Source organism: Clytia hemisphaerica, unplaced genomic scaffold (genome assembly GCF_902728285.1).
Source record: "Clytia hemisphaerica strain Z4C2 unplaced genomic scaffold, Clytia hemisphaerica genome assembly, whole genome shotgun sequence".
In the NCBI taxonomy this organism is placed as follows: domain Eukaryota; kingdom Metazoa; phylum Cnidaria; class Hydrozoa; order Leptothecata; family Clytiidae; genus Clytia; species Clytia hemisphaerica.
Window position 1 is genome coordinate 84,900 of NW_027104416.1, and position 72,089 is coordinate 156,988.

At 34.6% G+C, this 72,089-nt stretch overlaps 3 protein-coding genes and 1 long non-coding RNA gene across 4 annotated transcripts in view; 3 read left to right on the forward strand and 1 right to left on the reverse strand.

Moving 5' to 3' along the window:
- The first annotated feature begins 3,704 nt into the window (after positions 1–3,704).
- Positions 3,705–29,667, forward strand: LOC136820261 (steroid-phosphate phosphatase-like). Its single transcript, XM_067076459.1, has 3 exons — positions 3,705–3,879; positions 13,169–13,371; positions 26,862–29,667. The coding sequence occupies exons 2-3, from the start codon at positions 13,244–13,246 to the stop codon at positions 28,174–28,176; spliced, it is 1,443 nt and encodes a 480-aa protein (XP_066932560.1). The 5' UTR covers positions 3,705–3,879; positions 13,169–13,243; the 3' UTR covers positions 28,177–29,667.
- A 5,339-nt stretch (positions 29,668–35,006) lies between these two features.
- LOC136820264 (uncharacterized) lies at positions 35,007–53,623 on the forward strand. The gene is made up of 10 exons (XM_067076461.1): positions 35,007–35,111; positions 45,053–45,118; positions 45,320–46,096; positions 46,497–47,261; positions 47,642–49,744; positions 50,143–50,219; positions 50,607–51,942; positions 52,124–52,340; positions 52,684–52,873; positions 53,342–53,623. Exons 2-10 carry the CDS (start codon positions 45,100–45,102, stop codon positions 53,621–53,623), a joined length of 5,766 nt encoding a protein of 1,921 aa, XP_066932562.1. The 5' UTR covers positions 35,007–35,111; positions 45,053–45,099.
- Positions 53,624–56,182: 2,559 nt separating this feature from the next.
- LOC136820260 (mitochondrial import inner membrane translocase subunit TIM44-like) lies at positions 56,183–64,626 on the forward strand. The gene is made up of 10 exons (XM_067076458.1): positions 56,183–56,301; positions 57,011–57,079; positions 57,804–57,863; positions 58,416–58,505; positions 60,724–60,793; positions 62,109–62,175; positions 62,569–62,654; positions 63,523–63,615; positions 63,940–64,064; positions 64,554–64,626. The coding sequence occupies exons 1-10, from the start codon at positions 56,287–56,289 to the stop codon at positions 64,614–64,616; spliced, it is 738 nt and encodes a 245-aa protein (XP_066932559.1). The 5' UTR covers positions 56,183–56,286; the 3' UTR covers positions 64,617–64,626.
- A 6,184-nt stretch (positions 64,627–70,810) lies between these two features.
- Positions 70,811–72,089, reverse strand: part of LOC136820265 (uncharacterized) — a 2,172-nt gene continuing 893 nt past the window's right edge. The window contains exons 2-3 of the long non-coding RNA XR_010848543.1: positions 71,751–72,002; positions 70,811–70,953 (exon numbers count right to left, since the gene is read on the reverse strand). This is a non-coding gene — a long non-coding RNA (uncharacterized lncRNA). The remainder of the gene's footprint in view (positions 70,954–71,750; positions 72,003–72,089) is intronic.

Sequence of the window (72,089 nt, forward strand, 5' to 3'; positions counted from 1 at the left end):
CGGTATTTTGAGAAAAGATTCTCGTTCTGAGCGTTTGGAGGTTATTTTGTATGGTATTTCGGTAGTTAGGGGAAAACTTGTCGGTATCGAAGAACCTTTAAAATCAAAATTCAAATTCATTCTTGCAAAAAAAGAAAAAACTAAAACACGAAAAAGTGGTTTGTAAGTAATTTTATACAATTGATTATAAAATTACTTACGAATTTCAAATACCTTTGAATGTCATTTTAGTTTAAAACATGACCAGTTTTCAATTAAATTAGTTTTTGAAAATCTTCTTGGAAGTCAAAAACATCTAAAGGTGCCAAATTTATGCTTTTTACTGTTTTGGAGAGGCTCTGTAATAAATGTTGCCAATTGAACATATATTTTACAGTATATGGCCCCCAAAACGGAGACGGCCTCCAAAACGGAGGTTTTGCCTTAATGAGCCATGTTTGTACTTCAAAACCTGAGAAAGCTTCAGATTCAATCCTAACATATTTCTCTTGAGTCCGAAAAAAGAGAAATACCAAAATGTCATTTTTACCATGGCTAATTTTCTTCTTCCTTTTTTTTTTCCAAAATCAGTTTCTAAAACCGTCAAAAGTCAAACAAGATTGGAAATCAACCCCTAAAAACTGGATAACTCTGGAAAGTATATACATATACCAACATACCAACTCAGTAGTTTAAAGTTTTTCCGAAAATTTGAAATATTTCACGATAGAATTAGCATTAGAGAAAAGTCGTAAAGCATTGCCTGTATACCTATTGGTAGTAATTTGTTGGTGCTATGCTTTTTGATTAAGATTTTCGAAAAAACTAAACCTCCGTTTTGGGGGCCATTAGAAAAATGTGACTCAACTATGACTGAAAAAATCATACAAAATCCTTTATTCTAAAAAAAATTATCTTTTGGGAAAGAAACGAAACATGTTGAAGCTTAATTCACAAGAAAAATTATTAACGTTTCCTATTTTCTCAATTCACTAGACAGATTTCAATTTGGATAGACGTTTTGCGGGCCACATACTGTAGGCTGAAACAATTTTTTCATATTGATATATGTTTAGAAAATGCATAACAAAATCGAAAGCGAGCAATAACTATATACAAAAGTAGAACAAAAACGCGTCAGACCTAAACCTGGGATACATAACATAATTAAAATTATCTTATGTAATGTAATTTTTCCTTGGAAAAAAATACAAGAAATTGTATTGGTCAATTTTCCTTAAAAAATACAAGAATCTGCTTCAGGTTTTTACCAAATACAAGAAATGTGTTTTATCTAATTTTCTTGGAAAATACAACAGATTGTTTACTATACTTACAAAGATACAGGAAAATGTTTCTAACGTTCTATTCAATATAAAAGGAAATATTATTGTTTGTTTTCCTTGGAAAATACAAGAAATCACTTAAATATTTTTCATAAAAGTAAAATTACATTTTAGCTTCATCATCATGGAAAAGAATCTTCTCGGACGACGCAGGGACGGCTTATTAGATTATAATTACAACATACAAAGAAAAAGGTTAACAATTCATAAGAGATACGCACATTACATACATTAAAAATCATCCCTTAGGGGTGAAAGCTTGGAAAACATTTACAATTTTTTGTGGACAATTTCAAAAAAGAATACTTCTAATATTATGGTTAGGTTAGCTACTTTCTGAATATAAAAACTTTTTTCAACATTTTTTTGGCCTTATGACATCATGACATTTCGGCTTATATTGCATAACCTTATATTCATTTAATATACGGATGAAAAAGTTCAATGTGGGCCGCCGTCCTGGAAAAATCTTACGGAGCTTGAGTTTTGTCAATCTAGACGTCTCTAACACAAAATTGAGTACATTTTTTCGATAAGCATACTGGTGAATAATGGACTTCTTGTATCTATTTCCCATATCATGAAGTCGCCATCTTTGGTCATCATTGGAGAATCTGTTATGTTGTCATCGATTATGATTTTGATTGTGTTGTTGAATGTGAACGGTGGCTGGTTGAAGTTAGGTGCCGTTTCTTTGTAAAAGAAGATAATATGAACTTGATTATCTCCTATGTCCTTTACTTGCTCTTTAAATTGCTCTTTTAATTGCTCTTTTAATTGCTTTACTTGCTCTTTTACTTGCTCTTCAAATTGCTCTTTTACTTGCTTTACTTGCTCTTTTATTTGCTCTACAGTTGCATTTTTCTGGAGAAATGAAACTTTTTGTCGATCCGTGAATTTGTATGGTGCCATGAGGAAATCAATACTATTCGACATGTCAACCAAACCATTTTTAATCTTTACCACAATCTTTGAACCGAAATGTATTGTCATGTTAATAAAAAAGTCATTTATGAGGTCAACCACGAATAAAACTTCTGGTGTTAAAGAGAGATCTTTACGTTCAGTTACTGGCCAAATGAATGTTTTTGTGTTGTTTGATATTTTGCATTTATTTTTTATACCTCCAGTATACCTCTCGCGCCAATCGTACTGAGGGTTGTTTGCGAGATCGATTAAAATGCGATGAAGGTGAGGATTGAAGAGTGTGTTCTGTAAATCTTCAAGAATGACATTTTGATTCTCTAGCCATTTCTTGCCCTCAAAGAAAAGCTGAGAAAATGACGAGCATAAAATAACTATATTGTGTTTTTGTCTTATTTCTTGGAGATTTTTTTCAAACTTAGATGCAGTTTTGAGAGTTTGGAGGTTTTGTATAGATACAAATAACAGTGTTTGTTCAACTTGATCGTTACTGTGAGGTATATCTGACAAAAGATTCACAATTTTGTTATCATCAGTGCTTGTTGTAGCTATCCACTCTGTCTCGAGAAATCGAACGTAGTTTTCTTCTGTCTGGTGAATACAAAGGTTTTGAATGGGTGAATAAATCCATACATCTAAACAACCTATATCAAACAAAGACTTGATGAAGTATCTCAGCTGTATCGATCGAAAACCAAAATGCCTCTCATACAAAATTTGGTATGATATAAGGATCTGTGAATCAATATGAGGGATGATGGTGATATTTTTCCTTCCAGTACATAGCAATCCACTACAAGTTGATTGTGAAGTTATGAAAATTATTGCAAGAACTTTGATCAGTTTGAAGACATTCATATTGACTCCTTGTGAAAAAAACTACAACTATTTTATATTATATCCACACAATTGATATGGAAATCGAGAAGGGCAATTAAAATGAGACTCTATTGTCTTTAATTGTAAATGGATCCACATTTATTTTATAATTAAAATCGGCAATCAAATCATTATTTCAAAAAAAAAGAAACTGGTCAACATTGAGCTTTTCAACAAGTTTAGAACATCCAAAGGCTCCAAAGGTTTTTGATTTTCTTATTAAAAAAACGTGAAGGAGTTGTGTTTTTGATACAAAATTTAAAACAAAAATAAGAAGTAAAGTACATTTCAAATTAGCTGGCAGTAAATTTTTAATTACGTATTACTTTTGATAGATTTCGAATTAGATAGCGATTTTATACGTTTTGGAAAGGCAATCCGGAGTGGAATATTATGCGTATAAAATTTTTCTAAACTTTTAAAACACGAAGATGAAAAACGAAAAGAAAAAAATCAGCTTTTTATCTAGCAATGCTAAAAACCACCATTTTTGGGCTTGAGCAAACCTCAATCTTTGCCCATGTCAGCTGTAAAAAAAAATTTTCAAAAAAACACTCGAAAGGAGGTGTTCTTTTTAGGTGTTAGAGTGAAACCACAGACAAATCAGTTCCACTTAACATTAGCTTACATCTTTGACCTTTCCAAAACCGACGATCTGAGTAGTTTATTGACCAAAAACATCAAACTTGACGCACCAGTCCGATGGGAACTTAATCTCTATTCAAGAAATATCAAATTCAACGGAAAACAGGTGACTAGGCTTTATACTGTATCTGAAGTTTTCTTTTAGTCTGAAATGTATCAAAAGAAGCACAATTCTCAACTTCGGTTGAATCTATCACAATTCACCCTTCGAGCATCTTGGGGGGGGGGACCAGTTTAGGACCAGTTTATCCAATCGCCTTGAAATTTTGCAAGTGTGTACCAAATATGAAATGACATCTTTGGTGAAAATTTCGGCATCACTGTAGGCGAATGGTCAAGACGCCATTATTGAAATTACTGTCTGAGCCTAGGGGTTCTTAGTTCGAATCCCTGCCCCATATTCCTTTCAGTCAATAGATAGACGATCTCACTGACTGTGGCACCTTTAAGAATAATTTACAGACTGTCTAAAAGTCCGGTACCCCCCCCCTAGGTCTCATTAATAGACCAACTCTCACCTCATTTTCAAAGTATTGCCATGGTAATCAATTTCCAGATGAGTTCACAAGAAGTCCACTCTATTCAAAAAGTAACACTTGGCGCCTCAAGGGATTTGATCATCTTGTTAATGTAATATTCAAAACAAGGCAGTCGTTGCACTCAAAATATTTTTTGAAAAGATCTCTACGAAATTGTAGTAGATATCCTAACTTACAGTTTGAAGCTATTAAAAGTATCATCTTTTAAAGTTTGAAACGTAAAATTACGTAATGTAAATTTTCCTTGGAAAAAAATACAAGGCTTTAGGTTTTACCAAATACAAGAAATGTGTTTTATTTAGTTTTCCTTATAAAATACAACATATCTATATTATAATACGCTTAAATCGGAACTCTCCCATTCTCGCATGAGGCTTTTTCGCTAGCGATTTTTAAATACACGGCAATTTTTTTCGCGCCTTTTTGATTGTATATTCAATTCTATTCGCCAAGTGCACTTCCATTCAAGAGAGCACATTTCTCCTTGATGGAGAAACACAACTGACTGTGCAATAGCACTATCAGCATAATTTATAGTTTTTTAAAAAAAAGTTTATGTCGGTTATGAAATAATTTTGATTCACATGGGAATACGTCGAAGATAAAATTTGAGTTTTCAAAAAGACATCATATTTATGATTACCCTTGAGATTAATAAAGCTCCGATGACATTTCCCTTCTATTTGATACTCTGATAAAAACATTTCAATTTAATGGACTTGACAATATGAGAAAAGTTGATGACTTATTCCCAATTCAATTATGAAATTTTTTAATCAATGTTTGCTATTTTTTGTTCTATTGAGATAGCAAAATGAAAACGCTTTTACTTACGCATTGAGTTTAATTGTTAAATAATTGTTGACTCTGTTAAGAGGTATTGAAAAAAGGCACTCTTTATATTCCACCGTAAAGCACTGTGGTCTTTGGAGTGATCGGTGTTGCCAAGTACCTCTAATACTGAATTTGAATTTCTATTTGTTTTTTATCTTCATCCTTGCGTGAGGAAAATAATAGTCTTTCCTCTCCCAAAAACCCAAAAAAAAGCACGTTTAAAGTATGACCGATTTCTCGCGAGAAATTTTTAACTCAATTTTCACCAATATTTGCATGAGCATTATTTTTAGCGATTCAAGAACATTATTGTTTGAAGGTTTTCAACAAAAGAAACTATGACAAATTTATACAATTTAATAAGGAGAAGAAAAATCAAAATTCAACTAAAAATACTTTCACCATATTTTTTAATGTGCATTAATTTTAGTGTCCCCTTAAAAATTTTAAACATCAATTTTTACGAAAAAGGCCTAAATTTAAGAACATTTCTTCTCGCAAAATAAGTACATTTGTATACAAATCCCTACAAGTTTCTGAAAAATAGAAAATCGAGCGAAGCGAGCGTAATAAAAGGAGTAAGAAGTCGTCTCGGACGACGCCGGGACGGCTAGTTGTTTATACTATACTTACAAAAATACAGTAAAATGTTTAGTTAACGTACTATTCAATATACAAGGAAATCATGATTGTTTGTTTTCCTTGGAAAATACAAGAAATCGTTTAACTATTTCTCATAAAAGTAAAATTACATTTTAGCTTCATCATCATGGAAAAGAGCTTTTTCGGACGACGCAGGGACGGCTTATTAGATTATAATTAGAACATACAAAGAAAAACGTTAACAATTCACAAGAGATACGCACATTACATACATTAAAAATCATCTCTTAGGGGTGAAAGCTTGGAAAACATTTACAATTTTTTGTGGACAATTTAAAAAAAGTATTCTTCAAATATTATGGTTAGGTTAGCTACTTTCTGAATATAAAAACTTTTTTTCAACATTTTTTTGGCCTTTGACATCATGACATTTCGGCTTATATTGCATAACCTTATATTCATTTAATATACGAATGAAAAAGTTCAATGTGGGCCGCGATCCTGGAAAAATCTTACGGAGCTTGAGTTTTGTCAATCTAGACGTCTCTAACACAAAATTGAGTACATTTTTTCGATAAGCATACTGATCAATAATGGATTTCTTGTATCTATTTCCCATATCATGAAATCGCCATCTTTGGTCATCATTGGAGAATCTGTTATGTTGTCATCGATTATGATTTTGATTGTGTTGTTAAATGTGAACGGTGGCTGGTTGAAGTTAGGTGCCTTTTCTTTGTAAAAGAAGATAATATGAACCTGATTATCTCCTCCTATGGCTTTAACGCGCTCTTTTATATCAGTTGCATTTTCCACTTCTTTAAGAGTTAGTCGATCCGTGAATTTGAAGAGTTCCTTGGTGTAATACTTCGAGACATTAAATCGATCAATTATAATCTTTGAACCCCTATGTATTGTTATGTTAATAAAATAGTCATTTATGAGGTCAATCATGAATGAAACTTCTGGTGTTAACTCGATTCGATTCAATTCAATTACTTGCCATATGAATGCATTTGTGCTGTTTGATATTTTGCATTTATTTTTTGTACCTCCAGTATACCTCTCGCGCCAATCGTACTGAGGGTTGTTTGCGAGATCGATTAAGATGTGATGTAGGTGAGAATTGAAAAGTATGTTGTAGAGATATGCAATAATGACATTTTGATTGTCCAGCCATTTCTTGCCTTCATAGCAAAACAAAGAAAATTTCGAGCATAAAATAACTATATTGTGTTTTGTTTTTAATTCTTTGAGTTTTGTTATAACGTTAGATACAGATTTGTGACTTTTATTGTAAACTTCAGATGTAGATACGAATAATAGTGTTTGTTCAACTTGATCGTTACTGTGAGGTATATCTGACAAAAGATTCACAATTTCGTTATCATCTGTGCTTGTTGTTGCAATCCACTCTGTATCGAGAAATCGAACGTAGTTTTCGTCTGTCTGGTGAATACAAAGGTTTTGAATGGGTGAATAAATCCATACATCAAAGCAACCTATATCAAACAAAGACTTGATGAAGTATCTCAGCTGTATCGATCGATATTCAAAATGCCTCTCATAATAAATTTGATTTTCCATAAGGAGCTTTGAATCAATACGAGGGATGATGGTGATATTTTTCCTTCCAGTACATAGCAATCCTCTACAAGTTGATCGTGAAGTTATGAAAATTATTGCAAAAACTTTGATCAGTTTGAAGACATTCATATTGACTCCTTGTGAAAAAAAACTTCAACCGCTATTTATTATATCCACACAATTTATATAGAAATCGAGAATGGCAATTAAAATGAGACTCTATTGTCTTTTGTAAATGGATCCACATTTATTTTATAATTAAAGTCCACAATCAAATCATTATTTCAAAAAAAGATACTCGTCAACATATTTAGCTTTTCAACAAGTTTAGAACATTTACATCATTGATGACGTCACTTCCACCTGATGACGTCATCATTCTACTTCCCTTAGTTACTAAAGGAAGATGCTCAAAGGGTTAATACAATATGAATGTAGGTTCGAAATAAACAGGGCTTGGCAGGACGCGTTTTCAAAACAAGGCAGTCGTATTATTTTATGAAAAAGGCTGTACGAAAATCGAATGAAAAAGTTTCCTAAAGTGTTTGAATGTTTATTAGCTTTTAAAGCTTGAAGGGGGGTTGAAAGTTTTCGGTGACACGGTGTCGGCCTTTTTTTGTCTTATTTTTCGATATTTTGAGAAAAGATTCTCGGTATCAGTATTTGGAGGTTTACAGTAAATGGCCCCCAAAACGGAGACTGCCTCCAAAATGGAGGTTTTGCCTTTTGCAAAATTATCAAAAACTAATTATTTTATCGTGTCATTAATTCGGGATAGTTTAAGTGATGGGTTTTTTCTGGTTTTTTAAAATTTCAATTTAATTGAATCGACGTTTTGGGGGCCAGTAACCTCCGTTTTGACAACCATTTGTAGGAAGGTAAAGAGAAAAGTAAATTTTGACTTTTTAAGTCGTAAATCATTGCCTATTGGTAGTAATTTGATGTCGGTGCTATGCTTTTTGATTAAGATTTTCGAAAAAACTAAACCTCCGTTTTGGGGGCCATTAGAAAAATGTGACTCAACTATGACTGAAAAAGTCATACAAAATCCTTTATTCTAAGAAAATTATCTTTTGGGAAAGAAACTAAACATGTTGAAGCTTAATTCACAAGAAAGATTTTTAATGTTCCCCATTTTCTAAATTCACTAGACAGATTTCAATTTGGATAGACGTTTTGCGGCCACATACTAGAGGCTGAAACAATTTTTTCATATTGATATATGTTTAGAAAATGCATAACAAAATCGAAAGCGAGCAATAACTAAAGTAGAAAACAAAAACGCGTCAGACCTAAACCTGGGATACATAACATAATTAAAATTTTCTTATGTAATGTAATTTTTCCTTGGAAAAAAAATACAAGAAATTGTATCGGTCAATTTTCCTTAAAAAATACAAGAATTTGCTTTAGGTTTTTACCAAATACAAGAAATTAGTTTTATCTTATTTTTCTTGGAAAATACAACAGATCGTTTACTATACTTACAAAAATACAGGAAAATGTTTATAACGTTCTATTCAATATACAAGGAAATAATATTGTTTGTTTTCCTTGGAAAATACAAGAAATCGTTTAAATATTTTTCATAAAAGTAAAATTACATTTTAGCTTCATCATCGGCTGCGTTTAGACCAACTGGCATTTGTAATTTGGCATTTGCTCATGAGGGATTCGATTTTAATAGCTTTCCCATTGTATTTTGTGTCATGGCATTTAAAGAATCGTCTTTTTAGAGTCATTACTGAAAAGGTGATTCCCTCAAGTTCAACTTTGACAGATCAAACAATGAAAAGTATGGAATTTCTCAAAAACTGCAGTCATTAAGACTGAAACTTTTTGCCGTAGGGCTAGGCTATGGCAAATCTTGCAAATTTTACAATCTATACAGTATATGGCCCCCAAAACGGAGACGGCCCCCAAAACGGAGGTTTTCATTAAAATGAAGATTCTGACTTGTAGATTTATCAGAATTAAACGATTTTTGTTTATTTTGAAAGAATGATTGTTATACTTAAAAATGAGCATGTTTTTGCTGGTTTGAGACAGATTCAAAATAAGATATTTGCGTCCAAAGGAAATATTTTAACACCAAAATTAGATAAAAATGCATATAACTCACTCTAGCTTCTTGGATATTGAAAACAAGTTATGAAAACGGGGTATAGAAAACTTTCTACACCTAATGCTGTTCAGAAAATGCAAAAACATCTGTGACTTTAGAGGCTGGGTAAAAGATATAGCATCTTGAAGGTCAACCAGTATTTTGGAGCCCTAGAATCAGCATTGACAAAACCGAAAATTCTAAATATGAGAAAAAGCAAAAAATCTTGGAATTCTATTCCTATCACCTTGAGTTAATAGTTAATAACAAAAAATTAACATTATATATAAAATTTTTCGCTGAATCAGCAAAAACGGCAAATTCTGTCATTTTTTTGCAAAACATAGGAGAAAAATATCGTTAAAGCTTAATATTTTCAGTTTCAGTTAAGCTTTTTTTCTAAAATTTTCACAGCTTATTCCATACATGAACGGAACTATTTTCAAAAGAGATTTGTTTTCAAAAACTTGATTAAGACGTTGTTAAATCAAAATTGTCATTTTAAAAATTTCTAAATTTTCAGTTTGGACTTTGCAATATCGAAAATCTTGAAATATTTCATAAAAATCATAAATTTTACATCCATCGGGTCGTAAATTTAAGGGGAAACACAAATATGTTCATAGTTTTCCCCCTATTACCACTGGGCTTAATAATTTGATTTTAACTACACCTCCGTTTTGGGGGCCCCAAACCTGCATTTTGACAACCAGGGGTATACTGTAAAAATTTTATCAAATAAATTTATGCCCAAAACCCTCTAAATCATATTTCAAAACTATGGTCAAAATTTTGTATTCATATCTTAAAGATATCTCGAGAAATAGCTAAAATTTCAAACCTCCGTTTTGGGGGCCATTAGAAAAAAGCTACCTATCTTTAAGCGATTAAAAAATATTGTTGAAATTGAAAATTTTGAAATAGAACTTCCAGGAAATAAAGTAGAGATGTTAAAGGTTTTCATGCAGCAAAAACTTTTGTAAAATCTCTTTTCCTCTAGATTTGAGAGAAATTTCAAATTTGATCGCCGTTTTGGGGGCCACATACTGTAGAAAGAACTGAATAAAAAACGTGCAAATACTTTAAAAAATCAAAAATGTCATTTTTTCTCTTTGTTTTGGTTCCTTTGTTTGATTTGAAATGCCAGAAAAGGGGATTCCTTTGCTCAAAATGGCATTTCAAATGCCAACGAAATGCCAACACGCTGGCATCATTAGGCATTTGATAAACCGAACAATTGCGCGGAACAATAGAATTCAAAAGAATACTGCAAGCAATTACAAATCCCAGGCTGGTCTAAACGCAGCCATCATGGAAAAGAGTCTTTTCGGACGACGCAGGGACGGCTTATTAGATTATAATTACAACATACAAAGAAAAACGTTAACAATTCATAAGAGATACGCACATTACATACATTAAAAATTACTAGCTAATTAGCTTCATCATCATGAAAAAGAATCTTCTCGGACGACGCAGGGACGGCTTATTAGATTATAATTACAACATACAAAGAAAAACAAGAGATACGCACATTACACACATTAAAAATCATCCCTTAGGGGCGAAAGCTGGGAAAATATTTACAATTTTTTGTGGACAATTTCAAAAAAGAATACTTCAAATATTATGGTTAGGTTAGCTAATTTCTGAATATAAAAACTTTTTTTCGGCATTTTTTTGGCTTTTTGACATTTCGGCTTATACTGCATAACCTTATATTCATTTAATATACGGATGAAAAAGTTCAATGTGGGCCGCCACCCTGGAAAAATATTACGGAGCTTGAGTTTTTCAATCTAGACGTCTTTAACACAAAATGGAGTACATTTTTTCGATAAGCATACTGATCAATAATGGACTTTTTGTGTCTTCTTCCCATATCATGAAATCGCCATCTTTGGTCATCATTGGAGAATCTGTTATGTTGTCATCGATTGTGATTCTGATTGTGTTGTTGAATATGAACGGTGGCTGGTTGAAGTTAGGTGCCGTTTCTTTGTAAAAGAAGATAATATGAACTTGATTATCTCCTCCTATGTCTTTTAGTTGTTCTATTATACCAGTTGCATTTTCCACTTCTTTAAGATTTAGTCGATCCGTGAATTTGAAGGGTTCCGTGATGTACAAATTTGAGACATTGAATCGATCAAGTACAATCTTTGAACCCATATGTATTGTCATGTTAATAAAAAAATCATTTATGAGGTCCATCACGAATGAAACTTCTGGTGTTAACATGACTCGAGGCAATTCACTTACTTGCCATATGAATGCATTTGTGCTGTTTGATATTTTGCATTTATTTTTTAAGCCCCCAGTATACCTCTCTCGCCAATCGTACTGAGGGTTATTTGCGAGATCGATTAAGATGCGATGAAGATCAGTATTGAAAATTTTGTTGTAGACATCTCCAATAATGACATTTTGATTGTCCAGCCATTTCTTGCCTTCAAAGAAAAGTGGAGAATTTGTCGAGCATAAAATAACTATATTCTGTTTTTGTCTTATTTCTTTGAGTTTTGTTATAAAGTTAGATATAGTTTTGAGACTCCTTCTCTTAGCTTCTGTAGATACAAATAATAGTGTTTGTTCAACTTGATCGTTACTGTGAGGTATATTTGACAAAAGATTGATAATTTCGTTATCATCTGTGCTTGTAGCAATCCACTCTGTATCGAGAAATCGAACGTAATTTTCTTTTGTCTGGTGAATAGAACGGTCTAGCATGGGTGAATAAATCCATACATCAAAGCAACCCATATCAAACAAAGACTTCATGAAGTATCTCAGTTGTATTGATTGATATTCAAAAAAACTTCTCAAACCCGCGACCTTTTTTAGGGATATCTGGATCAAGACGAGGGATGATGGTGATATTTTTCCTTCCAGTACATAGCAATCCACTACAAGTTGATTGTGAAGTTATGAACATTATTGCAAAAACTTTGGTCAGTTTGAAGACATTCATATTGACTCCTTGTGAAAAAAAACTACAACTCCAACTTCTATTTATTATATCCACACAATTTATATGGAAATCGAGATTAAAATGAGACTCTATTGTCTTTAATTGTAAATGGATCTGTATTTATTTTATAATTCAAGTCCACAATCAAACCATTATTGCAAAAAAAAAGAAACTGGTCAACGTCACATATTGAGCTTATCAAAGAGTTAAGAACATCCGAAGGTTTCAAAATTTTTGGATATTCTTATTAAAAAAACGTGAAGATGTTGTGTTTTTTTGATACATTAAAAAAAAAATTAAGAATTAAGTTCAAGAAATTCGAAAAATATTTCCCAATTATTCATGATGAAATTTAATCTGAACAAAAAGTCGGTTGAAAATATCTTAACTTTATCAAATTTTGATAGGGAACAATAAAGAGTGATATACACGTTTTTTTATAAGAAAAAAATATATAAGAACATAAGGCTTCCGTTACCAAAATCTTAAGAACAAGTTCAGAACATTTTAAGGCTTTATGGACTCTAAAGCACCTGTTTTCTTAGAAGAATGGACAAAAATACAGAAAAAATGCTGACAAAGAACATGTTCTGAACATTTCCAGGCTTGAAACCTGAAAAGTTAAGAACATCTGAAGGCTTCAAAAATTTTGGATGTTCTTATAAAAAAACGGGTAAACTACAAGAGTGAATTCACTGGTAAAAAAATGACTCCAACTATAAATGCGTTTTTAATGCTTTAATTTATTTTTTTAAAGTTCCAAGTGGTATTGCACAACTACAAAGCGAAGAAATTTGACGAGCTCGACCTCATTCAACATCATTACGTCATTATGGATTCTGAATCCACTAATCATAAGAGCTGGAAGAAAGGGCGTGATTTCGATACCGGTAAAATTGGCCTCTTTCCAGAGAATTTCACAAAGAAAACAGCGGAATGGAGACTGTGGACGAAAAATTTGTGAGTAATTTTCTTAAATATGTCATTATCCGCTGGCGTAATCAATTTTTAAAGTATGTGAAAATTTGACAGCCAGAATAGACGTCGATGTAAAGTCCCTTTTTGATAATCCGATAAGCATCTATAATGACGGCATTACGTCGTTACACAAAATTTGAGATTAGTATCGAAACAAATATCTGAAAAGACTCAGCCAATGCCCTATTGAAAAGATTGTATGATAAAAAGGATGAAAAGGAAGAAGGTTCATTTTCAAGGCTTTTATAAGGTCCCGTAGACACGTCTGCTTTTTGATACTTCGATATGCATCTATAATGACGTCATTGCGTCGTTACACAAAATTTGTGATTAATATCGATTTCTGAGTAATTTTCTTAAATATATGTCATAATTGATTCTAATTCACTGGCGTAATTATTGTTTAAAGTATGGGAAAAAATCAGCACTTTTGAGAAAAATGGTCAAAAGAAGACAAAATTTGTCCTGAAAAGACCAAAATTAGGTGTCTTCCGAGTCTAAATTTCCCTGAAAATTTTAGTACATGGGTACTAAGATACCACTTCTCTAAAATGGGGTGGTAGTATGCGCAAAAAACTCTCTAAAAACCCTTTTAGTACTCATATATGTCTTAGATTTTAGTACTGACGCCTCTCCCTCCATCCTGCAAGGGGGGTTGATTAAAAGGGGGCTGCAGGACCCATCTTGCAAGGGTGCAAGAATCCTAAGATTGGAATAATTTATTAAGTAAATGAGTCATTTTAATTTAAGGAATAAAAATAACTGTGTGAGAACCTGGTAGATTAATTTCGCTTTTACTGTAAAGTAGGACCCATCTTGCAAGGATGCAAGAATCCTAGGATTGGAATAATTAAGTAAATGAGTCATTTTAATTTAAGGGAATAAGAAATAACTGTGTGAGAACCTGGTAGATCAATTTCGCTTTTACTGTAAAGTAGGACCCATCTTGCAAGGGTGCAAGAATCCTAGGATTGGAATAATTAAGTAAATGAGTCATTTTAATTTAAGGAATAAAAATAACTGTGTGAGAACCTGGTACATTTTTTTTATAAGCAAGTGTATGCCCCTTGGTCAGGCTCGTGTATGCTTAAGTTCTCAAAGCATCCAGGCATAGTTTATGCTTATTATATGCTTAAGAATTATGCTTATGATTCACCCCGAGCCAAGTTTTTTAATAAAATTTCAGAAATTTTGTAAAAGATTTGTTCAGATTTTGGGAGCAGTGGCATGTAGCTAGCCGTGGAATGTCTTATTTTTTACTTGAACTCTATCAAACCAGATAAAAATGAAACAAAAACAGATAAAAATGACCACTTGAAAAATATTTTAGGCTGACATATATGCTCATGTTATGCTTAGGAATTCTGCAAATTTGAGCCTTCATATGCTTATAAGCGTTATGCTTATAAAAAAGAACATGTAGATTAATTTCGCTTTTACTGTAAAGTAGGACCCATCTTGCAACGATGCAAGAATCCTAGGATTGGAATAATTAAGTAAATGAGTCATTTTAATTTAAGGGAATAAGAAATAACTGTGTGAGAACCTGGTAGATTAATTTCGCTTTTACTGTAAAGTAGGACCCATCTTGCAAGGGTGCAAGAATCCTAGGATTGGAATAATTAAGTAAATGAGTCATTTTAACAAGGAATAAGAATAACTGTGTTAGAACCTGGTAGATTAATTTCGCTTTTACTGTTGTAAAGCATGCCAATAAATTGATTATGACATCCATGTCAATCAGTAGTAACGGATTATAGTGCAAAGAGAAATAAATGATGTTTTTATAAGAACTAGTAAATTTTTGGCTCATAGCTTCGTTTGTCTTGATTGTTCGAGACTTAAATGTTCTCGTGATTTTCTTTTTAGATATGCTTGGTTTAGTTTTTCTTAAGACTAAAAATTGCCTTAAATTCAGTTAAACTAAGAGAATTTTTTCAATTTGGAGGAAATTGCTCTTAGGGTTTTTCCGGCAAATTTAAGCCTTATGATCTTATGAAAAAAAGTGTTTAGATTAGAGAGAATGGAATGCTTCTGATAAAGAAAGAAATTCTCTTCTTTGTCTTAACTGACTGACTGACTGACAAGCTACCTGTATGTAAAAGAGGAAAGATTTGCTGCTTTTTTCTTTCTCCTCTTGCTACTAATTATTTTCACAGCACGACTGCTCCTTTTCACTGCATCTTGCTTTTACTTTATGCTATAACTTTCGTACTGATATTACTTAAAAGAAGTTTCCCAGACTCTCTAAGAAGGAGTTTGATAATCAAGTCATTCCCTATAAACTCGTTTATTATAAGAATATTTTAAGAAAATCAAGAATCACTTTCATTGAATCAATTTTTATTCTATAGCCGTAAGAGCCTATCATGGCATTTTTTTTACCTGATTCATGTGCTATGAGCTGGTTTAACCAGAAGTCAAACTCAAATTCTATCATCCCCACTATCTTCTATTTTGAAATTATAGTTGATAGTTGAAATGAAAGAACAGAACATAACTTGTGTTTATCTTCGAGAAGATTCTGATTACACGCATGGCACGTATTCACTATAAAGACAGATCCTAGGTTGGTGGACCTTCTCGGTTTTTTAACTAGATTTTGGGTTAACATAAAAATGAGCTTTTAAGTGTGATGATTGGTCACTTGATTAGCTAAAGCAAAACAATCGCATACACAAACAGTCGGTTTTAAGCAAAAAGTAAGGCGTTCTTGATTATTTTGGCTGAACAACCAGGTCTATCGTCACATTCGCCATTTACCTTTCGAGCAGAGTGTGGTATAGGCAGAACCCAGCTGTCATACTACGTTGTTTCAACGTTCAACTAACGTGATATGGACGTTGTGAACGTTAGATAAACGTTAAACAACGTCATGTGCCAGCTGGGAATGGACGATGATCTGTTACGAGATTAGACTTTTGCTTATAAAATAGTTTTTATGAATGACCTCCTGGGGGTATTAACCTATTAGCCTCTTTCTCTCCAACTCAGTTGCTTTTTTTAACTCTTATTTTTTTGTCTTTGCTTAATTCATTAGCTCGTTCCTTCTTTCTTATAGATAGGGATTTTTTTGTCACTTGATAAATCATTCATTTTTTATCCCATGTTTTGGTGGGAAAACCATGCATCTTGAATATTTTATGAATATATAGAATACTTTTTTTGAATGGAGAAATCACAAATTTTTTATTTGCAATAAATATTTTGGAATAATATTTATGGAAGCAGGGATAAAAAGGGCTCATTCTGTTTCTAAAAGTCTTTGGTTTTAGTTTTTGGGGATGGAGATTTGAAGGCTTTCGTTTTTGTGTTTTCCACTATAAAGTTTTTACAAGTAAAGTATTGACTCAGAGAGATAGCATTTAGTCTGTAAAGTATATTAGAGTAGCGTAGTACAGTGGTGTCTCTATAACTGGAACAAGTTTTATAGTCTTTTAAAACAATTAATTATAAACCTTACTCCATAATTCGAAATTTCCTTACTCGAACAGATTTGTGTTCCCTGTACGTGTTCGAACTATGGAGATTCCATTGTACCTCTACGGCAATTATTTTCGAAATTTCCGTAGATATTCTGTTTGTTTATAAACAAGGTAGCACTAGAATTTGATTTTATTAGCTGTGTACATTTCCTTTTGAGCCAGATTTTTATTTGTTTCATTTTCTGTACTTTTAATGGTTTTGTTTATACTGAGACGAGCAATTTAGAAAATGAGCATTATGGAGGAGTGTACTTTTCATTCATGTTTCAATAAATAGGAGCTCCTCCACAGATCAAATTTTACAAACTACTCGTCTCGACGATTTTTCCGTCTCAGTATAAATGGAACTATGTTTTTTACCACAAATTGGTTTGGTTTTGGTGATTAACAGGATACAAAGAGCTATAATTTAAGTGATAAATATTTGAAATTATGATCGATGCTACTAATTACTTTGATATGAAAAGACGTCAATCGCAGCATTCTTGGAATTCGTAGTTATCAAAACATAAAATTCAGAGTATCATTTATCCGAAACGTGTTTACATTTTTAGCTTTCCAACTTTTGGGTATAGAAGTCTTTGACATTTACATTAACATACACTCCTTTCATAAAAACAATTTTGAAAAGACAATGAGGCTCAAAAACGTCAAAAAATAGGAAAAAAGCTGAGCCTGAATTGGCTGAATTTTAAAGAAATGAAAAATCAAAGTTGTAAAAAATGAGGACATACACAAATTTAACCCATTCACGTCCCAGAGCTTTGCACTTAAAAATAAAAAAAACATTTCGTTTGCATCAGCAAAACCAAGTTATTTTCTTCAAAATTTCATACTCCTTCCAATGGTAGCTGCGAGAGTTCCGGAGATAAAGCCTTCTCGCTTTGGGGGTGTCTAAGACACCTCAATAAGAACAAGATATGAACAATATCCTCGTTGACCAAAATTGATCATCATGCATAGTTCGAACCCCCCCCTTTCTTAAGGGGGGGATGACACCTCCCAAAAAAGTGTAGAAGGGGGGGTCAGAAATTTTCACTAAAAAGGGGGGGGGTAGCAAGGAGGGGGGTCGTTTAAGAAGGGGGATCGTTTAAGAAGGGGGGGCTTACATATATTGTAGATTATTTTCCAGCACTGTTATGAAATTTGGTCTGCATGAAAGGAAGTTCTTTATTTTCACTAAAAAGTGGTATATATTTGCCAGACTTGATTTTTCTTTACTGTTTCCCTTCCCTTTTACCATAAAAAATTTCGCCCGAAATCCTTGGGGGATAGGTATTTTTAAAGGTTTGGGGGATGCCAAGAAGGGGGGGGTCATTTAAGAAGGGGGGATCAGACCCCTTTCCGCACTATGTCATGTTATAGAATTGTTCTTATGGAAAAGGCTGTGATATACCTCTACTTAAATTTTCAGAGTATTAAATGTAGAACACAAGCATATTAGAAACATCTCGAGAACATTTCATTCTGAAAATCATTATTTCCAGAAGATGACTAAGTTTTTGAGTGTATTATATATTTTCCAACGTGAACGGTTTTAGTTTTTCGTTTACCAAACAATCGTAAGCGGCTGTGGTATAGTGGTCATTGACCTTGGTTGCTGCACAGGCGACTGAGGTTCGATTCCCTCGCAGCGGTTCACTTGGCAAGTGAATAAACCTTCGCCCGGGTTACCCTTACGGAACTTCCACGCGTTTTAAATGCATCGAATTTTTCATTGAAATTTGAGTTTAATTGCAATTTAAATGTAGTGAAACCTGGACCTGGACAAAAATGTTAAACGAATTTAAATCACATTGCTAGAGTAAAAACTTTGCAAATAAAATGCATTATGGAATAGCATACAGTATGCACTTTAATTGCATTGAAATAACATTTGAAAAAATAGGATATATAATTCATTAGGATTTCATTTAAAATGCATTTACTTTTTTGAACAATTTTATAATTTTTTGATACTTCACAATTACAAATACATTTTTAACATGAAAAAGAGAATTGAGGAAAATTATAAATACATTTTTAATGAACGGCGTCAAAATTAAAATGCACTTTAAATAGCGGACAAGATTTCAAATGAATTGATAATCCAAATTTAAATTGCCTTTTCAATATCCGAAATATTTCTTATAGGAAAGATTTTTCATAAGAATTGAGAATTTGTAATGCATCATTTTTCTTTTCTTTGTAAGAATACCACTACCAGTATTCGGGTCCTTATAGGGATTTTATCGGGGCATTTTCTGAGGTTTATCGATGCTTTTTAAGGGGTATACATTTTTGAGCTGTATTCGATGGGTTATTAGCTAGTATTCACTCAGATTAACTGCGTTTTGAGATACAGGATACAAGTCTAATCGTTTGAGTTGCAAATGGAATTTTTTATTTAGTAGAATAAACAGAAGTTAAAGTTAAAATTTACAAAGAAAATTCTAATAAAAGATTATCAGTATCATAAGTAAGTTGTTTGTTAACAACAAAAAGTGCTCTACAGAAGGAGCGTTATTAGTAAAAATTCAAAACTTTATTTTTGTAGAACTCCGAGTTTCATGCGTACAATCATCAGCTACAGTACATACAAAATGATCTAATGTGTTGAAAAAATTACATCTTGAGAAAAAATCGTAAAGTCGTAAAAAGTCGTAAAAATCGGTGAAGTAAATTGAAGTAATAAATAGAACAAAAGGAAATTCTCGAGTGTCCGTCAGTCTTTTGACTTGTAATTAGCCAGCATGAATTTATTCATATGTCGGCATTTAGAAACAATTTCTGAGCGTTTATTGAGAAGTTCGGGCTTATTTTCGTAGCGAAGAATTTCTAACTTTTCTTGCAAGCACAAACGGCAAACTTTCGAAGTGTTAGAATATGATTTTACCCGTTTCATGATAGACCATTTAAGATTTGGCAAGACATTTTTATCTTTTAAACTCCAGACGTACGTCGAAAGGGTAGTTTTGTTTTTGTATTTGACATTGGTGATGGATAGTTTATGCCCGTTATATCTTTGTTTGAACTCCTTCTCAGTGAGACCAATGTAAACTTTTTTCTCGTGATCTGGGGCAGTTACTTCGCATTTGTAAATTACAGATGTGGTTTGGCACTTGTTGTCTAACGGACATGACTTCTTATCTCGGCAATTACAACGCTCAGTTGTAGATTCGCTTTTCGATAATATCTTCTTGTTGTGTGCTGCAATAATCGCGCGGACGTTTTCAGTACACGAATAACTAATTTTGACATTGTTTTTGTTGAACACTTTATAGAGGTTGTTTGCTTTGGTGAAGTGCTTCGAAATCAATTTTAGGAATAATTTACCAATGTTTGTTGAAACATTTTTACTAAATGGTGGATTGAACCAAATTATTTTGCGCTTCCTGTTGCGGTGGATGGGTTCAGTGTTGTTGCTATTGTTATTATATAACAATTGGGTATTCTTGTAACCACTAGTTTTTAGTGCCTGTTCGTATTGTGGTTTCGCTTGGTTGAAAATGGTTTCATTCGATGAGTTTTTGGTCAACCTTTTGTTGATCGATGATGGGAGTTGGTTAATTATATTGCTGGGATGATTGGAAGAAGTGTGAATGTATTGAAGCGTATCATTCGGTTTCTTGTACGGTCGGTATGTTCCAGTCGATAAGTCTAGTGTTAAATCTAGGAAGTCAACAGTTTTCAGGTTAATGTTTATCTCTATGTCGAATCCGATTGTTTTGAAAATGTCGATAATCTTTTGGCGTGTGGTTTCGGCGTCTTTATCTTTCAAATTATGGAAAATCATCAGACCATCGTCACGATATAAGCCAATATCGTGTTTGTTTGTGATTTGTAAGATGTTGTGTAAAATATAAATACCTACAAGCTCACAAATTTCAGCTCCGTCGAAGCTTCCCATTGTGACGTCGAAGCAGTCGTGGGATTTGTTTTTCTTCCATGTTTTGTCATTCGAATAAAGAAGTGATTTGCGGCAGTGGTTGATTGTTCTAAGTTCTTTTTCGGTTATAGTGGTGTGTTCCATAGCAAAATTTAATGCATTATCTAATATACGTTTCGTTATATTTGGATAAAATTCTTTTATATCCATCTGAATGAATGAATGTTCGTTTTTATTATTTATCGAGGAAAACCACTCAATTACTTGGTCAGAGTTTTTCCATTGGTTTACGGTTTACTCATTCATTCAGATGGATATAAAAGAATTTTATCCAAATATAACGAAACGTATATTAGATAATGCATTAAATTTTGCTATGGAACACACCACTATAACCGAAAAAGAACTTAGAACAATCAACCACTGCCGCAAATCACTTCTTTATTCGAATGACAAAACATGGAAGAAAAACAAATCCCACGACTGCTTCGACGTCACAATGGGAAGCTTCGACGGAGCTGAAATTTGTGAGCTTGTAGGTATTTATATTTTACACAACATCTTACAAATCACAAACAAACACGATATTGGCTTATATCGTGACGATGGTCTGATGATTTTCCATAATTTGAAAGATAAAGACGCCGAAACCACACGCCAAAAGATTATCGACATTTTCAAAACAATCGGATTCGACATAGAGATAAACATTAACCTGAAAACTGTTGACTTCCTAGATTTAACACTAGACTTATCGACTGGAACATACCGACCGTACAAGAAACCGAATGATACGCTTCAATACATTCACACTTCTTCCAATCATCCCAGCAATATAATTAACCAACTCCCATCATCGATCAACAAAAGGTTGACCAAAAACTCATCGAATGAAACCATTTTCAACCAAGCGAAACCACAATACGAACAGGCACTAAAAACTAGTGGTTACAAGAATACCCAATTGTTATATAATAACAATAGCAACAACACTGAACCCATCCACCGCAACAGGAAGCGCAAATTAATTTGGTTCAATCCACCATTTAGTAAAAATGTTTCAACAAACATTGGTAAATTATTCCTAAAATTGATTTCGAAGCACTTCACCAAAGCAAACAACCTCTATAAAGTGTTCAACAAAAACAATGTCAAAATTAGTTATTCGTGTACTGAAAACGTCCGCGCGATTATTGCAGCACACAACAAGAAGATATTATCGAAAAGCGAATCTACAACTGAGCGTTGTAATTGCCGAGATAAGAAGTCATGTCCGTTAGACAACAAGTGCCAAACCACATCTGTAATTTACAAATGCGAAGTAACTGCCCCAGATCACGAGAAAAAAGTTTACATTGGTCTCACTGAGAAGGAGTTCAAACAAAGATATAACGGGCATAAACTATCCATCACCAATGTCAAATACAAAAACAAAACTACCCTTTCGACGTACGTCTGGAGTTTAAAAGATAAAAATGTCTTGCCAAATCTTAAATGGTCTATCATGAAACGGGTAAAATCATATTCTAACACTTCGAAAGTTTGCCGTTTGTGCTTGCAAGAAAAGTTAGAAATTCTTCGCTACGAAAATAAGCCCGAACTTCTCAATAAACGCTCAGAAATTGTTTCTAAATGCCGACATATGAATAAATTCATGCTGGCTAATTACAAGTCAAAAGACTGACGGACACTCGAGAATTTCCTTTTGTTCTATTTATTACTTCAATTTACTTCACCGATTTTTACGACTTTTTACGACTTTACGATTTTTTCTCAAGATGTAATTTTTTCAACACATTAGATCATTTTGTATGTACTGTAGCTGATGATTGTACGCATGAAACTCGGAGTTCTACAAAAATAAAGTTTTGAATTTTTACTAATAAAAGATTAAAAATTAAAAAACTGAAAAATAAGATGGCGTCTTCGTCTTTGGTTTGGTATCGTGATTTTACTCATCCTTCAATTGTGTGTCAGTATTCCGTCGGTATATTATGGTTTTACCTGAAAGTTAGAAAGAAAATAAATATTAATAGATAAATTTTGGAAATAACATTGTAGTTGTTAAATTTAAGCCAAGAAGAGACTCTTCCTTAACATCATTTCTAAACATAGCTCATGGCCTGACGGGCATGTGACTGACACAACTGACAACTTGGCTTGTTAAAATAAAACTTTTAAACATCAATTTTCTCAAATCTTTTGTGTTCTAATTGCTCGTAATTGAATCAAACTAAACCGCCAATACACAAAACAATTTAGCTAACTAATTTGCTACAATTATCAATGGAGCAGAGCAATTTACCCAAATTATTCGAAAAAAATAAATGTATTTGAAACGTATCTAAGAATTTTGAACGTAAAAAAATTGTCACAAATTTTTACAATTTTGATTAAGTTTTTTCTGCATTGAAAAATAAATGAAACATCAACGATATTTTCTTTGTGATAAAAACAAAATTTCTGTCCTTATTATTGTGAGCTAACTCAACTTACAAATCCATGGAGATACTGTGCTAGTCTCGTTTTTACAAGTAAGACAGAAAATTAGACCCTAGATTTTCATTTTTTTTGTCAGACATTTTGATTATAGAATTAGAAAAATAGTTGCGCTATTATTGTGAAATACTATGATATGTGATAAAAACTTTTGTTCATAATTTGCAGAAGAATTCATCCTACTTCAGGATCATGCGCTACTTGCAACTAAAAGCTAACATATTCTGTTATCTTGCGCGTAGAGCTTCTAAAAAGGCTGCTACGCGCTCGCTTTTCCAAGTTTTTTCAAATATTCAACGAAGTATTTGTTGTTAGACAAATATTCACTTTTGTCCGATAAAAAACTTATCGAAAGTTTATCTGGTTCAGAGAAAAAATGTTTCGTGAGGGCACAAAAAGCTGTATTTGATTTTTTTAAAACTCGTGCACTGGTCGTGCTCTCAAAAAGACAGAACTCCTGAAAAATACTTGTCTATTTTCTGACATCATTTAATTTTGAAACCTACCATAATGAACTGTAATTTTTAATTCATGAAAAATAGAGCATATTCAATGACATATAACATTATATATTATTTTCAAATCCATTTCCTGACACCCCTGTCTCAGTGACCCTGTTAAAGTTATTTAGCCAGTGAAGATAAAATGAGCTATGCCAATGGGAGTGGAAAACCGCTTGTTTTTAAGAATGAGTGGGGATTTCAAATTCTAATGTTTACAGCTTAAAAATCCAGTGAGGATGGCCTCAGTGTCTCAGTGTTTTTTTCCGAGCGGCAATGAGAGCTCTTGTAGCTTTTCAATGGGGATGAAATTTAATGGTATTTTTTATCACCGGGACCATTTTTTGGCGGCTTTTTCCAGTGAGGAGGGGTCCCACCGAGTCTGTTTCTAGGGGCTGTTTCCTCTAGCTTGTGAACAGCTGCGAGAGAGTTAATCAAGGAGGAGATTTAACAAAACATGATAAACATGGATTAAAGATTTAAAATTGATGGCGAAATACTGTACTGTCATCAGCGTGCCTTATTTTTGACGATTACGATCTTCATTGTAAGGGTGCGATTTCGCGATAGCCGCATTCTTTTGTGGTAAATATGGTTTTAAGATTACAAAAACGCTGGGTCTTTCACTTCACCACGGAAAAGGTTAGCTTGAAATAGAATGTTACACTGAAAGAAAGAACATGGGATTTCAATTAAGTTTCAAGAATTTTGGTAAGATTTTATTTGAAAGCTTGCGAAAAATCTCCATTCTGCAATGAATTCAAATAGGTGAAAATGGAAATTTTTGGTAATCCCTGTACCATTAATCATTCTATCTCTTTTCTGAATACCGAATAGACTGGCTATAGTTTTACTTAAAATATATTAGGTTGCATTTAGTCTCGTGACTATTTACTCTGGTATTAATCTTTACTAATTTATCTTTTTACTTATTTTTTGATTTAAAAAAATTAGAAAAAAATGAATTTCAGCAAAAAAAAATTAAAACAGCATGGAATGGAAAGTGCATTTTATTTGTAAAACTATTTGAACTGCATTTTACTTTATCGAATTCATGACCATATCGAAAAATTTAGTTTCAATGCGTTTAAAAAATTGAATGGAAAGTGCATTTTATTTTTAAAAATATTTGAACTGCATTTTTTTTGTCAATTCATCAGCATATCGAAAAATTTAGTTTAAATGCGTTTAAAAAATCAAATAAAAAATGCATTTTATTTGTGAGAGCATCTGAATTGCATTTTATTTTAGTAAATCCGTGGTTCACATTAAAAATATAATTTTACTACGTTTAAAAAAGTTAATGGAAAATGAATTTAATTGAAACAACATTTGAATTGTATTTTCTTTGCTCAAGTTCAACGTAATCTTTTATTATACATTTATATGTAATTTAAAGTCTAGAATTTAAATACATTTTGATACCCAATGAATTAGAAATTCATCAAAGTTTTGAACCTAGAATTTTATTCTATTTTAATGCATTCTATATTCGTTTTCAATGGAATACGAGCATTTAGTTTCCGTAAGGGTTAACCCATGTCATGTGAGGGGAATTGGGTAGTCAGTCCAAGGTGCTGACGGGGCGCTCATTGAAAGTGTTTGTAGTTGCGAAAATAGGCCTCAAAGCCATGAGCAACTCAACCAAATAGAAATAGAAATCGTCGTAAAGACGTGAAATTCTTAAAGCTATCGAACTTGAAGTTTCTTTCACTAATTAACATATATTGTCCATAAAAACGATGACTAAGCGCCTTACATGATCTCTTCAAAAGTGTGCTATATAACCGCTTTTATAAAGAACAATTTTATAAGAACACGGGACTAAAATTGGTCAAAAACCTAAGAACATCATATTAAGAACAATCTTAGCCTCAGACCGTAGATGTGTGTTTAGAAGATGTCAAGTTTAATCCATTCAGTGAAGAAATTAGCTGTGTTGTTACTATTAAGAACATTTTAAGAACATTTAAAACTTAATCAATATTTACAGTTTCTTATATAAGAAGAACGTATAACGGGATACACACTTTTTTACATATTCAAAATCACTGACATTGTATTGATGATTCGTGATAAATAGGGCTGAATTTAATCTGGAGCTTATACTTTTTAAAACGATACTTAATAACGTTCTACTCGTTTCAAATACAAATGCGCTCAAGTCGGAAAAACATAACCAACTCTTGACGTACTCAGTGTTGTAACTGTTTTTCAGTATTTTACACCCTTCTTTTTATAAGAACCAGATCATTATTTCAGGCTTGACTAAATTGTTTATTTTTTGGCACTTCGAGCCTCGGATCAGGTCAAAATTGAGGTATTCAGGCTTGTTATCCGGTTTTTACAATTGCTCAATATTTAGAAATTCCAATAAGTTGTTTGTTATTTTTTAACGATCCTAAGTCTTCTTGCTCTTATCAAATTGTTCTTATAAAGAAAAGAATGTAGAGGCATAGGAGGTGACCTGTATCCGACTTGTTGTGCCCTTTTCAAAACAAGCTAGTCTTAAGTGAGATTTCTAAAAACTAAATCGTGGAGTTAGTAAAGCTTTGAAACGTTTAAAGTCAGTTTCTCAAGACGAAAGTGAATGAAAGGGAGGTCAGAGAATTAGCTCTAGTTTAGACGGCCAACTTTTTGCATTCTAATTGTGTATTAAAGTGGGTTTAAAGTGTGCTGTCTAAAGTCAATGCATTGCTCTCTTTTGACGTCAATTCAATGTCTTCTTTCAATATTTTCCAAGCTTTTAACTTTGTGCCCATTTCTGCCTGCTCTAAAACAAGTAGAATAGGCAGGGCAAAAAGTCGGCCGTCTAAACTAGAGCTTATTTTTGTATTATACAAATAACTCAAATGAGGAGTGCGCGAAACTGTTGAAATTTGTCATTCTCTATTATCAAGACACTAAAACTGCTGAACTAGACTATACAATCGACTTTCTTTAATTCGACAGTTAATGGAATCTCTTTAATATCAGAGTGTTATTTTATATGACTTTTCATTTGAAGACAAATCATTTTGTTAGAATTGCAGAAATTCGAATTAAAGAGATTAGGCTGTATATTCTATGGTGGTTTTTAACAATATCATTCATTTTTCTTTCGTTTCATTTTTATTTCAGTTCAATACCAATAACACATTCTAAAGACCGTCGTCATGGCAATGATAATGAGAAACAAAACAATAAAGCGCGTCGATCGCATTCTATGAACTTGAAGCGTGATAAAAAGGACACCAATAGAGCGAGCGCTCGCTCCACGGGACACCGAACGTTAGAGAGATCTGATTCAACACGAAATCAAACTCAAACCTGGGAACCTGTTGTCTTAGCTTCAACAGCAATTAATCCGAACGTAGCAGGATTCGTCCGTCAACGATCGCTAGATAGCTTGAAATCAGGGAACGCGGCGCATGAACACAAAGAAAAGAGTACTGAGCTGATAGCTTCGCACGCCGCTTCTCCTTCACGTAGCGAAATGAAGGAAGCTCACGTCGTTGATACCTCAACACGTAATCGTAGAGACAGTGATAAACGTGCGAGTAAACGTAACGAACGTGAAAACACAGCTCGTTTATTAAAACACGTGTCCAATAGCGCGACTGTTCAACGTCCCGTGGGAGAAATACGGCGTTTGTTTTTTATACGTCACGCCGAGAGAGTCGATCTCACTTTTGGACATGATTGGTTTCAGGTCTATATCGATGATAAAGGTTATCATCGACGAAATTTGAATTTACCAAGGCGTATACCCACGAGGCGTGGTGGCCCAAAAGACTTCTTTATGGACGGTCCAATTAGTGAGATAGGTACTTTTCAGGCTAAACTGATCGGAGAAGCATTACGGGCTAAAGGAGTGACTTTTACTCAAGTTTTTTGCTCTCCTTCGCTTCGTTGCATACAAACTGCATCATCGGTGTTGGAGGGACTCATGGACACACGACTTAAAATCAAAGTTGAGCCTGCTCTATTTGAATGGATGGCTTGGTGCCGAAATACGCTTCCGAAATTCATGACGGTTGAGGAACTAGCGGATTATGGTTTCAATGTAGATCGTACTTATCATCAATTTTATTCGTTGGCGCAATTCAATTTGTATGAAAAGACGGATGAGTATTATTACCGGACGCACAGCTTTGTTGAGAACGTTCTTCGGACAGCCACAGGGAATGTTCTCATGTTTGGTCATTCAGCTACTTTAGACGTCGGTACACGACAATTGACTGGTTCGCCTATCCGGAAAACAGACGATTTAGTCCGGGTGGTACAGAAAGTTCCGTTTTGCGGCGTATGCGTGGCCGAAGAGTCGCCGCAAACGCATAAGTGGCATTTAGCGCAACCACCCATTCCATCTTTGGCTCATGGACAGAATTCAACTTTTGATTGGAGAATCTTGGAGACGACTGTTAATGGACCACCCTACGGAAAAGGAAAGTGAAAGTTGTATGACGTCATGGTTTTAATAAAGTTCTTCCGGTCGTATTTTATATTCAATAGAATAATTCATCTCAGAGATAATTTTAAAAGATCAGTACGATTACTTGATGTGAGTGTTTGAATCTTTCTTGCGCACCATAGTACTTACAAGAAACATATATTCTTATATATACTACGGACAACCGAATTCTTTGCTAATTTTGTTTTGTATATTATCCGAAATATTGAGAATCTTTCTTCTATCCTACTCGACTTTTTTTCGACTTTTTTTATAGTTTAGCTAGTCTAGAATAGAAACGTTAGCACACAGTTTTTCGTCAATTTAAGTACTTATTATAATTTTAACGGTAGTAATATTTTATTTTTGACTTTTCACCAAGTTCTTTTTAACAATTTGCACATCATATTTAGCTTATATTAGAACTTTTTTACTTTGTTATTTATCCAACAAATCCAAATATGAGTGTTATAACTGTAAACGAATCACTTCCACAAATTAACCTTTTTTAAAGGTGAATTAAGATTGTAGTGCGTTCGAACTTTTTTTCGAACCTTCTTGAGCAGTTTTTCATTCTATTTATTTCACTACACATTCTGTACTAAGAAGATATTGAAGATGTTATTAGCCTATGACCGTAGAAGAATCCCAAAAAAAAAGATCGATAATTCTTCACAATTTAGTCATAAGTACATTAGCGAGAGTACTCTCTGATTTAACTAGCGAGCATATATATTAGATAAAATATTGTATATATTTTCTTTAAATGACTGGTTTACAACTTCAATATTATCTTGTTATTATCATATTATTTTAAATGCTATCTGCCAAGTGTTGCCACTAGTTGATGTCCTTTTGCGAACGAATTTTTTTAAATGTAAAATGTTGGCTGAAAACAGGCCCGGTGGAAGCAGGGAGGGTGAGACTTCAGCCTCCCCACCTTTAAGCAAATGAGATTTTTTTCTCAGATTCCTAGCCAATTTTATCTCATTTTGAGCCTTCAGCCTCCCCCTTTTACGATTGTTTTGCCTAAAAAGTCGATAGGCGTAGCGAGACCCTGTAAAATTTATGAGGGAGTGCAGACGTTTATGACATATTCATTATCCTTTGATAAAACAAAGACAATAATTACAGTGTCGTAAAAACCGCTCTCATCCATAAATTTTGCAAGATATCTCGCTACCCCTATGAAACGAAATTTCAGGTAATTCTCAGTCACCCTGAAGCTCTAAATTTCTTTAGATACAACTTTTTTAATTCTTTGATCATTGAGTTGTGATCTTTGGTTTATCACAAGCCACATTGGTTGCAATTATATTTAGAGTGGAATTCTATAGCAGGAGGCATAGCATAGTTGTTTTAGTATACACTTATTATTTATAACTTTTCCGAGCAACCTAAGAAGGCTGTTTTTGTAAATAATATTTCTATAAGAAAATGAGGATGTATGTATAAGATGATGATGATACAAGATTATATCCTATTTATCAATAACTGAAGATTCGAAAATTCTTTTTACGCGTTACTTTTATGTTCTAAAAGTTTTTGTTTCAAAAAATTGAATCAGTACAGGCATTTTAACCCCTCTACTACACGAGTATACTCGTAGTCGGCAGCGATCGAGTTAACGATGTTGATAGCAAGATTCTGTTTAAATAGCAAAAAATAATTTCGATGTTTTACAGGTTTTACTTTAGTATCTTTGTTTGAAAGAAGCAGTCTCATACTTAATACCTTATCGGGGAAAAAAATGTCGGAGTTTTATTTAGTCGGTTTTTTTTTTTTCGTCGGGGAAGAATTTCGTCACCTAGAGGCATTTTCGTCACTTTTCCCCGACCAAAATTTCAAATTCGTCCCTTTTCCCCGACAAAAAGTTCAAATTCGTCACTTTCCCCCCACTAAACTGTCCAAAAGAAATAGCTTCCTTCACTAGCTCGAAAATGGATCTTGATGTAATTAAAGCACTAATCTCGGTAAATAAAGGTGTAAAAAATTAAATTTGAATTTTGGTTGCGGTATAAAATTTGGGGTAAATCTTTTGGTCGGGGATAGAAAAATCGGTTGCAAGTTTTGGTCGGGTGATAAAATATTGGGGAACTCAAAATTTTCGTCACTTTCCCCCGACATTTTTTTCCCCGATAATGTATTGGTATTGCTTTTATTTACGGGAGGGGAATTGCTAGTGTTAGTTCGGAATAGGTACAAGATTGTACCATACCATTGCTATTGGCCTATTGAAGGATCAATCAAACTGCGACTCCCAATAAATCTTTCATGCACTGCTGTGTGATACTTGTAGAGCCCCCCCCCCAGCGGCACTCCTAATCACGCCATTACGCAAAAAAAATTTCACCATCACGCATCACGAAAATCGCTAAAATTTTTCATCACGCAAAAAATAGCGAAAAATAGCCCAAATCACGCATCACGCCTCAAATTTTTGCCCTATCACGCATCGCGCCAAAATCATAATCACGGCATCACGCCAAAAAACATCTTTAATCACGCCATCACGCAAGAAAAAAGTCCCCATCACGCCATCACGCAAACCGCTGGGGGGCCTCCTTGTAACTTACACGCAAATTCAACTCGTTCTCTAAAGTTCGCTTTTTGCGAAGCGAATTTATGAGCAAAGCAGTTTTGCTATATTGTGTGCACGTACCTTTAACTTCTATCCCAAGCGAAAATTTGCTATAAAATTTGCTATATAAATCACATCTTCAAACCGATAATTTTATCAAAATGACCTTGAATGGTTTGGCTTGAAGCCACGAAATTTTTCTCGGTTTGATAGCTAGGACTGCAAAAAATGCCTTTTTAAAATGGTGTACCCTAGCAGTGAACAGCAACAAACTTACCGGAAGCCGAAACACGGACTTAGAATCTGAAGTTGATCAAATTGCCGCGCGGGCGGCACGCATCTAAGCAATCTAAGCAGTGGTTCTTCGGTTTTAAATGTTTATTTTGCTGTTAAATTAAATGGAAAAAGATTAGTTTGAACGGTAACAGAAAGGATCTTCATCATCCCTTGACTTTTAACACCAAGTATCAAGTATCAAATAAGTTCAATCAATGAGAGGTTTTTGCAAGTCGCGCGGGCGGGCGGGAGGAGTGCTCTTTTAGTGAACGAAACTTACCTTGCAAAACCAAGTGGATATTCTATGATAAAGAAGTACGGAGGTAATCAAATTTGTCGAATTTGTCAAGAAATAAATCAAAACTGCCCAAGAACCAACAAGCCATCTTTGTACATTTTTGTTTTTGTTTTATTTATTTGTTTTGATGATTTCGACAGACGATTCGTGATTCGAATAAAAATGTTCGATCGTTCGACGAATATCGTTCGATTTTATTAAGGCACCATTTACACTAGAATAACTACCTTATTGGTATATATTTTCGCGTGTTACAAATTTTCGCGAATCGCGAAATTTTTTCGAAAAAACGTGTTTCGCGTGTATTAAATTTCGCGATTGCCGACTTCTGGAAAATTTTCACGTGTATTAAATTTCGCGATTCACTAAACTATGTATTAGCCTCCGTCTCAGAACGCGGTCAGAAAATTTTGCGGATAATTTCACAGCGAAAATGCATCCAGTGAAATGTGAGTAATGTATCATGATTCAAGTCGACTGACATAATTATACACATAATACATGTTACAAGTTCTGCCTACGGATTCTCAAGCTCAGCTATTATAAAACTATTACATGTTAGTAGCAGACCCGACTGACCAATGTTATGTAGCAGGTTGAAACATGAGTTTCTACTGGAAAAATGCAGTTTGTTTTCAAGTTAAATCTTCAAAATAAAGCAAACTGTGTGGGTTTCTTTACTTCCAAACAACCTACCAATAGTTTTGGAACACTCCATAATAAAGGAAGATGGCTCTTCTTGTGGATTGGCTTTCTGATACCCCATATAAACACGATGTGACATGAAAGTGAAGAGACATGATTTGTTGGTTTTTGTTTGATTTGTTGACTCATATATCTCATGGCAAATGGGATAGCAAATGACTTTTCATGTATTGCTTGGCTCTACATATGATACCTCTAACTTTGAACACCTCCAGAATGTTGAAAAAAGCATTTTACGAGATAAGTTTCAATTATAATTTTCATGGAAATTTTTAATCACCAGATTTGGCTTGACGTCAGTTTTGTTTGGTTGATGTTTGGTATTGTGATCATTAAAAGCAATGAAATGCCACACAGTCACTCTACACATGATGCCTCCAGCCATGATTGGTATCAGAATGTTGGAAAAAAACATTTTACGAGAAATTGTTGATTGAAATTATATTGACTTATTTGTACAATTTTGGCGGTGTGGGTTTAGTTAATTGATAATGTTTACACTGTGGGATGGTTTTCAAAAAACTGTTATATTTGATTGTTGTTTGTTGGAATTGATTACCAAATAAAAAGAGAACCTTTTTTTGATAAATACTTTATTTTTTTCATGAATCGAAAAAACCGTCTGGATAGTATGTCTTGTAGTAACCAATGCAGTGTCTGTTTTCAAATTTTGAAAGCTCTATAGGTACCTACTGAATCTGTGAATTGAAGCTCTGACTAGCTCTATGTTTAAAACTTTGAGCCATGTTTTTTTCTTTGTTGCTATTAAAGATAGATTTTTAAATTGTCGTAATGTAAATTTATGGTAAAGTTTTAGTTTTTGAGTTTAGTTCATCAGTAGTACATACATATACAGTAGTATTTTTTCAGTAATCGTTTCTTGTAAATATAGTAACATTTAACCAGACTCACTGCCCTCATTATATTCAAATTTGTATTTTTTCAGGACTGATAAGTACATAATTTTAAACACCAAAACAAAGCAAGCAACATGCCAGTTCTTTCTGGACAAATATATATGTATATACTTTATTGTGTGCTTTGAGTTCTATTTTAATCAACCCTCTCAACTGCTGATCTTTCAACTATCATTTAGGAGTATAGAATGGGCTTCCATAGTACCATTTTCTCTAAGTATTTTGTGCAAATTTTCAACAAAGAAGTAGACTTCTTGACTGTCCTTGTCCCTTATGTTAAAGTTGTTCTGATGGAGGACATTGCTATTTTTGGTAGCCTTCACATATCAATAAGGAGCTTTGGTGTAAATGTTTTTTCTGATAAAATAATACTAATCTGAAACTATTAGGCCTTTATGAACCTTCTAGAACAATAATCTTGCTCCAATCTTGAGAAACACTGGAAAATAGGTTAGCATTCCCTGCCATAATTTCACAGATTTCCTCTGCTTTCTGCTTGAAAACGCTGTCGTTTAGCCGAAAACGAAAGTGAAACTGTGAAAACGTCCGCAAATTCGGGCCCAGTCCTCTTCCGAGACGGAGGCTAATTTCAGAAAGTGGGAATATAAAGCAAGAAAAAGACTGATTTTGCTTGAAACACGACGTTTTTGATGTAGAAATACTAACAAAATACTAAGAAAAAATTTTTCGCGTGTATTTAATTTCGCGATTTTGTAATTTTGAAAAATTTAAACAGTATTAAATTTCGCGAAAATTGACCAAAAAACTCGCGAAATTAAGTACCCGCGAAAATTTGTAACACGCGAAAATATATACCAATAAGGTAGAAGGAAAAAAGAGCGACGCGCGGGCGGCCGGTGGGTGTTGTGCCGCCGTGGATTATGTGGTGTGTTTGAGGCATTAAGGCTCTTACGACCACAGACAACAGATCTGTAAAGCCCGAAGGGCTAGATAAGCGACTTTTATCGAAAAGTGAAGCCTAGGTTTGGAAGGATTTCCTACCAAAGTCACGTGAAAATATGCAATTTCACCGGTTTGAGAAATGTGAAGTAGCGTTTGCTGCCTACTTTTTTTTTATCTCGCGCTCCAAAAACAATTAAAATGCTAGATCCTATCCGCGGGCACAAAATTTAAATAAAAAGTCAATTTTTCGCTTTACTCTTTTTTGCTGGAGAAAGCTTAAAGTTGCATATCTAGCCCTTTCGGGCTTTACAGATCTGTGCTTACGACCCTGTCTCTATTCTTGATATGCGTAAGTCATTTTTCTAGTGGAAACACCCTAAAAAAGGCCGGATTTGACCTCTCTCTGTTACTTAAGATAGAAACACAGAGGTCAAAAACCGGCTTTTTTGGGTGCTTCCGTTAAAAAATATGACGTCATCTTGACTTACGCATATCAAGAATAGCGGCTTTATTAGAGTGTCTCTTATTGCGAAGCGAATTTATGAGCGAAGCAGTTTTGCTATATTGTGCACGTACCTTTAACTTCTATCCCAAGCGAAAATTTGCTATAAAATTTAGCTTATGACCCTGTCTCTATTATCTGGCTTCCAGATGGTGAAATTTTCTTCCGACACGCTAAAGCTCTGAAGGTCGGGAAAATTTAAAGTTAATTTGGCCCGCTCCTTCAGAGCTTTAGCGTGGGCGGCCGCCACACCGCCATCGGAATATCAGATAACTGTCTCTATAGGGGCTTTATTTATTAGAGGGATTTTTAGAGTGTCTCTTATTTTGCTAGTAACTTGCGAATTGAGGTGGAGTCTGGATCGCTTTCGCTTCGCAACGGCCAGTTTATGATTCAGTGGCAAACCAATCCGTTTAAGCGGATGCCAGCAGAGCAGCCTAGATCTCAATCGATTCGATAGAGCCCCCGTTTCGGGCGTAGGTGGGTTTCCACTGACCTTTATATATGAAGCTATATCTGTCATCTTTGATCGAAGTTTTTTGAAAGGTGCTGGCGGGTGGTATGGCGGACTGGGGCGGTCCGCTTTATTAAGAAAGTAGACTGAGTCGAGTTTTACAGCAAATTTCTCGGAAAAGTTTTAAGCATGCGCAAATCGGATCACAAGGCAAGGTCAAGAGAAATATTTCAGAAGGGTTTGAGGTGGATGTTCAAGTCAAGAGTTGAATAGTATGGACACACACACTCCTAAATATAAAGGTAAGCCTTCATTTTCATTCACCATACAGCTCTGTTATTTCTGAATAAAATAGAAATTCTTCCAATAAAGAAATCAAACTTGATCGAACTTTTTTTTATAAAAAAGAGACCTTTGTTTTAACGTAGTCATCTAAGAAAACAGCTATTTTTTTTTAGAATCTTCCTTACAATCTAATTTTTCTATTTATAAAAAGTAGATTGCTGAGGTGTGGAAAGGAATTTCGGCATGACTGATCCTTTTGTTTAGATAATAACATCAAAGTGGGAACTAATTTTCTTCTCGTTTCTTTCTTTCTTTTTTCTTTCTATCAGTTCACGCTTTCTCTCACTATTTTCAAAGCGTGGTTATCTCAAGCGGTTAGATCGTCTGTCTCATAGGTCATATGCATGATGGGGCTCTGAGTTCGATTCGCTGTGGTATAGTGGTCTGACCTTGGTTACTCCAGACCCGATCAATCGAACTTGTCGAACCAATCGAACAATCGAACTAATCGAACTCCATCGAACGATTAAAGTTCGATTAAAAAAATTAATCAAACTCTAGGATTTTTTAAAAGATTGTGAGTGTTCTATTAAGTCAGTTAGGAACATTTGGCGAGTTCCTGTACGCGGCCGCAATCAAAAAAATCATAACCGCACTCATAAAAAAATTACGTTTGCGTCTTTTTTTACCGTTTTTTGTCTAGACGATATAGCAAACATTGTAAGTATAAGCAGACTGTGCCTTTAATTGGCTGTAAAAAATCTCTGCGCTGGTAGAAATTTCTCCAACTTTCAACAATGATAGAACACACCTATTTGAACAAAATTAACCAGCGCATTTCTTATCTTTCTACTTCTTCATCTTCATCGAAGCTCTCAAAGTCAAATAGAATTAAGCACATAAGATATTCTTATAATTGTGAAATGTCGTTTGCGCTTTCGCTACGATGGAGTGCATGACGTAACTCGCGCGGCAACAAACTCGCCTTCTGTTGGCTGATCATATTGGGCGTTTTGGCGTTACCACCCTCGAAGCGGTGGGTGTCTTTAGCATTCCGTGACTCTGTCCACCATTTTAAATGAATTAACAATAGATCCAAAAGAGCGCCCTCATCAAGGAAGATCATTTGCTCTGGTCTCCAGCTTTGGGAAGTAGTAATGTTTTCGATTGTTTTTGATGGAAAATGGTAAGAAATTTAAGTTTACAAGTGTCATTTAGTTTTTACTGGCTTATAGAATGGCAGGATCCTGGATGGTTTCCCTAACTGTAAGTTCGATCAATGGGTTTCAGTTCGATCAGTTCGATAAACCAATTTTGTTCGACAAGTTTGTGCTGCTCCACCACCGTATATTAGCTTCTTTTCAAAGCCAAATTCGGAATGTGAATCGGGAAATTCTTCCGATAACGGATTACACACTTTCCTTTATCCTTTTAGCGCCAGAGGCAGTTTGTTGGGGCGTAGCATTCCGCCACTCGGCCGCGCGCGAAATCGCAACAGAGGGGCTACAGACTTTATTCCGGATAGACAAATATCCGGGTACAATAAACGTCGAGCTGTTAAGTCCGGGAACTGTCGAAATGGCAATCGGGTGCCAGGACAAGTTTTTGCAAGCAAGGGAAGATATGAGGATTTAATATCATCGAACTAATCGAACTTTTTACTGACCGAACTAATCGAACTGCTATTGCTTCAAAAATTGTGAGTGTTCGATTAGGTTCGACTAATTTTTTTAATTGAACTTTAATCGTTCGATGGAGTTCGATTAGTTCAATTGTTCGATTGGTTCGACAAGTTCAATTGATCGGGTCTGGGTTACTGCACAGGTGACTGAGGTTCGATTCCCACTCGCAGCGGTTCACTTGGCAAGTGAATGAACCTTCGCCCGGGTCAACCCATGCCATGCCATGTGAGGGGAATTGAGTAGTCAGTCCAAGGTGCTGATGGGGCGCTCATTGAAAGCGTCTATAGTTGCGAAAATAGGCCTCAAAGCCTCCTGCAACTCAACCAAATAGAAATAGAAATAGAGATTCCAATCAGTGAGGCTGGAACTTCGATTTTTGAGGATTACGATTTTACCAGTTTTTTAGCGATTTTTGCCTCGCTAGCCCAAATCTCGCAACCTCTTTACCTTAAAGGAAGATCGAAATTAGAGTTTTTCAGTGTTCCGAAAAAAACGCATAGCAGAAATTTTTTCATCTTCACATGATCGATTCTCAACAACAAAATACATCTTTTGGTCTTTGGGTTTGTTTCTGACGTTTTTTCTTCAAAGAATATCGATCACTTTCCTTTTCCCCTTGAGCGCGCGAGAAAAAAATGACTAGCTCGTTTTCGTGCGGGCGAATTAAGATGAGGCGGCAATCTTGCAGTGAGGGTGCTACTTAGTTTCCGCCCTATTTTGCGCCCCCGATAGAAAGGTCCAAACACGGGGGTAGTCTAAATGATAAACTATGTCGTTCTGTAAGTGTTTATTTTCTGAGAGATATAAATAGTATATTTGAATATTATTAAATTATTTATTAAAGTATTTTTGAGCGCAAATTTAATTATATGGTTAAATAAAAAACGAATGATAACAGTTCTGTTTATTCCTCAAACCCCCGGGAGAAGTTTTTTTGTTGACTTAGCTATTTTACAAATCTCGGAAAAGAACTCCCATAGGAATTCCGATACCTAACCCGATTGGTTAATTTCGGAACGACTTCAAGAAAGTCATAATGGCAGATAATTTTAAAAGTTTCTGAGGGAATGTGTGTAATTTATCGATGTTGATGTCTTGATGATTCTTTAAAGAAAAAAGATAACAGGTATAGCTTTTTCTAATCCTGGAATATCGAGGTTCCAGCTCACTGCCAATGGCAGTGTAGACCTAAAGCTCTAAAACAGCATCTAATAACATGAAAACCAGAATATGATTCTTCAATGGGAATCAAAACTATAAAGTGCACTTACAAACATCAATTTGTCAGATCTAACAAAATTAATAACCGCACTGTCATCATTGACAATAAAACAAACGATTTTCTGTCAAGAGCCTTGTAAACATTCCAACAACTTCCATCGAAATGATCTATCACAGCTCAGTCTACCATTTTTAGCGCGGTCCGAGGATTGAGCTGAGAACGCTCCACAAACTTCTGCGCGGGTGAAAACTTCAATCCGTCAATCATTTTCTCAAGCGAAGAGTACGCGAAGCGATTCTAGCTTTACGATAGTGCCGCGGGACATCAATGGATAGTATTCAATCACCATTATCTCTTTATTTTCATTCCTAGAACTTTTGCAAACAAAAGGAAAAAATAGAAAAGTTGTATTTTTTACTGCTCTATTCACATACTGAATTTGAAAGATCTTCTATGTGGCGTTTTTTTGCAAACTTCAAAAAACTGATTTTTGTCCCGCCTTTGCGGGACTTTGGCTTAAGTGCTTGAGTGCAGCATAGGGTACAAAGTCCAAACATGCGTTTCCCGTAATTTTTGTATGAAGAGTTAGGTCTATACTGAATGGATGTCCAATTTTTTCAATTCTTGATTTTTTTTGTGATTCTCTGATCACTTTAATTTTGTATCACATTTTCATTAGAGTGAAGAGATATCGATGCGTTATGTAATGTTAATTGCTATTAGTAATTACGCGTTTAATTCAAATCTATGATCTGTTCCCTCCTATCCTAGTGAGGAGTTTAATACTCTTACAACAACCGTATTTTATAAGCATTGAATACTGAAATTCAAATAACGACCACGCAAGAAAGATAAACAAACGATTGGATCAAGTGCCAAACGTTTTGACCCGGAAATCAATTATTATTCTGTCTTTAAAGTATAACGAGAAGTTCAATGATTCTGAAAGAAGTTATTTGACGATTCTATTACAAAGAATCGCTTGCTCACTCGCTGGCTGGCTAAAAGGGAAACTGAAACTGAAACTGTCAGTCAGCAAACACAGGCGCAAACGCCTATACCCGTTCTTCTATATCTCAGCCTTGAATAATCGCAAAAAAAAGATTGAAGAAAAAAAAAGTTAAAAAAGTTCTTATTAAAAAGTGACGCTATCATAGCTTATCTAAACCTTAGACAGAGAGTGGATGTAGTATATGCTAGTTACTTGTTTGATTGACCTTCATTATAAAAGAAAGAGAATTAAAAAAAGAAAATTGAAGAATTGAAAAATTGGAAACCCATCGGAATCGAACTCGGAGCCCCGTGCATATGAGACAGACGATCTAACCGCTTGAGCTAACCTTGAGTGGCGAGGGAAAGCGTGAAATTATAAGAAAGAAAAAGGAAAGAAAGAAACGAGAAGAAAATTAATTCCCGCTTTGATGTTATTATCAAAACAAAAGGATCAGTCATGCCGAAATTCCTTTCCACACGTCAGCAATCTACTTTTTATAGATATAAAAACTAGATTGTAAGAAAGATTCTAAAAAAAAATAGCTGTTTTCTTAGACGACTGCGTTTTTTGTAGTTCGATTATTGATTTATACATTAATCGAACTTATAATTGAACTTCAAACTTTGTAGAATTTAATTGAACAATAAGTTGAGAAAACCCTTTATGGGCCTCTGCGAGTGGGCGTAAAAAAGATTGGCAATTTGAATTTCAATTGATCCTTGCAAAAAGATAACCGTCAACTGCTCTAACTTGGGATGATTGGTCAATATCTGGTCTGTATTTTCACTTACTGTTTATCACCAAGTTTATCAATCATACTTCTTTGTTCCTCTTAGAGTGCACAGGCACTTGCGTGTGTTCCACTATGGATTTTTTTCATATTGCAATTTAAAAGCCTACTCAGTGTGAAAGATAAATTGTGTATTTTTTAATACGCCGTTCATTAACTCAAATCATATGACTTTGTAGGTTCTGTGAAATGGTGGCCGAATTGCCATCCCATGTTTTGTCAGATAGTCCCAAGTTAGAGCAGTTGACGGAACGTAATCAGCGCCAAAAATTTTGTAGAATTTGTGGAACATTTTTCTTGTTTGATGTTGTCAAACTTTGTCGAACTTAATGTCTTGTTGAACTTACTCACAATTTTGGCAACTTTTGAGAAGTTCTTTTGTTGTTCAATTAAGTTTGACAAAGTTTGATTAACTTTGTAATTGAACTGTTTGATTAGCTAATTACGTCTGGATTAAAAACTCCAGATGGTGTCAATCAAACGAATTGAACGCTGAATCACATAAAAGAGCGCAATTGAATATTACCCAGGAATCAGCTGTTTGATTGAGATTTAATTGCGTTTGACCATCAAATCACAATTATTAGATCACGTTCGATTATATTTGATTGGTTCGGTCGCGATTTTCCTTTAAACTTGTTCGATTGACACCGTCTGGAAAACTCCAGCTTCAGAGCAATAATAACACATTAATCAAGGTGCGTCACAAAGTGGGATAGCTGTTTGATTGAGATTTGATTGCGTTTGACCATCAAATCACAATTATTAGATCTCGTTTGAATATATTCGATTGGTTCGGTCGCGATTTTCCTTTAAACTTGTTCGATTGACACCGTCTGGAAAAGTCCAGCTTAGAGCAATAATAACACATTAATCAAGGTGCATCACAAAGTGGGATAGCTGTTTGATTGAGATTTGAATTGCGTTTGACCATCAAATCACAATTATTAGATCGCGTTTGATTATATTCGATTGGTTCGGTCGCGATTTTCCTTTAAACTTGTTCGATTGACACCGTCTGGAAAAGTCCAGCTTCAGAGCAATAATAACACATTAATCAAGGTGCATCACAAAGTGGGATATACACAAAACTCAACATCCTTACAAAAGTTGTCTTTTTGATTTCCCAAACATTCGTTTCAAGCGTTCACTTCCACAATAATTTATATAATTACTCTTTTGGTCAGTCTGGTTAGACATATACGCGGTTTTCAGTCACGTGACTGAATTGCCTACTAAAACAATCCTGGGGTAAGTGTTGCAGCAACACAGCAGGTTATTCTTTAAAGTAAAGAAATATCTTTTGGCATTGACAATCAAATGTACTATATTACATTATATTTCCTCAATTCAAAAATACAAAAATTCACTTTGCATTCGCGAAAAATAAAAATGATAAAATGATGAATTTTATATTAAAACGCCCCCGTCTTTTAGTCTTGTCTAATTTTCAATCTTGGAACGTGCAAAACGCCCGTCCGCCCGATATCCACCAAATTATCTTAAATTCACCTTAATTGTCCTTTGACTTTCAAAAAATAGTACTTTAAAAGCTCTGAATTTATGATAAGTACAAAAACAAAACGTTTGATGCTTCATTAGTGAAATATTCAATAAATTCCTAGTTTCAATTTTCAGTGGGCGTTTTTCTAGCGCTTCGTTTATCGCACAATTTTTGCGTCACACAAATTTTCTTGGCTGTTCGTAATAATTATGCATTGCCAAATTTGGTTCTCCATTGTTCTTACTGTCAAGTCAGGGTTGATGGTGAAATCACCTAAGAATAAAAAAGAAAGGAATTTGTCAGTTTTATGCATATATTTTTTTGCAAGATATTCTATTTGATGCGCGCAAGCACATTTTCTTAGACTAGTCAGAATACCTCTTTTTACTCGCATGATCAATGGTAACTTTTCATCTTTCTTTATTTTGAAAATGAAGCACAACTAAAAAAAAGTTAAACTTCCAAAAGTTGCGTATTTCCGGTGAGTAAACAATTCTGACAATTGACAAAATTGATGATAATATTTTTTTTTCCGTCAGCCAAATGTCTCGTATTGGGGGTTCTAGTCTTGAGACTTAAGCCTACGCAAGATTGCAGCGTTTGGGTAATCGAGACAAAACTTGAAAAAGCTGGTGTTTTTAAGCGCTTCCGTGCGATCGCAATATCCCACTTTGTGACGCACTGTTAATTTCAAATCATAATATTTTTTTCTTATCATTCATCATTGTTTTGACGCTGGAGGTTTTGATTATTCAACATGACAATGTGTGTAAGTAAAAGTGTAACGGCTAAGCCTTTTAAGTTCAGTTTTTTTCCAGACTGTATCAATTGAAAAAGTTTGAACAAAAATCGTGATTGAACCAATCAAATGTAATCAAAAGAAGTTCTGTGAGCGATCCTAAATCCGACAGCCTTGCCTTAATCCGATGGGGTCTTTTAAAGATACAAACTAAAATTTAAAAAAACCTTTCGCTGTGACGCAACGAAGATACCAAAGTGTCAACTAAACTGAGAGATTTGATACACTGAACCAATTGAACCAAATAACAATAATTGCTTCTTATACAAAACATAATTTTTGGACCTACCCCGGTGGGGTAGAGGTCCTATAAATTAACCGATGTCCTTCCGTTCGTTCGTTCGTCTGTTCGTTCGTCAGTCTGTTACCAGCTTTTCTCAGGATTGGCTCATTAGTTTTTTTTGATTTTTGGTACAATGATGCAAAATGGTATTGCCCAAAATGTGACGGAGCCCGATTTTCGAAAAAAATTTATTTCCGGCCGAAAATGCCGGAAATATGCCGGTAAAACCAGTTTTTTGGCATTTTCTCAAGATTTCATCATTAGTTTTTTCTGATTTTTTGCACAAAGATGCGTATTAGCAATGCCCAAAACTTGGCCGAGTCCGATTTTTGAGAAAAAATTTTTTCCGGTCGAAAATGCCGGAAATATGCCGGAAATCGCCATTTTTGCAGATTTTCATCGGACTTTTTCCTTATATTTCGTTGTTTTTTTCACACAAAAACATTATTAATAGCAATGCCCACCATGAAGCATGGTTCAATCGTCAATAGAGCTGAGTTTTGAAGCCGGAACTTTCTAAAAATCGCCGGTGCAGCCCATTTTCGCCGGAAAAACGGTATTTCTTGATTTTCTCGAGCTGTACTTTAAATTTTTTTATGAAATTTTGCACACTGATGCAAAATGATAATACCTAAAATGTGACGGAGCCCTATTTTGGAAAATAAATTTTTCCGGCCGAAAATGCCGGAAATATGCCGGAAAAACAGGTTTTTTAGCATTTTCTCGAGATTTTATCATTAGTTTTTTCAGATTTTTTGCTCAAAGATGCGTATTAACAATGCCCAAAACATGGCCGTGTCCGATTTTTGAGAAAAAATTTTTTCCGGCCGAAAATACCGGAAATATGCCGGAAAAACTGTTTATTTGGCATTTTCTTGAGATTTTATCATTAGTTTTTTCTGATTTTTTGCTCAAAGATGCCTAATAACAATGCCCAAAACATGGCCGAGTCCGATTTTTGAGAAAAATTTTTTTATGCCGGAAATCGCCGTTTTTACAGATTGGAATTGCTTTTTCCATACATTTCTTTGTTTTTTCACTTAAAAAAATTATTGATAACAATGCCACCATCAAGCATGATTCAAATGTCAATAAAACTTTTGCAATTTTGCAACCGGAACTTTCTATTTCTTTTTTCCCTAAACCCTTCCCCCCCCCGATCAACAATCAATGATGACATTTAATGCTTTTTCGCTAAGCGCTATATTTTCTTAATGATTGTTTTTCTCCTTATTGCTATCTAAGTTTCATCATCAGGTAGGTCCATTCAGCATGTTGCTTGTTTATTACAACACAACCAGCAGATTTAGAATAGAAGTAATTATTTTTACAACTCACACTTTTTTGATCACACTAATTGACATCTTGAGACTTGTCATTATAGTCATCTTGTTAGATTTTTTGTTTCGAGAGTTCTTGCAATAGTAGTTTACTGTTCAACTTGGAGAGAGATTGTTTATAAACATAGAATTTTTTTTCATAACAGTTATTTGGCGGGGTCGGATTTAGGCAGGGCTGTCGGATTTAGGACCGCTCACAGTTCCAATCAATTCAAAACAATCCAAAGTTGCCTAAACATCAAATGATGAAAGCCTTACCACTGAAAATTAAAATTTCTGAGTAATTCAAGAGAGGAACCATAAGCTAGTTGGTTAAAAAAGGTTCTGCAAGAGGTCTTTCATGAACAAAGCACCAGCTTGTTTTTGTTATTTTTTCAAAATGGCTGTACCGCAGCACTATCCAATGTTTTGCCATTTTGGCGTGTTTTGATTTTTAGGGAACCTTTGGATTGTGTTAGGTAAGTATGATAAACTATAGAGAAAAAAATAAAAAATGCTGTGAAATAGTTTAATGTCTGGATATCAAGGCTAAGTTGGAGTACCTTAAGGGAAGAAATATTTGCGGGAAGAAATTTTGCGCAGAATTTATTTTCGCAGTTTTTGACAAATTAAGTTCCGCGAAACAAGAATATTCTCATGATTAAAAAAATCACCTATAAAATTGGTCGTTTTTGGGCAAAATACTGTAGGACATATTTTAAACAAAAAATCCTTTTAACCGCAAAATTAATCTAACTCGTAGGAATTGGATTGGGCTTCATGGTCAAGCAAAAAAGTCTTTTCAGATTTTGACCGTTTTTTGATCATTTTTGTTCAACAAGTGATCCAAATTTGGCTCTGCTTTACTTGATTCTGTCCTCCAGAAGTTTAGAGTCTCCTCTTATTCTAAGCTATCCAGCGAGCTATGAACAAGCTTCTAACTCCTTCTAGATCTGGAGATATAAGCCTTTAAAGTTTGAACTAAAAAACTTAGAAAAAAATTACCGTGACACTTAAAAAGGGTTAAAGGTAGTAAAAGTTTGGGAGGAAGACCTTTTTTAAATCGCGAAGTCATTTTGAATGAATTAAAAAGTCCAGGGCAATTCTAAAATAAATTTTAACTTTTGTATTGTTGTCGTTTTCCTTGCATCCATTGAAACATTTCCCTGGGGAGGAAGAACTTGTCAAGAAGCTGCCCAATGAAATTTTAAAATGTTTAATTTTATATTGTTTGCATTTTTTTGCCACATTTCTTTTCTTTTCTTTTGTTTGTTGTTTTTTTTCTTTTTGTAATAGTTTTTATATGTTATTAATTCGAGCTTTTTGTTGTGTGAAGTCCATTTTAATTGGCTTATTATTTTTTAGAATGCAAGAAATGACTATTTTGGTATCGACATGATCAATAAGTGAGCATGGAAGCCTATGACAGTTGTAAGTAGTGATACACTCAATAGGGCTAAAAAAGTAGTTTTATTTCAGGGAATCTAAGTGACAAAAAAAACTGATCATTTAACATAATTTCTATCTAGTATAAGAAAATTTTTACATTCTAAATGGTATTTTTGTCTTCATCCTCATTCCAGTACTTAAAGTTTTTATATTTAAAATATTATTTGATTTTTTCCTTCTTAGATCTTATTTCTGTGTTCCGTTGGCTAGTCAACAAAGATGGACGAAGCTGTTCTAATATCACAGAACTTGAAGAAACTTTTCCGCATATTAAGAACTTGCAATATGAAATTGAACAATGCAAAGCCCTTTTTTGGACAGGCCATACTAACAGTGACCTTGAAGTTAGACCAAAGCTGTCGATTCGGCTTTGCACTCAGTATCAAGCAGCAAAAGGATCCTGCCCTGGCCATTGCAACAAGCTTCACTTATGTCCATTGAATCTGTTATCACCTAAATTTTGTAAAGGACCTTGTAGAGACAGTTTATCACACAATTTCGATGATAAACACAACAAAGATATTATTCATAATGCCCTTCCGGTCTCAACATCAAACTTTGTGAAATCTATTCCTGTTCTTTTAAGATCTTCCTTGTTGAGACTTTGCAAAATGTTTCAAGACACTGGGCAATGTGACAAAATATACTGTGGATATTTGCATATTTGTTTGGACTATTTAAAAGGAAAATGTACAGGAATATGCCAACTTGCTGAGAAAAGTGACCAAAAGAAAGCCATCGTTCATGACTTTGGTAGAGCCCATAATAGAAAAGTGCTTCTAAATTTCGGTTATGATGCCAAATGCCTATCCAACAAAGGTGAATTACTCCACAATCTCTTATTACCAAAAGATGACAAAGAAAATGATTGTGAAAGTGTTTCCAGCAGTATATCAGATTTATCAACGTTATCTGTCTCTGATTACAGCACCTCCGGCTCAATGAATACTACTTCTAAAGGTTATCTTTTATATTTTTCATCCTTTCTCTTGTTGCTGTTTCTCGAGGGGGGCAGTGGTTTCACCAGTATATATGGAAAAAAAATTGGCTTTAAGAATCGCACCTTTACAGTGCAGCAATAATTGGTGAAATTTATACCCTTACAGTGCGTTTTTTTTTAATTTTAAACTGTTTCAGAGCAAAACTAAAAATTAGCCATTAGGCCTAGATTTGCTTAAATTTTTTGCATTTATCAAAAAGCCCAATTGAATTTGATTCTTCAACATATTCAAGCATGAATCTCTTCTTCTGAAAATCAGGTCATATAGATTATATTATAGTTATATTTTCATCTCATATTAGATTACTGATTGATATTCATTGCTTGTATGATAGAAAATTGTTATTTCATTGTTTTTAGATTATCAGGATTTTACCACTCAGATCCACAAATGGATTGCTAGAAGAAATGGCATTCATGTAAAGGCTGAACTTAAATGTTTAGCTAAACAGTTTCCTAAAGCTCAGGATTTACTGCAAACCCTCAAAGCTGATAACAAAATGTTTTGGCTGAGACAGATTTCTGATGTCAATTATGAGGTTCACGTGAAAGTTCCTGTTGGTCTTTGTGAACAATACAATAAAAGCATAAACTGCGAGGATAGAGATTGCCAAAAACTACACCTTTGTAAGAAGTTCTTATGGTCAGAAAAGTCATGTCCTGATGCTAACGCATGCCCCTTCGAGCATCGTATCAACATACTTCACAATTCAAACATCCTGAAAAAAGTCTTTCCAAATGGTTATGATGATATTATGAAAATGAAAGTTTTACGCTCCTCATTTCCAAAAATTTGCAGAGAGTTTATAAACGACGGATGCTGCACCAAACCATTTTGTGGGTATTTCCATGCTTGTCCAGATTTCATTAGAGGAAGCTGCAAAAAAACATGTAATCTTGCTGAGAAGACAGGTTTACCGAAAAAGGATTCCCACTTTCTTCGCAATTATCATAACATCCAGGTTATGAACATATTTTATGGAGATGGTAAAGAGTTGAAAAGAGATGTTGTGGCACCAAATATCCTTCTTAACCCTAATGAAGATCCAAATGACGTCTCTATCAACACTCAAGACTTGTCTTCGTTATCCACCCAAGAACCATTTGATGAAAACTTATTCGAATGTAAGTAAACATATCAAATTGATGATGAGTCCAGGTGCTACTTTTTTTGACAAGAACTAATTTTTTCCGATTGCAGGGTAAATTGGTCTTTTTTAAGACTTAAGAATGAGCATTAGAAGCTAAATTTAAGGGTTATTTTGAAAACTCTAAAAAAACTTGCCTAATTCGCCTATTTGAGTTTGCCAAACTTAGTTCCTTTAAGGTATATATTTCAATCCTGTTATTATTATCATCATCCTTCGATCAAGTTCTGAAAGAAAAAGAAGAATCGGATCTTTCTCGTCTCTTTTCCTGAACCAAATTATTTCAAAAATTCTTTTGTCTTGTTTTGCTTTATACACAGTGTGTTTTACTCAAGTTTTTGCTACATTCTATTATAGCTTCAGAGATAGCAATTGTTCATAAGTGGATGGCTCAGGCTAAATCATTATCTTGTGGTATAAAGAAATTATCAAAACAATTCAAGGACATTGACAATTTGTTAGAAAAGCTTCAAGACAACAAGAACATGTTTTGGGTTTCAGAAAACGCTGAAGAAACTTACGAAATACGACAAACAGCACCTATTCACCTTTGCAAGGATTTTTCTGACAGTGAATTATGTTCTGATAATACATGTCAGAAGCTCCATCTCTGTAAGAAATTCATATGGTCACCAACATCATGCTCTAACGATGAAAATACATGTGGATATTCCCATGATGTAATGTCCAGCCACAACAAGTCTGTGTTGGCAAAAGTCATTCCAAATACTTACAATGAGGATATGAAGTTGAAGGTTGTACGTGCTTCGTTCCCACGGATTTGTGGCTCGTTCCTTGTTGATGGTACGTGTATCAAACCGTTTTGTGGATATTTCCATATTTGTCAGGCCTTTATTGAAGGAACATGTCCTCGAACCTGCATCCTAGCTGAGAAGAGTGGGCTAATGAAAACAACAGTTCATAATTTCACTTTGGATCATAACAAAAAGGTTTTTCGAATGTTTTTTGATGATGGTTTAAATGTTTGTCGAGACACAGTAGCACCAGATATTCTTCTTAAACCAGAGCCAGTGGACAAAACAGATGATTTGCCATCAATGGATGCTAAAGCAGATCCTATTCCCTCGCTGATGTCAGTCGAAACAAACTTTAAAGAAGTGCAAAGCTCAGTTCTACCAAAAAAAAGTGCTTATTCAGTTTCCACAAAACCTGGGAAACTCACCCAAGCATTAACATCATCTGTTCAATTCGCCAACACCGGAGCAAAACCAAAGAGATTTTCCGCAGCTGACAGTCTACCGAATTTAACATCAACAGCATACACTACTGCACCATCTTCAACAGTAGAGTTGCCATCCAAACAGCTTAATGTTCAACTCTGCAAGCATTATCTAAATGGAAATTGCAAAAGAAAGAATTGTCATTCTCTACATCTCTGTAAAGAATTACTCATGGACCAGAAAACCTGTCCCGGTGAGGATTGCCGGTATGGTTTTTCACACAACCCACTGGATTCACATAATGATGAAATCGTTCGTAGAGCTAACTCGACGCTATCAGATGATGAAGTGTTGAAAAAATTGAGAAAGTCCTTTCCAAGAGTCTGCTATCATTACCAAGCTCAGAACTGTGTAAAAAAATGCAAGAAGCTTCATATCTGCTTGAACTTTTTGCAGAACTCTGTATGCACATTTGATGGATGTGATTTATCACATGATGTTTTTGATGATTACAATCAAGCCATATTAGATTCTCATGGTAGCAAATTCCATGAAATGGAAGTCGATGATGTTTTGGCAAATATCTTATTCGCTAAACATGAAAAGGAGAAAGAACCATCTCATGTAATGTTTTTAAAACGTTTGTATGATCAAATCCTCAGCTCTCCTAAAGCACGTCTTAATCTTGATTTGGAAATCGAAAATCTTGGAACAGGTGTTATTAACGATCTAAAAACAACTGGAAAATATAAAAATCACTTCAGAGTTTGTTATATCAATGGTTATGATTATATTTATGTTTGCCCTAAAGATGTTAAACTTTGCAATGGACATTTTTTTAACAAGAAAAAACCATGCCAGAAAGTTGATTGTTCTGGATTTCATCTTTGTCGAAATTATATTACTGTTATAAATGGTTGTAGCAATTCTGGATGTATTGCAAATCATGGCTTCAATGACAAACACGAACGAAAACTTCTCAAGAAGCATCATTTGGAAGAATTGAGTGAACATCAACTGAAAGTTTTGTTTTCACACAGATATCCTATTGTCTGTCCGAAATATCAATCAGGGAACTGCAAATCTGCTGATCAATGTGATGACATACATGTTTGTTTGTCGTTTCTTCGTGGTAATTGCAAAGATTATATCCAATGTTCACTCCAGCATGAGGAAGGTTTAAAATCTGAACAAGCCAATCGAATTGCGAAAGAATACCACGTTCCAGAGAAAGAATTACGTTCTAGTCTGATGTTTTCCCGTAAAAGAACAACTATTCGTGAGTATATTATTATAATGAGGAAAGTTTGTAATCAATCAGACATGAAAAGCAACAGCTTTAGAACCCCCAAAATGTTTGGCAGGTTTTCTCCAGGACGCAAAGAGAAATTAATTCTTTCTTGATTCAACTCACTCTAAAGACATCTTTGTGACTTGATTCCGCTACGTATGAAAGAAAAACATACAGGAGTATTGCCAACTCATGGTACTATCTTAATTTTTGACCACTACCTTTTTAGTATACTGTACTAACTTTTTTCCACGACCAGAGCTTTGATACTACCCTTTTATAATTCAAACTCAGATATTCAATTTAGCTTGAAACACACACCACTCCACCAGCTATGGGTGTCACTGAATCCAACAAAAACATATATCTCGGCTTTTCTCTTTTAGAAGTTTTTGAGAAGACGACAAAGGTCATTAAAGAACGAGTTAATCTGGAAACCAACACAATCGATGTTAACGAAACGGTATATATCTTTGTTTTCTCAATAAACTAATGGGAAAAGTTGTAATATTCATTATTCTTCAAATTATATTAGTTGCCGATCTTCTCACTGTAATTTCCATATCAATTCAACCAATATCATTCAACTGCCTCAACATAAGCTCTGAAATTATTATTTTCTTACCTTCCAGAAGCGTTTTCCACTACAGTGGGGTCTTTATTACTCGAACCCGCACGAGGAAAACACAAATTTGTTCGAGTTAAGGAAATTTCAGAGTAAGGTTTAAAAGGTCAACTGAAGTGACGGGAAAACGTGTTTGACTTAAGGAACATTCGGGTTTATAGAGGTTCGAGTTAAAGAGATTGAACTGTATTTTAAATATGTTTTTGCAAACTAATTTATCTACAGAAGGATTGTTCAATACCGCCATCAACTCAACCACTTCCTGGTGCATTTTCACCGACAAATCAAGCATTCGGCACATCTCTTTCCAACATAAATCCCATACTGCCTATGGCTCCAACGTCTCCTGGTCCTTTTGGACCAACACCCTTCGGCGTTTGCACACCTGCTAATGGAATACCCATCCCACCACCTTCCTCTGGAGAATCCAGAGTCCAGGGTCTCCTGGGCCCTGGTTATATTTTGCCACCGTCTTCAATGAAACCGATGCCACCACAGCAATCATTACTCAAACCATTGCCAGCAACTCCATTTGTCATTAATCAGGGCAAATTTAACTTCGATAACAAGGATACATCGATTCTGGAATGGGAAACAACAGAGAAACCTGTAAAACGTCAAGCTCCCAAACCTCCAACTGTGCAACCCTTAGCGCAAGAGATATCTGCAACCAAACCTCTCCCAGTACTCCCTTTGGAGACTTCTGAAGCAGTTGGTAAAGAAAGTCTAGCACAAAGTCGACCAAACATCAAGCCATCCACAGTTATAGAAATAGATCTTAAGCAGCCACAGTCGATCCCGACCCATGAAGACCGTAAACAATCATCGACGACAGGTTTCACTGGATTTGACACAACCACAAAATTGACACAAGAGTGGGAACCACCGTCAGAACTAGACGTCTTCAAATATATCATACAATGTCGTAACGCGCATGTCAAAATAAAGAAAAATACAATCTGTGCTCATTTCTTCCAATCAAAGTTGCTGCTTTGTTTAAATTGGTTGAAAAACCATCCTGATACTTTCCGGCTGACTCGTAACAAGAAAGAAGTCTTCCTCTGCGTCAAGGACATCAAACTTTGCGTAAATTACTGGTCAAATGCTGGCTGTCTTGGTGATTGCGGCTTATTCCATATATGTAAAGAATCACTTTTTGATATCAGTCATTCAGCAATATCCTGTGGAAAACATCATGATTTTTCATCAGCTCACAACAAAGGAATCATCGGAAAATTTTCCTTGGAACCCTTAAATGCTCCTCAGTTGAAATGTTTATTGAAGAATACTTTGCCGTCTGTTTGTGAAGAGTACTTAAAGAACCGATGCACTGATCTACAACAATGTGAAAATATTCATATCTGTGGCGACTTTGTGAATGGAGAATGTCGTAAACATTCGGCACTCTGTTCATTTCGTCACGAAGAAGCGTTGTCCGATAACCACGCTGACGAAATCATGAAATTGTTTCATATTTCGGACACTTCGTTGTTGAAGAAAAGTTTGGTGTATTTCAAACCGAAATCTGAAGAAAAGAAAAAACAAGAATTTCTGCAGCAGCGTAAGTTTCAGTTTTGTATTATCTCCAAATCATTCAAATATTCAAAACGATAACACTTTATAGCCCCCTTTGTAGGGGCATGTGCTTTATCATCAAGGATTTTTTATCGTTCGGACTCTCCAGAGAGAAAGAATGTTAAGAAAGTACACCAACTTAAAAACTAAAAATCTTTCTTTTTCAGCCACATTCAACTTCTTGAAAGACGAAGCGATTTGTGTGAAATATGTAGATGACGTTTGCGACAAAGACGAAACTTGCTCTTTACTTCATCCTAAAAATCGCACTCCATACTTATGGCAGCACAAAAAACCTATTGAAACTTCTTGGAAGTCGTTCCCGAATAATTTGAATGTCGAAATTGAGAAAGCTTTTTGTGATCCAATGCAGTCCAGATATGAGTAAGTTCGAATCGGTCGTTCTTTGACCAATAAGGAAATTTTAGCGACATAATACTCTTTAAAAGTGTATTAATTTTAGCGTGTACTTAATAAAAAAAATTGACAAAAATGTAATTTTTGGCGGTTGGGGAAATGATAGAATTTCAATCCCAAAAAGATTTGTTAAATTTAGTGGATATTCAGTTTGGCGGAAGGTGAATTTTAAAAATTTTAGCTGGTATTTAATTCGGCGGATTTTACCAAAACTGCCAAATCCGTCAAGTATAATCACCGCCAAAAGGTATCTTTTCAAATTAAAAACTTAATTTGCTGGTCTAAGACTTAATCTTGATCCGTTTTTCAGTTTTGCTGACAAAGCATCTTACATCAAATTTGATGAGAGCAGTAAAATCACTGCATTCTACATGAACCAAAACGTTGAAGTTCGCCGTTTATCCACCAGAACTTCATTGTGTATGCCGAAAGGCTCTTACACAACTTGGAAGTGGTATTGGAAAGAAAATTCTGGAAAGTGGACCGAATACACTGGAAAGGTAGGACTTTTTTGATTTACTTTTTGATAAATATCGAGTACCACTAGTGTCGTATGAGAAACGAAACGGTGGCTTTGCGCTTGTTGAAAAGGTAATAAGGAGTGAAATATGATAAATGAAGATCGTCAAATTCATTCACGGGTTAGACTAAACCTAGGAGTTATCTGATATTCCGATAGAAGAAGGAGCTATGACTAGGTTTCCAGAACTCCGCTGTAAAACCTGAAATTGTTATGAAAATTTGAAATTTAAGGCCGGTGTCCACTTTCGCGCGAAATGGGCGGCAGTTTTTTTCAGTGGTAAAAAGAATTGACTGAAGAAAGGTGGTCACTCTTTGTAAAACTATATTTTTGTTAAAGGCTTTTGTAACCCTTGACAGGGACCAGTGAGAGACAACGAAAAAAATGTTCAATCTGTGATTTTCTTACAGATTGTTGACCTGACTATATCTGTTACAATACTTTCCAGGTTACCTCTGACAATCTGGAATACGACTTCGTTTACCAGAATCACTTAACCCACAAAACTTTTACGATTGGAGAATACAACTACAAATTAGACTTCACCACAATGCAACAGCACAATTTGGGTCCTGTTTATTTCACCAAAAGAAATGTAATAAGGAGACCTGTGTTTGTTTCAGCGTATGTATATTTCATTCAACAGGCCACTACTCTACTAGGAGTATTAAGAGCCATTTTTTTTAAGAGTCTTCAGGGTGTGATACCTCACCCTCTTGGATTTTGCTGAAATTTAGACCAAATGATCTATCACACAAGAAAATAAGACCCTGAAAATTTCACCTTGATATCTCAAGTAGTTTTGAAGATACAGCGTCTCAATTATAGGCTACTAAGCGAAAATTGACCCCTAAAAATCATGAACTCTGGTGGGGAGCAGATTTTGAAAGCAAATGAATTTTTATTCAAGTACATTAGAAAGCTGATTTACAGTGGATTTCAAGAACTTTTTGTAGGGAATCAGAAAAAATCAAATTGAGTCTCCAAAATTTTCCCCGAAAATCTCTAGCACCTCTTGTAGAGGGCTTCAAACTTTGCGTAATCTGGGTTTGGAAGCACTTTTAGCTGGCTGATGATGGTCCTTGGGACTTTTTTGAAGTAAACTTTTGACCTGGAGTGGTTTACTGGTGGGTTTTGGCCACAAAAATAACATTTTCAGGATTTCCCATCTTTGCGTAACCGTCAAAAATGGCCGAAAAATTGCTATTTGGCAGACCTGGAGCAAAATTCAAGATGGCGTATCTTTCTAAGGCAACACCAAATTTTTTTGAAATTTTCAGCAAGGCTTCCTTAGTAGGTCTAGTTTATAGCCTCAAAAAAATCTCAATGGGCATTTGAAGTCTCTTAAAGATATGATCGATTGAAAATTTGCTTAACTTCGTTGTTTTCTCCCTCTTAAAATGCTAAATCAGCCCACTTAAGGGCTCTAACAGGATAATTTTTCTCAAAATATTGGTTGATCTTCTCTAGCCAACTAATCATTGGCATTAGGGGAACAACTGAAAAAGATTTCAGGTCATTTCCATCAACAGATGACATTTTATGACAGTTTCTTTATTTTTAAGTACAGAATATGTAAAAAAATGAGACTGGCATATGGCGTTTCCTACCATTCCAGGGCCTATATTTCCAGAAAAAAACTTAACCTTTCACAGTTTGGTGAATATTAATCTTAAATATAAGCAGGTTACTTCAACTTAATGGGTTTTAACAATACTCAATTCCTATTCAAAACTTTTTAGACTCATTCAGAAATCCTACTTTGACAATAATTGCGCTTANTATTTTATGACGGTTTCTTTATTTTTAAGTACAGAATATGTAAAAAAAATGAGACTGACATCTGGCCTTTCCTACCATTCCAGGACCTATATTTCCAGGAAAAGCCTCAACCTTTCACAGTTTGGTGAATATTAATCTTAAATATAAGCAGGTTAATTCAACTTATGGGTTTAACAGTACTCAATTCCTATTCAAAAACTTTTTAGACTCATTCAGAAATCCTACTTTGACAATAATTTGCGCTTTACCGCAAAATTTCTAAGTCCAAGTGTTGTGATTAGCTTTAGACTGTCTAATATTTCTTGTCCAGAAGATTTAAACAGCATTGTTTGCAGTATCTCATAAATTATCACCCTAGTAATATTGCTTAGTTGTTTAAGAATCAACAAGTAAGACTGTTAGTGTACACTAATATAGAGATATTGGAAAGTCTAAAGCTAATCACAATACTTGGATTTAGAAATTTTGCGGTAAAGCGCAAATTATTAATCCTTGCTGTAAGTTTAAAAAAAATTGGTGTTGCCTTAAAAAGATACGCCATCTTGAATTTTGCTCCAGGTCTGCCAAAATAGCAATTTTTTCGGTCATTTTTGACGGTTACGCAAAGATGGAAATCCTGAAAATGGTATTTTTGTGGCCAAAACCCACCAGTAAACCACTCCAGGTCAAAAGTTTGCTTCAAAAAAGTCCCAAAGACCATCAGCAGCCAGCTAAAAGTGTTTCCAAACCCAGATTACGCAAAATTTGATGCCCTCTACAGGAGGTGCTAGAGATTTTCGGGGAAAATTTTGGAAACTCAATTTGATTTTTTCTGATTCCCTACAAAAAGTTCTTGAAATCCACTGTAAATCAGCTCTTCTAATGTACTTGAATAAAAATTCATTGGCTTTCAAAATTCTCCCCCACCAGAGTTCATGATTTTTAGGGGTCAATTTTCGCTTAGTAGCCTATCTTTGAGACACTATATCTGCAAAAATACTTGAGATATCAAGGTGAAATTTTTCTGTGTGTGAGAGATCGATCATTTGGTCTAAATTTCAGCAAAATCTAAGAGGGTGAGGTATCAGACTTTCTTTATTCTGAAGATTTTAAAAAAAATGGCTCTGAACTAACTGATGAACAGGATCAAAACAAACAAAAAAAAAGATAGAAAATAATTTTTTGGTCGGTAATAAATTAGTTATCACATAATTTTTCGTGCAATACTCAATATTTTACTCGTTCCGAGATTTTACCGATATTTTTCGTATTGCACTCGAAGTCATGCGGTAACTAGTACTTATTCAAGACTTCACAAGGGGTAAAATGCCCCAAACCCCCTTTATTATTATTCTTCAAAAAAAGACAGACCAACTAAGGTTAAACTAAAGAAAAACTTGTGCAAAAGACAGACTCAGATAAATAAAAATTAAGATAATTTTTTTCAGTGATTATCCAAATAGAGATCCTGAAGTAATTTTCTTTTACCATGTATGCTGGATCTTCCTGTCCAAACCAGTAGTGTGAGTATATTTTTTCTCTTTCAAGGAAAATCTTGAGAAATTTAAAGAAGAAGCGAAAAAGTTTGAAGAATCAGATGCTATCAAAGATGCTAAATCAAGATTGACCTTTATGCACAAAGTCAAGGTTTCAATATTTATTTTTGTCAATGTATATTTCATTTGATATTATTAACTTGTGATTTTTTATTTTTGGGTTATGTAGATCTATCCATGATAGCATGATTCACCTGCTCGTTATTGAATTTTGGCCGAAGTGAAATTTAGCTCTTTAGGGATCCCCACCCTTGGACCAGAATCGTGATGTGATTTTTATGTTTCCAGTAATTTACTGTTCTACCTTCCTCAGAATACTCAATTAGTGCAATCCCTTAAAAAAACTTTTATAAGGTAGCCCATTTTCTTAAAACAAGATCATTTGTTAAATGTATTTGATCATTTTGTGAGCATTGGCTCAATATTCATTCAATCTTGCATGTAAATTACACTACATTGGCATATTCCAAAAAAAGTCTGCATCCCCTATGTTAAGGAGATATATGGCGTCCAGGGTGGTCTAGAAAATAGAAAATCCAGGTGATCTGGTCGATAAAATTTGGCTGAAAATCCAGGGTGGTCCAAAATGTAAGTGGTTTCTGAAAAATAGAAAAAGAAATCCAGGGAGTTACCTTTCCCAAAAAAAGTCCTCCTTATTAACATAGGGGGTACAAATCCTTTCTGGAATAGCCCATTCATTCTTTGCATTTACACTACTGTTAGAATCCTTGCACTTTTGCCACAACAATGAAACTAGTGCATTATACTGATGTAGCTAATTATTTTTTTTGATTTCATAGGAAAACATTTCTCCGTATGTGGAAAAGGTTGAACAGACAGTACAAGATTCACAAAAGACTTTTGAAAAAGTAAGTCAAATTAGCAAGCTTCAAACACTGCTCAACCAACTAGGAGCGGATATTCATGATATGTACCATTGCAATGTCTTCCGTTCCACCCAGTAGCTGATTGGTTAAAAGTGACGTATTGACTGATTTTACGTCACTTTCAACCAATGAGCTACTGGGTGGAACGGAAGACATTGCAATGGTGCACATCATGAATACAATCAAGTAAAAAGACAAATCTTTTTTTGTCAGAAGACTCTGGAATTTCATGTTTCTATATTCATCAGTTGTGAAAATGGTGAATTGAAAAAATTCATAAGCTGATTAAATATGACAAAGTGTAGTGTCGAAAAATTTACTCTGAAATAAAAAAGGCCCTTTTTACATTATTTTTTGAAATTTATCTTCAATACTTTAGCTGTCAAAAGTGCTCGTACCATACAAAGTATCAGAGCGTTCATATCATCAAAAATCAAGTCAAAAGAATTCTTATCAGAACTCAAGATGAGATGGAGTTTTTATAAGATACTTTGATAATTGGTCATTTGAAGTAATAAATGACGCGTTCTTTAGAAAAAGTAACAAAATTGTTTTATTACTGTTTGAGGACCAACCAAATCAAACAAGAGCTTGTAAAAACTCGATATCGTCCCCAGAACTCCTACTTTAATTGTTTCTCAACAAACATCAGCTAAGTAAAAAATAATTCAATATATTATTCTCTTTGCAATTTCTGAATTGATAGGTATACAAAGATGCAAAAGAAAGTGATATTTACAAGAAGAGTCAGAAAGTTTCCGAAGAAGTAAGCTCATTATTTTTATACTTTCTGATGTCAATTTTCATCGAATAAGGGGACGTTTTTTGTTGAGGCTATCATGATTGAGGCTATATTCAATATTATGGAATAATGGACCTTATGGAATATTTAGAACGTTCAACTGCGTTCAATTATTTAAAGAGGCTTTTGTGGCTCAAAATTCTGCATGATATATCAAAATTTCAAGAATACTATTCTAATTTGCTGTGTGAAATCCATTTTCCATCTCAGACGAAAAACTTTGCCTGGACTACTGATAATAGTGGGAACAAACTTGGACGATTTTCTACTAGATTTTTCTTTATCAAATGTTTCAGCTTTTTTATTGATTGACTGGAATAGCCCAGCCATGGAGCTTGTGCTTTCATTGGCTTCGATTCACATTATTCCCTTGATAATATTCCACTCCTGAATATTTTTCAAAAAAAAAAAATCAAAGAACTTTCAATTCGAATCATATTTTTAGACATTATTTACTAACTAAAATGGCCTGTATAATGAAGCTTTTGCTATATTGGTTTTTCTTTTTATTATTAGTTAGGTAAAACAGCTAAAGAAACAGCAGAGAAGATCTCCAAAACAACAGAGGGAGTTGAGGATACACAATCATACAAAACAGCTTCACAGGTTTGTAGGATGTATTTCCAAAATTGTATTTCATTGAACACCTAAAAAAGCACTTGTCGTGTCACGTCTCTTTGAACGATAAATTTGAACGAGGTTTATAAGGCATCTAACTGAAGAAACGAAAAAATTGGTCCGAGGAAACATTCGAGGTTCGAATCAAAGAGACTCTACTACTGTAATAAAGACAAACGTTAGAAATTTGTGTCGGAATTATTAATTTTGTCTAAAACTCCTGCAATGCAAGGAATATTTCACCTTAACGGCTGAGAAAGAGCATTGTATGTATCATTCTGGCGGTCTACTGCCAAATCGAAAATCATCGAAAAAATTATCGAATTTCGGCTTTTGGGCGTTTTGAAATCCTTAAGTCTTTCTGAATATCCCCTGAAAATTTCAGAGCGATATCTTCATTATTCAGGCCACAGCGAGCATTTTTGTTCTGCTGGGTACCTGAAAAATGGCCCTAGCAACGAAAAAAATCCCGTTGCTGAGTACTTAATTCTTCAATCTTAGTCAGAACATAGCAATTTTCGGGCGTCAAAATAATTTTTTGCGCGGTATGACGTAATCCTTAAAATGAAAGATGGTAGCCTTAGTAGTGCAACTTGACAAAAACAACTGAAAAACAGCTGGAGGCATGATTCTGCAGATTTTTTGGCATGTTTTGGACAAAAACTTTATCTCTTTGATAGAAATGATTGATTGCGATGGAGAATAAACTTTACAGAAGCTAACAAGCTGCTGCACATTGGTTATTTTGTTGGATTTCTGTGAAAAACTTTCAAGTTGTCGCCCGCCATTTTGTTTTGGACATTAACGGTGTGTTTTTGGGGACTGACATGACGCTTTGTTGTGGATTTAAATGTATCTGAGATATTTCCAAGTACAACATGATGCAACATAGATGGAAATGTGCATTAAAATGAACTGGACGTAACTTCTCAACCCACATGTTCTCACCTGTCACCTGCCCGTTCAACCGCCTTCGGTCAAGCTTGGTCGTGCTTGGTCATTGTCAATTCAAGTTAATATGAACAAGTATATGCAATGGAAACGTTTTTTATGCCTACATAGAGTCATGCTGCACTTTCAATTAACGTTTTGTAACACTTTTGTGGTTGTTTTTACCCAAATTTGATGTTTTCGCAAGATTACCGCAAATTTTACTATGTTTACGTGACTTTAGCGCAACATGTTTTTGTTGATTTCTGGATATTTTATTGATTTTTTTGAAATATTTTACTTTGGGTTGTGGAACCTGTATGGTTTGATGAGTTTTTAGTGAAGAAATTTTTTAAAAAGAGCTTTCCAGCTAAAAATAATACCATTTTCTGTCTTTTTCCTTGATTTACTTTCCTTTTTCCTTGATTTTCTCAAAACGCGTTTCCGGGGGTTCGCCTTGTCAGGGATATCTCTGGATCGGAACGAGCTTTCAACCTTAAATTTTCAGGGAAGTTGTGTAATGCTGTTTGGCATGGAATGAATTGATTAGATTTTTTGAAAACTGGTTTGCTGTTTTTAATTTCAAAAAATCGACTTTTGAGTTTCTGACCCCCTGAAAAAAAATTTTGAAAAATTTTTCAATTCATTCTGTAGACTTTTCAAATATCAGTCTAGTAAAAAAAAGAATTAACTTCATAGCTGAACTCAGTGTTTCAAAAAGCCTGACACAAGATTTTTGGGCTACTTTACCCCCGAACTGGTTTTACCCCCGTCTTTGGCTATTTTAGATTTTTTTCTATTTTTGGAAATGTTGATAAAAAAAATAGTTGATACACATTCCCTGAAAATTTCATAAAGAAATATTAAGTCGTTATTGTTTTATTGACAAAAATGTGATTTTTTGAGTTTTAAAATCTGGCAGTAGACCGCCACCTTAATGTGATTCGGGTCATTTCAAATCATAGATTTCTATAACAATTTGAAAAGTTTACATTACTCAGAGTTAACTTTTTCGAAGCTGGCTGCACGTTTTTTTGCGCAATGCAATTGGTTCATTTCGCATGACGACGGGCCTACACTGCACAGAGTTGCCCGTCGTTAGGAAAACTCATCGTGACGTCAGTTTTTTCAAAGGAAAATGAACACTGTTCCTCGGGCAATATTTCTCAGTACAGCCCTCACTAACCGGTCATTATTGTATTCAAAGTGAATGGGTAGGAAAAAAAGAGGGTGTTGTTTATTCGAAGTAATATGGTAAAAAACTTTACTTTTTCAGGCTTTTTCAGCAGTGAGGGAAGACTTGTTTGATGACATAGCCAAAGAATCAAGACCGTACCAAAGACCTGGTAAGAAGGACACTTTTTCTAAACTTCATGAATTCATGATATGCACCCACTGACCTTTATATATCCCTGGACCAAGCTATATCTGCCATCTTTGATCGAAGTTTTTTTTTGGAATTGGTACCCGTAAAGAAGCCATTGCAGTGTTAGAAATCAACGTCTAACGGCGCTACATCATCAAAAGTTTTCGAGGGAAAGTAGATCTAGCGCTCTCAATGAATTTACACCGCTATTGAGTGAGCCAGTAGAGTACCATTTTTCCACAAGACCGATTAAAGATTTTACATGGCCGGGATTGAGAAACTTGGTCCAGAGTATATAAAGGTCAATGTATGCATTGAAATGTCTTCTAAGGACCCAACAGCTTATTGTTTGAATTGACACTTTTTGTTCTTTTGTCATCCCTAAAATCTTAATGATAGCGTGGAAAGTGCTCACGCATGAACGCTTGCTAATAAGCTTTGTTGTTATGCTATAAAGATGGCGGCTGTAAATCAAAACAACCACATTAGAAAAATATAGCAAAAGATGGCGTGATGGGAAACGAAAGAGAAATTGGATGGGAAACTAGGTGCTGGGGTAAAAAAATTCAATAATTTGAAATATTTTGAAATATTCGATTTGGAAAATATAACCAGCCCCCAGAGCCTCCATCAAGACAGCTAGGTACCCATAATGAATAGGTAGCCCCAAAGAATTGCAAGGCATTAGCCCCCCTCTTCTAACCTGGCCTAGGTGCCCTTCAGATTTCTGGGGGGGGCTGACACCATGTCAGGACTGATGGCGCTCTCATAATGGCTACCCGTAGTTAGACGCAAAAACCTCAAAAACAACAGAAAGTCACTATCGGAGGGCGGTGGTCCTGATTACCCATGATTCTTTCGACGGACCGTGACATGGCCTATTCCATTCAAAGCCTTTTTGTAGTCTTGAATTATACTGGTTCAATAACCAGATTGTTAATACAGATTTTTTAAGGCGAGTGCTCTTGAAATGGATTGATTTTAGTTTTCATAGCTTTCTTCCCTATAGGAGTAGGCTTCTTCTTCTATTCTAAATATTACGTTATAAAGTTTCGTTATATACCGGGTGGGTCTAAAAAAGTACTCTAAAATCTAAAAGTCCATAACTCAATCAAAAATGAATCTTTTGCTTTCAAATTCTCCACACGTTTTATTTAGTCTATTCCGGGTACTTGCTGAAGGTTTGGGAGAAAGAAAATGTTTTTATAGCATTTTTTTTTGGTTTGAGCTATGTACAAGTAACGTATAATCTTCAATACTGTATGATATATGATGTATGATTTTTTTAACACCAGAGAAACTAAGGCGACGATCAAACGAAAATGAAAAGGTGAAAGAAGCAAAGCAATTCGAAGCTAATGAGTAAGTCTTTCTTGATCGAACGGAATCGAACTTTTGACCTTTGGGATCAGATTATTAAAGGCAATCAAACAATCTATTCAAAAGCTAGGCGTAGTCAATCCACGGCATCGATTTTCAATGTAATCGGTATTAAATCGATTAATTGATTAAATTATCGATGATAATCGACGTTAATCGATGGTTGATCAATGCTTATCAACGGATAATCGATGTTAATCGGCTGGCACCCTCTCCTTCATTCAGACAGACAGCGCTAATGAAAAGGTTTCCTTCGTTTTGACCTTGACTGTGGTCTCCAACTTACTTACTTTCATGAATATTACCTCTCGTAATAATTATCGCGTTATCTTATTAACACCTATTATGTTATCTTTTTATTTTTGTCCTTTCTAGAGACGCACAGGATGTCGTGTTACACAAAGATTCCAAATGGCAAGAACAATGGAAAGATTTTAGAGATAACAACCCCGTTGTCACTGGTAAGGTTTTTCTCTACACTGGCCACTTAGCTTAAAAAGGAAAGACAACCTATAAAACTTATGTATCATCTCTCTATCATTAATAAGGCTATGAACTGTATGCATGGAAGAGGCCTAAGTTCAAACATCAGTGCCGTAGCAACTGGGGGGGGGGGGGCAAGGGGGGCTATATCCCCCCCAATAATTTTTTCAAAAATGGTTATTTTGCAAAATGCAAAGTTTTTCTTTTTTAATTTGTCGTAAGTGTCACAATTGAGTGCAATTTCAAGCAATCTAGAGCTCAAATTTTCAAAATTCCCCCCCTCGGGCCAAACCAAGGTTGACCCTCGCGGTGTCACTAAACTTCAGCCCCCCCCCCATATGAAAATGCTTCCTACGGCACTGAATAGACCGTTATGCACAAATCGAGTGGAATTCGTAATTGTATACTACTTGATGCGGTTTATGACATTTGACATTTGACATTTGACTTTGTATTTTGAATTGATCCAAATCGATTAAGGGGTACTATCAAGGTATCAATCTTTTAATAAATTTTATCGATGAAAAATGGCGTACCTTAGTCCTGGTAATGTTGGTTTTAGACACTTCCTAAAGAAATGCCATGCTCTTCACCCCTCATATTCTGATATCATCCGGCTAAAAGTTCTTGGTCGTAAATCTAAGCTTGTGACCTCCTACCAAGAAGATAAGCTTCAACTTCTATTTGTTTGCTTTCAACCTCATTTCACTAACGTCTCTGCGCTTACCAGGTCTTTGGTATGGTCTTGAGCTTATTGTTTTTATCCTTTATGTTTAAAATCACGAAAATGGATTAATTTATATGCGATAATCCAAAAGAACTAGAATTCTTACTTTGTCTCTTCAGGTTTATTCTCATTGAAAACAAAGTATGATGAATCTGACAATGTCATGGTGCGAGCAACACGTGTTGTCACAGATAAACTTCAAGATGTCTTCAGTAAGAAAAAGTCATTTTTTATATTCCTGTTGTTTTTCCTCCTCCTTTGATATTGAATGTTTCCTTAACAGTCTTCTTTTATATATACCGTGGATTCTCCAAAAATTGGAACACGCATGGGTTAGGAAAGGTTAAGGAAATTTCGAGTTATGGAGTAAGGTTCGTGAGACTTTGTTAACTGAAGGGGTCATAAAACTTGTTCGAGTTAAAGAGACATTCGATTTATAGACGTTCGAATAAAGAGACTGCACTGTATTATATTGATGAATTTGTCCGTTAAGCTCTTTTGAGCTCAATCAATTTTACTCTTGCACTTTTCTCCAGTGGACGTATTTTCGCAATCAGAGCAAGCTCAAACGTTAACAGAGATTTCAAAGATTGATCCATCATTCAATAAAGAAAACTTCTTGAAAGAATGCGAATTTGAAATTATCCCCACTGTTCTTGAGGTAAGAACCATACTACAGCCTGTATCAGACTGACATGATTTTTTTGCAGCACCAGGATTAATTAAACTAGTCCCTTATGCGATGTCGTACACTTGAGCTAATAGCAGCTAACAGACTTGCGAAAATTGGGAAACCTGACTGGCTGATACTTGCTAGCATATTGCCCTGTCTCTTTCCTTGTTAGGTCATTTCGGTAAGCAAACTCAATCGCAATCTTTCCTCAATAAAATAAATTCCCCAATGCAAAACATTAGCTTGTCCGAGAGGGGGGCAAAATTTGTGTAGGAGAGCAGAAATTTTTATGACACTGTATTATCTATTAATGCCATGAATAGATAATTAGAGTGTCATAAAATCTACTCTTCTACACAAACTTTGCGCCCCTCTTAGCTACGCTACTAGCAAGATACTGAACATTTTCAAAGGGTTAAGGGTCTGATCTTCGTTTGAAATTCGCGATTTACCTGTCCAATGCTCTTTTTTCTACAGGCATTTTTACGAGGTGACTTGGATATTCTTCAAGACTGGTGTCACGAAGGGGTAAGCTTTTAGTTCTGTTCGGTTGCCTCCACATGAAAACTTTACTTCATATTTTAGACCTGCGGCCTAAGTAGTGAATTGTGTCACTTCGTAGGGTACCCCTTAAATCAGGGCAAATTTTTGATATTATGCTCCTAATAGGGTGTAGAATTGACAAAATAAATTTGCCCTTCGAATCTCCTGCAGTTTTCGAGTGAATCGATTTTTAGTTAATCGATAGAACTTATCAAGGGTCCCTCCCCCCTTTACAATTTTGATTTTTGGACCTACCCCGGTGGGGTGGAGGTCCTATAAATTAACCCGTGTTCGTTAGTTAGTTAGTTACCAACTTTTCTCGAGATTGGCTCATTCAATTTTTCTGATTTTTTGCACAAAGGTGCATTACTATAAACCCTCGAATGTGACGGAGCCCGATTTTCGAAAAAAATTTTTTTCCGGCCGGTAGAACCGGAAATGTCCCGAAAAAAGCGGTTTTTTGAGATTTTCTCGAGATTTTATCATTAGTTTTTTGCGATTTTTTGCACATAGATGCACATTAGTACTGCCGAAAAGGTGTCGAAAACCGTTTGCCGAAAAAAAATTTTTCCGGTCTGTAGAACCGGAAATGTGCCGGAAATCGTCGTTTTTTTCACATTTCCGTCACATTTTTTCAACTTATTTAATTGTTTCTTTACAGAAAAATGTTCTTTATGACGATGCCCAAAACTTAGCATTGTTTGATTTCCAAAAAAATCATCCTTTGAATCCGGAACTCCTTAAAAATCGCCGGAACAGGCGAAAACCGGCGTAAAACGGTTTTCCTTCATTTTTTCAACTTATACTCGACAGATTTTCATGATTTTTTGCACAATGATGTAAAATGGCAATGCCCAAAATGTGACAGAGCCCAATTTTCGAAAAAAAATTTTTTCCGGCCGGTAGAACCGGAAATGTCCCGATAAAAGCGGTTTTTTGAGATTTTCTCGAGATTTTATCATTAGTTTTTTGCGATTTTTTGCACATAGATGCACATTAGTACTGCCGAAAAGGTGTCGAAAACCGTTTGCCGAAAAAAATTTTTTTCCGGTCTGTAGAACCGGAAATGTGCCGGAAATCGTCGTTTTTTCACATTTCCGTCACATTTTTTCAACTTATTTGTTTCTTTACAGAAAAATGTTCTTTATGATGATGCCCAAAACTTAGCATCGTTTGATTTCCAAAAAAATCATCCTTTGAATCCGGAACTCCTTAAAAATCGCCGGAACAGCCGAAAACCGGCGTAAAAACGGTTTTCCTTCATTTTTTCAACTTATACTCGACAGATTTTCATGATTTTTTGCACAATGATGTAAAATGGCAATGCCCAAAATGTGACAGAGCCCAATTTTCGAAAAAGAAATTTTTCCGGCCGCTAGAACCGGAAATGTCCCGAAAAAAGCGGTTTTTTGAGATTTTCTCAGTTTTAATTTTCTCTGAATGATTGATTAAAGTGTCGATATTATTTTTCTTTCACCGTTAAACATCGATGCGTTTCTTAATTGCTTTCTCCGTTCCAATAGATATATAAATCGAAATTTAAAATTATACATTACTTCCATTAAATTCTAATTATTCGTTTTATAAATAGGTAGGTCCATTAAAGTATTACTTGTTCTTCTTCAATTGTTCTATTTTTATTGTCACATGTGAACTGTAGATTATTTGATTGTTGTTTGCGGTTTGATTGTTCAATAATTCAGAGTATTTACATGAAAACCTTTTTGAGGTTCGTTTCGTATCTTCTGTCATACAAGTCAACAACTAAAAGTTATCTTAGAAACCAGTAGAGTTTAAGAACAATTTTAGAAACTGAAAAAACAGAAATTGGTTAAGATAAAACCCAACTGTCTAAAACCCTTCTCTGGGAAGATCAATCTCCTTATTCTTTTAATGTCTCGACACCGCCCTTCTCTGGAATGTTTGGAAAGGCGGTATCTAAGGGTGGGAGAGAAGAGATAATAGATTCTAGGAATTTTGTAAATCGCGACTAAATTTAGTTATTAATTTTGCCTAGCGAAAGTATTACGATAGGCTTCTGTTTGCGTGCGGTAGAAATATCTTTTGGGCGTAATACTCTTAAACATTCAAAAGAAAAATCGCCCTGGCCAAATCAAATCAATCAAGGGAGTTTCATTTCAGCACCAGGAATCATAGTGTTTAGTGTGTCTGATTGTTGCAAGATAACGAACAAAAAATAAAATTAACTCTGTTCACGAAAAAGCTAATGAACAAAGTAAAAAATTCCATTGGGAATAAATTTAAAGGTAAGTGCGATTGTAAACAGCGGTACGTAGCTAAAAAAAAGAAATTAGATAAGATAATTTACACAGTTAATAAATACTATAAAAGTAGCAATGCCACAAAATTAAAGGGATACAAAACTGATGATTAAGAATTCAAAATGAATGGTGCTAGTATTAAAATGTGACTCTAATTAGCACAGTGCTGCAATACGCTGCAATGCAATTTACATATTGTAATATTTAACGCTGTTTAACGCAAAATTTTCTGTAGCTAGTGCAATAGAAATATTACAGAACAAAAAAATGTCTGCAAACATACTTCAACGTGCCGTCTTTTATAAGGCGACTACATTACAATAACTCCTTCTAAACGGATGGAATGCTCCGATTGTATTGCAGTCGTATGGAAAATAAAATGATCAATAGCCATAGCTCAAGAACTTTGGATTGGGTTTGTTAACTTACTCCATTTTCAGTCCGAGAAAGAAACTTTGCTTCGTGTCCATTATCAATTACACAACTCTAGGGTTTAGCATATCCATACATCCATATTTCACCGATATTCAATCGATTACCAGTCAGTTGTATTGCCAGTAAAGCATCAGCGTACTTCCAACAAGTGAAATGTTTTCGCACTCCTAATACTCCTGTATTGCCAAACAACGTTTCAATACTTTGTGTGCCTTAAAATAAATTGAAAGCCAACAGTTAACTCTCGCTAATTCGAACTCAAAAGAGGAATCATATTTTCGAATGTTCGAATTACAGAGAGATTCGAATCATAAAAATCTTAGGAGGGTTTCTTATTCCGGTATCCCCTTAAAAATTGTAAACGTTTCAATACTTTGTGTGCCTTAAAATGAATCAAAAGTCAACAGTTGACAAAGTCAAAATATCAAAAGGTGTAAGTTATCTTCAACCCACCCCCCTTCATATAAAGTGTATCCCGAAAAAAGTGGACAAATTTTATGTAAAGGAATATCCTCTAATTTATATTCCCGCTTGTAAATCAAGTTTTTTTCGTTAGTAGTTGATACATTAGTATTCAGGGCTTACTTCATACTTTTTGTACATAAAAGTTATCTTTAAAGCTCTATTCATTCGCATTCCAGAAACACTACATTTTTTTATTTTCGCCTATTTTCAATTATTCCAAGCCCCGTTTAGATAGTGAACTTTGAGGATTTTTCTCTTATATTAAAGTTTGTCCGCTTTTTTGGGGGCACACTGTAAATGCCTTTGACTCATATTTAGTAATACGGGTCTTTTCATACCTTTTGATTAAAAAGAAGACTGAGTTATCCAAGGGACAGCTTCCTTGCTTCTTTTAGATAAGGGAAATGACATGTATATAGTCAAATTTATTAGATAGCTTTGTTGATAGGGGAAAGTTCTAAATGGTTAAGGGGTAAATTACCATGTAGTTTTTCAAATATTTTGATTTTGAAATAACCTAAGACTAGTATTCCATTATCAAAGCCATTTGTTCTTTAAAGGGGCATAAAAGTAGTTAAATGTAAACATTGCGCAAACCACGTGTCATTAAAGAGAACAATCAAAATCAACCATATTTGTTTTGATTTTGTATCCCGCTGTATACGGTTTGTTTACAAATTTCGTCAGTACTTTTATGTTCCTTTAAAATGGTACATTAGTATCACCTTCATATAAGATTGTTTTTAAATCTGTTTGATCATTCCTGTTCCCCCAATTCTGGTTGGTCGGGAGGCGGTTCACAAACTCAATAAAGTAGATGAAAACACGCTTGGTAAAGGTCACTCTAATCCAGGGAGGCAAGTTTCCCGAACTTGTATGTGAAAAAGTCAATTCATCGCCATCAAATGCTTTCATAGCAATATGATGAGTCAATGTTGACGATTGTGATGCATCTTGAATGAACGGTATCAATGAGCCTATGAGAATAAGGTTCGAAGGGTAGAGTTTCATTGTGTGATGACAGTTTTGTTTATAAAACATAAGAAAACCTTGCAAGAATAAGCACAGAACACCGAATTTAAAATGTTCGCTGCTCAGGGAATCCTCGGCAATTTTTGTCAATTTTTACATATTTACTAATGCCAATCTTTCAACTATATTCTATCAAAATTTTGAGGCAGCTGCTATTTTAGATCTAAAGATATTTATAGCAAAGAACCTTCCACAAACAACAAAGAATTCGCAAAATTTGAAGAAGTTTACCTCTCGAAAGTTTCCCGATAAAATTAAAACTTCTTTTAAAACTATAAAGAAATTATTACTCGAAAAAAAATCGCATTTTACCTAAAAATACGAGGTTTCGTTGGACAGAATAACTTTACTTTAGTTCTTATAATCTATATCTTGACTGATTTTTGCTATCAAGGATTGGTAATCAAAGGAGGCCGATTTGAAAGAAATTTCTAAACGAGTGGCTATTACAGAAAAGTTGTTACTCCATCTATTTTTTATTACCTCTATGGTAAAACCATAGTATTTTATTTTCCCCTCGAAATAAGGAAATCTTAATTGGTTGAAAAGGACATCACATGACTGGTAAAGAATTGAATTCTGAATCGAAAAACATTGATACAATTTTGATTTTTCTTCTTCGATTGTTCTATTTTTATTGTCACATGTGAACTGTAGATTATTTGATTGTTGTTTGCAGTTTGATTGTTCAATAATTCAGAGTATTTACATGAAAACCTTTTTGAGGTTCGTTTCGTATCTTCTGCCATACAAGTCAACAACTACAGTTATCTTAGAAAACAGTAGAGTTTAAGAACGATTTTAGAAACTGAAAAAAACAGAAATTGGTTAAGATAAAACCCAACACTGTCCAAAGCCCTTCTCTGGGAAGATCAATCTCCTTATTCTTTTGATGTCTCGACATCGCCCTTCTCTGGAATGTTTGGAAAGGCGGTGTCTGAGGGTGGGAGGAGAGAGATATTAGAATCTAGGAATTTTGTAAATCACGACTAAATTTAGTTTTTAATTTAGCCTAGCGAAAGTATTATGATAGGCTTCTGTTTGCGTTTGGGTAGGAATATCTTTCGGGCGTTTGGGCGTAATACTCTTAAACATTCAAAAAAAATCGCCCTGGCCAAATCAAATCAATAACTCTTGATAATCAGTTCTTATATCCTGGGAGTTTCATTTCAACACCAGGAATCATAGTGTTTAGTGTGTCTGATTGTTGCAAAATAACGAGCAAAAAATAAAATCAACTCTGTTCACGAAAAAGCTAACGAACAAAGTAAAAAATTCCATTGGGAATAAATTTAAAGGTAAGTGCGATTGTAAACAGCGGTACGTAGCTAAAAAAAAGAAATTAGATAAGATAATTTACACAGTTAATAAATACTATAAAAGTAGCAATGCCACAAAACTAAAGGGATACAAAACTGATAATTAAGAATTCAAAAAAAATGGTGCTAGTATTAAAATGTGACTCTAATTAGCACAGATTAGCCCAGTGCTGCAATACGCTGCAATGCAATTTACATATTGTAATATTTAACGCTGTTTAACGCAAAACTTTCTACAATTTTTCTGTAACTAGTGCAATAAAAATATTACAGAACAAAATATTGTCTGCAAACAAACTTTTATATTCCTCCCAAGCGGATGGAATGCTACGATTGCATTGCAGTCGTATGGAAAATAAAATGATCAATAGCCATAGCTCAAGAACTTTGGATTGGGTTTGTTAACTTACTCCATTTTCAGTCCGAGAAATAAACTTTGCTTCGTGTCCATTATCAATTACACAACTCTAGGGTTTAGCATATCCATACATCCATATTTCACCGATATTCAATCGATTACCAGTCAGTTGTATTGCCAGTAAAGCATCAGCGTACTTCCAACAAGTGAAATGTTTTCGCACTCCTAATACTCCTGTATTGCCAAATAACGTTTCAGTACTTTGTGTGCCTTAAAATAAATTGAAAGCCAACAGTTAACTCTCGCTAATTCGAACTCAAAAGAGGAATCATATTTTCGAATGTTCGAATTACAGAGAGATTCGAATCATAAAAAGTATCTTAGGAGGGTTTCTTATTCCGGTATCCCCTTAAAAATTGTAAACGTTTCAATACTTTGTGTGCCTTAAAATGAATTAAAAGTCAACAGTTGACAAAGTCAAAATATCAAAAGGTGTAAGTTATCTTCATCCCAACCCCCCCCCCTTTCATATAAAGTGTATCCCGAAAAAAGTGGACAATTTTTATGTTAAGGAATATCCTCTAATTTATATTCCCGCTTGTAAATCAAGTTTTTTTCGTTAGTAGTTGATACATTAGTATTCAGGGCTTACTTCATACTTTTTGTACATAAAAGTTATCTTTAAAGCTCTATTCATCCGCATTCCAGAAACACTACATTTTTTTATTTTCGCCTATTTTCAATTATTCCAAGCCCCGTTTAGATAGTGAACTTTGAGGATTTTTCTCTTATATTAAAGTTTGTCCGCTTTTTGGGGGCACACTGTAAATGCCTTTGACTCATATTTAGTAATACGGGTCTTTTCATACCTTTTGATTAAAAAGAAGACTGAGTTATTCAAGGGACAGCCTCCTTGCTTCTTTTAGATAAGGGAAATGACATGTATATAAATTTATTAGATAGCTTTGATAGGGGAAAGTTCTAAATGGTTAAGGGGTAAATTACCATGTAGTTTTTCAAATATTTTGATTTTGAAATAACCTAAGACTAGTATTCCATTATCAGAGTCATTTGTTCTTTAAAGGGACATAAAAGTAGTTAAATGTAAACATTGCGCGAACCACGTGTTATTAAAAGAGAACAATCAAAATCAACCATATTTGTTTTGATTTTGTATCCCGCTGTATACGGTTTGTTTACAAATTTCGTCAGTACTTTTATGTTCCTTTAAAATGTTAACCTTCATATAAGATTGTTTTTAAATCTGTGTGATCATTTCTGTTCCCCCAATTCTGGTTGGTCGGGAGGCGGTTCACAAACTCAATAAAGTAGATGAAAACACGCTGGGTAAAGGTCACTCTAATCCAGGGAGGTAAGTTTCCCGAACTTGTATGTGAAAAAGTCAATTCATCGCCATCAAATGCTTTCATAGCATTAAAATGATTCAATGTTGACGATTGTGATGCATCTTGAATGAACAGGATCAATGAGCCTATGAGAATAATAAATTTTGTTAAATAAGAGAAAAATATGAGAGAGATTACATTAAAGGAAGAAATTTTGGCGGAAATTTAATTTG

Bases quoted from the DNA above. Each gene is read 5' to 3' on its own strand.
- LOC136820261 (XM_067076459.1), top strand. From the start codon at position 13,244: ATGGATTCTGAATCCACTAATCATAAGAGCTGGAAGAAAGGGCGTGAT. The intron at 13,372-26,861 runs GTGAGTAATTTT...TTTTTATTTCAG, and splicing joins AGACTGTGGACGAAAAATTT to TTCAATACCAATAACACATT.
- LOC136820264 (XM_067076461.1), top strand. The intron at 49,745-50,142 runs GTGAGTATATTA...TTTCTCTTTTAG, and splicing joins CCGTAAAAGAACAACTATTC to AAGTTTTTGAGAAGACGACA. The intron at 50,220-50,606 runs GTATATATCTTT...ATTTATCTACAG, and splicing joins CAATCGATGTTAACGAAACG to AAGGATTGTTCAATACCGCC.
- LOC136820260 (XM_067076458.1), top strand. The intron at 60,794-62,108 runs GTAAGAAGGACA...TTTTAACACCAG, and splicing joins AAGACCGTACCAAAGACCTG to AGAAACTAAGGCGACGATCA. The intron at 64,065-64,553 runs GTAAGAACCATA...TTTTTTCTACAG, and splicing joins TTATCCCCACTGTTCTTGAG to GCATTTTTACGAGGTGACTT.